The 70,037-nt window shown below is 38.0% G+C and overlaps 10 protein-coding genes and 1 long non-coding RNA gene across 20 annotated transcripts; 8 read left to right on the forward strand and 3 right to left on the reverse strand.

Annotated features, from left to right (window-relative positions):
• The first annotated feature begins 1,357 nt into the window (after positions 1-1,357).
• LOC126589443 (uncharacterized) lies at positions 1,358-3,641 on the forward strand. The gene is made up of 3 exons (XM_050254729.1): positions 1,358-1,877; positions 2,836-3,074; positions 3,171-3,641. Exons 1-3 carry the CDS (start codon positions 1,413-1,415, stop codon positions 3,415-3,417), a joined length of 951 nt encoding a protein of 316 aa, XP_050110686.1. The 5' UTR covers positions 1,358-1,412; the 3' UTR covers positions 3,418-3,641.
• Positions 3,642-3,958: 317 nt separating this feature from the next.
• On the reverse strand, positions 3,959-5,970 carry LOC126589444 (60S ribosomal protein L18-2-like). Its single transcript, XM_050254730.1, has 4 exons — positions 5,894-5,970; positions 5,698-5,787; positions 5,280-5,591; positions 3,959-4,305 (listed from the first exon to the last, which is right to left on the reverse strand). The coding sequence occupies exons 1-4, from the start codon at positions 5,894-5,896 to the stop codon at positions 4,147-4,149; spliced, it is 564 nt and encodes a 187-aa protein (XP_050110687.1). The 5' UTR covers positions 5,897-5,970; the 3' UTR covers positions 3,959-4,146.
• Positions 5,971-6,495: 525 nt separating this feature from the next.
• Positions 6,496-9,738, forward strand: LOC126588730 (uncharacterized). The gene is made up of 3 exons (XR_007611577.1): positions 6,496-6,831; positions 9,243-9,291; positions 9,376-9,738. It is a non-coding gene; the product is annotated as an uncharacterized LOC126588730 (long non-coding RNA).
• A 3,691-nt stretch (positions 9,739-13,429) lies between these two features.
• Positions 13,430-16,293, forward strand: LOC126588906 (exocyst complex component SEC15B-like). Its single transcript, XM_050254057.1, is given in 2 exon segments — positions 13,430-13,592; positions 13,594-16,293. Coding segments are annotated over 2 exon segments (2,547 nt in total). The 5' UTR covers positions 13,430-13,550; the 3' UTR covers positions 16,099-16,293.
• A 2,148-nt stretch (positions 16,294-18,441) lies between these two features.
• LOC126588909 (uncharacterized protein At5g01610-like) lies at positions 18,442-19,309 on the forward strand. The gene has a single exon (XM_050254060.1). It carries the CDS (start codon positions 18,737-18,739, stop codon positions 19,157-19,159), a length of 423 nt encoding a protein of 140 aa, XP_050110017.1. The 5' UTR covers positions 18,442-18,736; the 3' UTR covers positions 19,160-19,309.
• Positions 19,310-19,585: 276 nt separating this feature from the next.
• Positions 19,586-20,686, forward strand: LOC126588908 (uncharacterized protein At5g01610-like). The gene has a single exon (XM_050254059.1). The coding sequence runs from the start codon at positions 20,027-20,029 to the stop codon at positions 20,516-20,518; it is 492 nt and encodes a 163-aa protein (XP_050110016.1). The 5' UTR covers positions 19,586-20,026; the 3' UTR covers positions 20,519-20,686.
• An 833-nt stretch (positions 20,687-21,519) lies between these two features.
• On the forward strand, positions 21,520-22,337 carry LOC126588907 (uncharacterized). The gene has a single exon (XM_050254058.1). The coding sequence runs from the start codon at positions 21,641-21,643 to the stop codon at positions 22,145-22,147; it is 507 nt and encodes a 168-aa protein (XP_050110015.1). The 5' UTR covers positions 21,520-21,640; the 3' UTR covers positions 22,148-22,337.
• A 7,197-nt stretch (positions 22,338-29,534) lies between these two features.
• Positions 29,535-30,499, reverse strand: LOC126591089 (protein SENESCENCE-ASSOCIATED GENE 21, mitochondrial-like). The gene is made up of 2 exons (XM_050256654.1): positions 30,242-30,499; positions 29,535-30,005 (listed from the first exon to the last, which is right to left on the reverse strand). Exons 1-2 carry the CDS (start codon positions 30,313-30,315, stop codon positions 29,771-29,773), a joined length of 309 nt encoding a protein of 102 aa, XP_050112611.1. The 5' UTR covers positions 30,316-30,499; the 3' UTR covers positions 29,535-29,770.
• A 5,544-nt stretch (positions 30,500-36,043) lies between these two features.
• LOC126590772 (U1 small nuclear ribonucleoprotein A-like) lies at positions 36,044-38,284 on the forward strand. Its single transcript, XM_050256277.1, has 4 exons — positions 36,044-36,388; positions 37,036-37,129; positions 37,257-37,342; positions 37,758-38,284. The coding sequence occupies exons 1-4, from the start codon at positions 36,101-36,103 to the stop codon at positions 38,043-38,045; spliced, it is 756 nt and encodes a 251-aa protein (XP_050112234.1). The 5' UTR covers positions 36,044-36,100; the 3' UTR covers positions 38,046-38,284.
• Positions 38,285-38,365: 81 nt separating this feature from the next.
• Positions 38,366-44,207, reverse strand: LOC126590771 (uncharacterized). The gene is made up of 13 exons (XM_050256276.1): positions 43,721-44,207; positions 42,696-43,095; positions 42,534-42,605; positions 42,360-42,422; positions 42,025-42,207; positions 41,582-41,858; positions 41,361-41,467; positions 40,839-41,206; positions 40,223-40,706; positions 39,768-40,070; positions 39,017-39,655; positions 38,857-38,895; positions 38,366-38,747 (listed from the first exon to the last, which is right to left on the reverse strand). The coding sequence occupies exons 1-13, from the start codon at positions 44,098-44,100 to the stop codon at positions 38,562-38,564; spliced, it is 3,501 nt and encodes a 1,166-aa protein (XP_050112233.1). The 5' UTR covers positions 44,101-44,207; the 3' UTR covers positions 38,366-38,561.
• Positions 44,208-47,545: 3,338 nt separating this feature from the next.
• On the forward strand, positions 47,546-56,077 carry LOC126588706 (poly [ADP-ribose] polymerase 2-like). 10 transcript variants are annotated; one of them, XR_007611563.1, is made up of 4 exons: positions 54,567-54,650; positions 54,932-54,994; positions 55,675-55,783; positions 55,895-56,077. XR_007611563.1 is itself a non-coding variant. In XM_050253813.1 (3 exons), exons 1-3 carry the CDS (start codon positions 54,716-54,718, stop codon positions 55,438-55,440), a joined length of 228 nt encoding a protein of 75 aa, XP_050109770.1. In that variant the 5' UTR covers positions 54,573-54,715; the 3' UTR covers positions 55,441-55,668. The 10 variants fall into 10 exon arrangements, 1 of the variants encoding a protein (XP_050109770.1); XR_007611559.1 differs by lacking the exons at positions 55,675-55,783; positions 55,895-56,077 and adding exons at positions 55,098-55,178; positions 55,282-55,668 and having other exon boundaries at positions 54,577-54,650; XR_007611561.1 differs by lacking the exons at positions 55,675-55,783; positions 55,895-56,077 and adding exons at positions 55,098-55,178; positions 55,282-55,668 and having other exon boundaries at positions 54,593-54,721.
• Positions 56,078-70,037: the final 13,960 nt, after the last annotated feature.

Below are 70,037 nucleotides of genomic sequence, written 5' to 3' on the forward strand. Positions count from 1 at the left end.
TACCATGAGTGACTTTTTAGAGTAAAAATGTCATTTTTATTAAAAGTAAACAGTACCGAAAGTATTTTGTTAAAATTCCCAAAATTATAAACACATGGATATTCTTGTGAGAAGTTAGACTCTTACATACATTTTCAATTAGTTTACGGTGAGCTTTAACTTTCTTAACAAGAAAACTGTCATATATGGAAATGTAAATTTGATTCCACAACTTGGACATTTCAATTGAAAATGAATGAAGGGACAAAGGCACAAAACAACTAACCACTACATGTTTAGCACATAAATTCAGGAAGCTAACTTATCATGCGTACAATGTACAAATGTTTGCTGATGGACTTATTTGGAATCAACGGTCCTTCGATTTAGAGAAGAATTTACATGTAATCGAGCTGTTAAAGTACTAACCACACATTATATTATATTATGTGATTCAATTAAAACGCATAACCACTATATGTTTAGCACATAAATTCAGGAAGCTGACTTATCATGCGTGCAATGTACCAATGTCAAATTACATGATACTGTAAATTTGATTCCACAACTCGGACATTTCAATTGAAAATGAATGAAGGGACAAAGAAACATGACAACCAACCACTACATGTTTAGCACATAAATTCAGGAAGCTAACTAATCATGCGTACAATGTACCAATGTTTGCTGATGGACTTCTTTGGAATCAACGGTCATTCGATTTGGAGAAGAATTTACATGTAATCAAGCTTTAACATTAAATTAAAACACATAACGACATGTGATATAACCTCCTAATTGTCTGAGTACAAAACTTTATCAATTTGTTTTAGTATAAATTAGTATAGAATATCGATTATATTAAAAATAAAAATTGAAAATGAAGTGCACAATAGGACACACTATGAAGTGTACCAAAAGTTTTTCAAACTAAAATTAAAGAAGATGAAGGGGAACAATTTAAGGTAGTTCTATCAACACACCAGTTTTTACCTTTCACACATCGTTATTTACTTATGACCTTCGCACATAATGAATTGAAGAAGATCAATAAATAAAAATTAACAAATGTGTATGGAAAGTAAAAAATGGGTGTTGTGAACAACACTACCCCCATTTATTGTGCTCATACTTGACCGAATGATATAAAAAGTTGAAGAAGATCAATGAACAAAAATTAACAAATACAGGCGGAAGGTGAAAATGGATGTTGTGAACAACAATTATGCCTGGAAAGTAAAAAAGATAAAAAGATAAAATTAGTCGTGCGACGTTTGGCTTCGCTTTCTGAAATGGAAGGGTAAGCGACAAATTGTAAAGACCCGTCCATCTGATAAGACGAAGCAAAACGCCATACGACTGCTATATAAGCATGTATTTGTATATCTTTGTATACCAACAGAACAGAGAGCCGCCACACACACCCAGAGTCAATGGAGAAAATCGAGCACACGACGGTGCCCACAAACGGCATAAACATGCACGTAGCTTCAATCGGAGCAGGCCCACCGGTGCTCTTCCTTCACGGATTCCCGGAGCTCTGGTACTCCTGGCGCCACCAGCTTCTCTCCCTCTCCTCCTTGGGCTACCGCTGCATAGCCCCCGACCTCCGAGGCTTCGGTGACACCGACGCGCCGCCGTCCCCGACGTCCTACACGGCCATGCACATAGTCGGAGACCTCATCGGGCTGCTTGACCATCTGGGTATTGACCAAGTATTCCTGGTTGCCCACGACTGGGGCGCCGTCATGGCCTGGTGGTTCTGCCTGTTCCGCCCCGACCGGGTGAAAGCCTTGGTCAACATGAGCATCGCTTTCAGTCCCAGGAACCCAAAGAGGAAGCCCGTCGATGGTTTCAGGGCATTGTTTGGCGATGATTATTACATTTGCAGGTTCCAGGTAATCAAACTCCTTTCATTTTTAGTTTCTGCTTCGATCTGATCTGAAAATTTTAAATCTTTTGCTAATTATTTTATTCAACTATATATTTACGCACCAAGGCGAAGGATTTGGACTAAGTTACACAATCCTTCAGTTATCCAGCTCACGACAGTCAAAACTAATACCTCTCACTTACAGGGGAGGGAATACCTCCGGCCGGAATGCCAAGCAACAAATCTTTTTGCGATTTAGCATACGATATTAATTTGGTCAGATTCCAATTGCCTTTATTTCCTATACAAAAGATGAAGTTGTGCTAGTTTTGCTGTTTTTGGTTATCTTTTTCCATGTTCATATTCCATTAATGGGAGGGCTTAAACATAGTAAAGTTCTAAAATTGTTTCATTTCATACGGAGATAGTCAAATCTCTGCATTTTCCTGTGTAATATAACTTTTGGAGGACGAGCCTGGAGCAACGGAAAGGTTGCTCATAAAGGTCACAGGTTCAAATAGTGGAAACAACCTCTTTGTAGTGCAAAGCAAGGGTAGGGCTGTGCACGTTTCCCTTGACCTTCGCAAAGTAGGGAGCCTTGTTGGCTTGGGGTCACCCTTTATGGTGTAACTTTGATGTTATACGCAGTTTACTGTAGTTAGTATTGTGTAGGCAATCAGATTTACTGATTGCTGTTGTTTTGATATATAATCTTGGTTTGCAGACGTTGGCGGATGTGCTCCCAATGGAAACGAGTTTGAATCCCTCTTCCTGTAGTTTAGATTACTTTGGAGTAGAATATTGCGTTATCATAGCCAATTCATATATTCACGTTTTGGAGTATTTTCAATGCTGAAAACAGTTGCTGATTAATTAATCTGACCCATCGGGACTAATTTGTAATCCCTGTTAATGTGAAGGACTGAATATGTCAAAGTTTGTTTCTTCCTGATTTTGTTGAAAATTTGTTGTTTGTGTTATAGGAACCCGGAGAGATTGAACGAGATTTTGATAGCATTGGTACTGCAGCGGTCATGAAACGTTTTCTCACCAGCCGCAGTCCAAAACCTCCATGCATACCTAAGGACCAAGGATTAAAATCTTGGGCTGCTCCAGTAACCTTGCCCTCTTGGCTGACAGAAGAGGATCTTAACTATACTGTCAGCAAGTTCAGCAAGTCGGGATTTACTGGAGGATTGAATTACTATCGAGCTTTGAACTTGTATGTACATACCACATACCCCTTTGAATTCTCCTTGATTTATCAAAAGCATGATCTTAGACTGGAAATAATTTCGTATTTTCTTCGTTGTTGCAGAACCTGGGAGCTTACCGGACCATGGACAGGGCTACAAATCAAGGTACCGGTTAAGTTTATCGTGGGCGAGCTGGACATCGCCTACAATATCCCAGGCGTCCAGGCCTACATACATAAAGGTGGCTTCAAAAGGGATGTGCCATTTTTGCAAGAGGTGGTTGTGATGGAAGATGCAGCTCACTTCATTGCCCAGGAGAAGCCCGACGAAGTCAGTCAGCATGTGTACGACTTCATCAAGAAGTTCTGATTTCTGTTAGCTAGATCAGCTAGCCGGCTTCCCGCAGTTTGTTTCGCTTTGCAGTTACTTCTACGCAATTACAGGTTAGGCGTGATGATGTCTGAAATACGGTGCGACCTTATGGTGTTGTGCTCCTTATCTCGAATAATTTCGTCCTTCGGGTTTGCTGGTTCTGTAATAATCATCCCCATCATGTAATGATGAAAATAAAGAGCTGGGTCTAGATTCAATCATGCTTCTGGCCTCTTTTTTCTGTTACGCTAATCGGACTGCTAGGGCACCTACCATACCCTCTTGTCATTCATAGCGATTACAGGAGATTTTTCAATGTACCAAAAACACAGCATGATCAAGACGGAACCAATATAGGGATCCAATGAAAAGAAATTCCTCATTGTCGATGATGGGGGGCAAGGTAGGGTATTATCACGCCGGAGGTTCTTTTTTTTTTCATTTCAACAGTACCAGAAACTTTTCGTTAAAATTCCCTTGTTTTATCTGTAATTTCGAATATGGTAGTTGCCATACAAAAAATAGTAAACAAGCACGGTTGAGAACCAAAATCGAATTCAACAAAATCTCAACATCTCCTTCAAACATCTAAATATCTTCCTCTCGAAGCTAAAAAAGTCGTAGACATAACGAAATATAGATGCAGGTAAGCTATCGATACCATAAGAGTGCATCAAACACAAAAAGTGAAGAAAACACGACTGAGAATAAGGAGATAACTCATGCTTAAACACGGAAACCCTTGCTGTTTCTCTTTCCTCTGGCCTTCTCGAACTTCCTGCCCTTTGATCGCACATAGGGTTTGGTGTGGCTGTGTGGAACACCAGGAGCAGGTCCAAAATGCTTCACAGCTTCACGAGCATTCTTAGGTCCTCTAAGAAGAATCTGCCGAAAAAGATTAACATTTATCAATCAACGTAACTCTATCATCAAACAGATCTATCAGAACATAGAACGGCCTAAGGGAATGAGTCTCGTTTTACAAAACAAAATACTCTTGTTGATTTGCTATGTTAGAATACATTGGAACAAATTCGCAAACTCCACAAGCATATAATTAAACCAAAAGTATTGCTCATGGCTGAAAATTCTACACACCACTCTCTTGCACCTTCTATTCACTTCACTTCACTACCATATGTTTCCTACATACGGGGGCACGTATTTCATGATTCTCATCACCATGAAACAGTCCACTACACGACGACCACTAATCAAAGCTCCGGTAAACTATCTACCACAATACGATTGCCATCATAACATATCCGTTACTAATAAGGGCACAGCCCAAAACACAAACGCACCCATTTCTGAACCCAGAAACATACATTTACTACAGGTTTGAAACATATAACCATTGTTCGATGCTAGCACTAACACGATTTCAAATTGCTTATGACTAAAAGACTACAAGATTATGCTACTTTCCAAAAGATTCTACTTCTAGGCAAGTTTTTCGTGCAGACTTATACACAAAAGAGCTTAATAGAGCATTCAATTCCAACTAAAACACTAGAAACCAAATCACAAATTCTCAAGTCATTTCAACAACGAATAGCTCGTTTGGATATGCTTTTAAAATGACTGAAAGCATTTCTGGTGAAATTTTTTTTGGAAACAATCCTTAGTAAAAATGCTAATAAATCCTGAAAAAACACTTAAAAATGCTTCCTGGAAGAAGCACATAAGTGGTGCTTCTTGTAGAAAGCATTTATATTGCTTTTGGAATCGAAAGATCATTTTTTTTAAAAGTGTTTTAAGTCATTTTAAAAGCACATTCAAACGAGATCTAACACATCCTCCTAGAGATTGTAATTCACATGTACGGCAATTCAAATGCAACTAAAAAATCAACATACCGTGTTCTGGCCAAGAGGAGCTCTGAGAGCCAGCTGGTCGAAAGTCAAGCACTCGCCGCCGGCCTTCTCAATCCGAGCCCTGGCGGTCTCGGTGAACCTGAGAGCGGTCACTTTCAAACAAGGAACTTCGTAAACCCGAATGTCGTCGGTCACAGTCCCGACCACCACAGCAATCTTACCCTCCTTTCCGGTCATGTACTTAATCAATCGGGAAAGGGACAGAGGGGCCTTGTTCACCTTGCTCATGAACAACCTCTTCAGAATCACGGCATTGAACTTGCTGCCGGTCCTCCTCACCAGAAACCGATACAGCTGAAAACACAGATCCGACAACATAAAACCCACAAAAAAAAACAATTCAGAGACACGAACGCAATCAGTAACAAAAACCCAGAAACATTTGGATTCGAGGGAGGACCTTGACGAGGAGCTTGAGGTAGATATCGTCGGACTTTGGGGCTGTCCGTTTGGTCTTCTTGCTCTTGCCACCGGCGACCAAATCGATACCCTGCGAATACAGACATGAGGAGGAGCGAGGGTTAGAGAGAGAGAGAGAGAGGACGGAGGAGGAGGAAATGGAGACGGCGGCGTTAAGGTTTGGAGGGAGAGATTACCATTACGGCTGCTCCTTTGATGCTCTTTAGGCAGAGAGGCGGGGGGTTGTAGGGTTTGTTTGCAGGGAAAGCCGAACATGGTACTGTGTTTAGGTTTTTATATATAAATGGGTCTTTTTCTATTCAGTTTTCAAGGGTTTTTGGGCTTTGTTTGTTTTTATTGTTCTTCAAGCCCACGAGCCCATATGTAATTTCCATTTCTTTTATTAATGTTTTTTAATCACTTTTGTTACCATGGAATTTTATTTCATGTTTGTTTGGTATTATAGTTCTTCGGATTTGTCCAAATAGTGAGAGATGGTGAAACTTAACAAAAGATACGAGCATTTAGTGATTTCGTCACGGTAGTCTATCTTTTTAGAAGCTAAAGGCATTTCAACCTTCTTCTGACCATCATCGTGTGATTCACCAACGCTAAGAATCGAACTCAGGACATGTCGTATAATTCACTATATGTAAAATGCATATAACAACAAATTTTTTTTTTCTTTTACAAAGGGAACCAGCTGGCCAAGCCACAATAGTCCACCCATTAAGAAGTCGAGAAGACTCACAACCACATTTCAGCTTCTTTCTGACCATTATGAGCACGTTTGTTTGACAGGATTAGCAAGGCTTGGACTGGACAGGACTATAGTCCTGTGTTTGGTGTGCAACCGGATTAGCTTTAATGAGCTTAAGCCGGACTCGGTCGGACTAAAGACCTCCTTAGGTGGTCTTCGCGAGCAACCCCAAAACCCAGCGGATTCGTAAGCCAGAGCAAACCGAGAGAGTTTCTGCCTTCCCTTCGTCCCTTCGTCCCTTCCTCCTGTCTTCCCTCGTCCTCATCTCTACGTTCCCTCTCATTTTCGTTGCCGTGCTCTCTCATCTTCTTCCTCCTCACCCTCCTCTGAGCGCCTTCCTGTCTCTGCATCTGCTCGCCTCATCTGAGTTGTACGGTAAACTTCGATTCTTCTATTAATTGCATGTATTTGTGTTGTAGAAGGTAATTTTACTGAGTTTTATGTGATTTGATTGTTTTGGGTTTGATAATTTTTGAATCATAGAGATCTGCACTTGAATAAATTAGGGTTTTGATATTTAGGTGAAATTGAAATTAGGATTTGGGCTTTTCATAAGATGAGATGGAACTTGGGAATTTAGGATGTCAATGTTGTAAAACTTGGAAGTCCTACCCACATGTTGTTTTCGATTTTTAAAAATTGGGGTTTCAACAATGGGAGTACTTTGTGCTTGTGTGTGTGTGTCTGCGTGTGTGTGTGTCTCTGTGTGTGTGTAGTGTATGTAGTGTGTGTGTAGTGTATGTAGTGTGTGTATGTATGTACTGTGTTTGCAGTGTGTATGTATGCAGGGTGTATGCAGTGTGTGTACTTGCAGGGTGTGTGTGTAATGTATGCAGTGTGTGTGTACTTGCAGTGTGTGTGTGTAGTGTATGCAGTGTGTGTGTGTAGTGTATGTAGTGTAGTGTGTGTGTGTGTAGTGTATGTAGTGTGTGTGTAGTGTATGTAGTGTGTGTATATGTGTAGTGTTTGCAGTGTGTATGTATGCAGTGTGTGTGTGTAGTGTGTTTGCAGTGTGTATGTATGCAGGGTGTATGCAGTGTGTGTGTACTTGCAGGGTGTGTGTGTAGTGTATGCAGTGTGTGTGTGTAGTGTATGTAGTGTGTGTATGTATGTACTGTGTTTGCAGTGTGTATGTATGCAGTGTGTGTGTGTAGTGTATGTAGTGTGTGTATATATGTACTGTGTTTGCAGTGTGTATGTATGCAGTGTGTGTGTGTAGTGTATGTAGTGTGTGTATATGTGTAATGTTTGCAGTGTGTATGTATGCAGTGTGTGTGTGTAGTGTGTTTGCAGTGTGTATGTATGCAGGGTGTATGCAGTGTGTGTGTACTTGCAGGGTGTGTGTGTAGTGTATGCAGTGTGTGTGTGTAGTGTATGTAGTGTGTGTATGTATGTACTGTGTTTGCAGTGTGTATGTATGCAGTGTGTGTGTGTAGTGTATGTAGTGTGTGTGTAGTGTATGTAGTGTGTGTATGTATGTACTGTGTTTGCAGTGTGTATGTATATGCAGTGTGTGTGTATGCACTGTGTGTGTGCAGTGTGTGTGTGTATGCAGTGTGTGTGTATGTGCAGTGTGTGTGTGTGTGTGTATGTATGCAGTATGTATGCAGTGTGTGTATGTATGCAGTGTGCAGTGTGTGTGCAGTGTGTGTGTGTGTATGCAGTGTGTGTGTGAGTGTGTATGCAGTGTGTGTGTGTGTATGTATGCGGTATGTATGCAGTGTGTGTGTGTGTGCAGTGTGTATGAGTATGTATGCAGTGTGTGTGTGTGTAGTGTATGTATGCAGTGTGTGTGTGTGCAGTGTGTGTATGAGTATGAGTATGTATGTATGCAGTGTGTGCAGTGTGTGTATGAGTATGAGTATGTATGCAGTGTGTGTGTGTATGCAGTGTGTGTGTGAGTGTGTATGCAGTGTGTGTGTGTGTGTGTATGTATGCGGTATGTATGCAGTGTGTGTGTGTGCAGTGTGTGTGTGTGTGCAGTGTGTGTATGAGTATGTATGCAGTGTGTGTGTGTAGTGTATTTATGCAGTGTGTGTGTGTGCAGTGTGTGTGTGTGCAGTGTGTGTATGAGTATGAGTATGTATGTATGCAGTGTGTGCAGTGTGTGTATGAGTATGAGTATGTATGTATGCAGTGTGTGTATGAGTATGAGTATGTATGCAGTGTGTGTGTATGTATGTATGCAGTGTGTGTGTGTGTGCAGTGTGTGTGTGTATGTATGCAGTATGTTTGCAGTGTGCAGTGTGTGTGCAGTGTGTGTGTATGCAGTGTGTGTGTATGTGCGTGTGTGTGTGTGTGAGTATAAAAACAGAGTGTGTGTGTGAGGGTAAGAGTGTGTTGCACTCTGTCCCCGTGTGTGTGTGTGTGTGTGTGACTGTGCAGTGTGTGAGTGTGAGTGTAAGTGTGAGTGTGAGTGTGTGTGAGTGTGAGTGTAAGTGTGAGTGTGAGTGTGTGTGAGTGTGAGTGTATGTGCAGTGTGTGTGTGTATGCAGTGTATGTGTGTGCAGTGTGTGTGTATGTATGTATGCAGTGTGTGTGTGTGTGTGCAGTGTGTGTGTGTGTGTATGTATGCAGTATGTATGCAGTGTGCAGTGTGTGTGCAGTGTGTGTGTATGTCCGTGTGTGTGTGTTAGTGTGAGTGTGAGTATGTATGTGTATTTTGCACATTTGTCCATAAGTGTGTGTGTATGTACTTGGTTTATAACCATGATATTACAATGTGAATGTTTTGTATGGTGTGGGGTTGATGCTGAATTGCAATTTTTTGTGGTTGTTTGTTGCAGAGAAGAGGAGCATAAACAGAAGGCTAAGGCTAAGGCTACTGCATTACAGGTGTCCTTTAATTTCCCTCTTCACATGCAATGACTAGGAATGATAGCAAATCCTCATACTATTGTTTTTTTTTTGTTTGGATAGATATGGATCGAATGAAGCTTTTATTGATCTTATTGTTAGAGATGTCTTATTTGGAGACAATTTGTATTTGTACGATTCTTGTGGTGATAATGCTACGTGGCAAACAGAGACATGTTGAACGACCCACATTGACTAACTGTTCACTTATTAGACGAGAGATTAGTTTGTGTTATCTGAATGGTATAATAGGGAATACTGATACTGAATGTGTCAACGAATTGAGAATGGATAGAAGGACTTTTGGCATATTATGCGACTTACTTCGTCAAGATGGGAGGGTAAAAACTGATGGTTTGGTGTCTGTAGAGGAACAGGTGTGTATGACTTTACAAATATTAGCACATCATACTAAGAATCGTAGTGTTGGCGTTAGATTTTATAGGTCGGGAGATACTATAAGTAGGTATTTCAATAGCGTATTGCAAGGAATTTTGCGATTACAAGGTATCCTACTAAAAGTCCCCCAGCCTGTGCCTATTGATTCTACAGATCCTAGGTGGCGATGTTTTAAGGTATGATGAGAAATTTTTTTCATTTTCCCTAAGCTTTAACTCTTCATTCCCTTTGTATAAATTAACAAAAACTTTTTTATTTTTTATTTTTAAGAATTGCTTGGGAGCATTGGATGGAACACACATTGATGTGCATGTACCTGAAATTGACAAACCAAGATACCGAACAAGAAAGGGTCGAGTCGCAACTAATGTGTTAGGTGTGTGTTCAGGAGATATGCAGTTCATATATGTGTTTCCGGGGTGGGAGGGTTCCGCATCAGACTCTAGAGTGCTACATGATGCAATTAGTAGGCCTAATGGTTTTAAGGTACTAGCGGGTAAGACTATTACTTAGTCTCAACTTTGTAAGTTAGGTTTAGTTCTGTTTGTCAACTACAAAACACTAATAAGGTCTTTTTTTTTTTTTCATTAGGTTGTTATTACCTTGTAGATGGTGGTTATACAAATGGTGAAGGATTCCTTGCACCCTATAGAGGAATACCTTATCATTTATCTGAATGGGAGGGACGAACACCTTCTAATAAGGAATAATATTTTAACATGAAGCATTCTAAGGCAAGGAATGTAATTGAACGCTGTTTTGGCTTGCTAAAAGGAAGGTGGTCGATACTAAGGAGTCCATCTTTCTATCCGATAAGGACACAAGGTCGAATAATTACCGCTTGTTGCCTACTACACAATCTTATTAGGCAAGAGATGTCTGTAGATCCAATGGAGAATTTGCCAATAATAGAAGATGGACAAAATACAGAAGAAGGTGAATATGTTGGTAGTGTTCAAACATCGGACCAGTGGACTGCAATGAGGAATGATATGGTTCAGGAAATGTATAATGAGTGGAGAGCAATTAGGAACCAGCAACCGAACTAGCTATATGTGTTAATGATAACATTTTATTTTAGTATTCCTTTTTATCATGCATTTGTTAAATATTAGCACAATGATTGGATGGTATGCAAGTTGATTGGATATTATGCAAGTTGATTGGATATTATGCAAGTTGATTGGATATTATGCAAATTGATTATTTGTATGGTATTTTCCTTCATTAAAATATTTTTTGTTTAGGTATGGATAACGAAATTTTTTTGAATGCTACTCAAGAGCCAAAAGGAAGAATGCGTAAATGGGAAGCATTTGAGGAAGAAGTATTACTCGGAGTTCTTGAGGATTTTGTTGCTCGGAAGCAACGGTGTGACACCGGTGCTTTCAAACAAGGTACTTTGGTTGAAATAGCAAAAGCTGTCAATGTTTTATGTCCTCATTCAAATATAAAGGCAAATCCACATATTAAGTCCAAGTTGAAGAAATGGAAAAAAACATATAGTATGGTCATTGACATGATAAACACAAGTGGATTTGCATGGAATGATGTCAAAAAGTGCGTTGAAGTTGACAGTGATGACGCATGGCAAACTTATGTGCAGGTTCATATCCTATTTTATTTATGCATTAGTTATATTCTTGCTGCTATATTTGTTACGCATGCTAAATTTTAGTTTTGCTATGTTGATATAATCTTAGAGAAATAAAGAAGCCGATGGATGGAGAAGCAAACCTTTTCCACTATTTGATAGATTTGCATATATATTTGGAAAAGATCGGGCTACGGGTAATGTAGCCGAAACCCCTGCTCAAATGGTGGAGGAACAAAGTCATGATCATGTTGGTGAAAGTGATATTGGAGGTGATAATTTTGTTTCTTCAATGAACCAACAAAGCCAACAAAGCACCCCATCTGAAAATAGCCAAAGAAAGAGGAAAAGAGCTGTGGGAAGTTCAACTGATGGAACCGAGGCAATTATCAGTGGACTGAAAGATTTTTATGTTGAAAGTGGGAAGAGGATGCAAATGGTAACTGAAGCTTTAGTTCAAGGTACTGCAGATCATACTGACATAGCTAATGAACTTGAAGCAATGGGTCTCTCTCCTATGGATCAAATTGATGCATTGTCTCTTATTTTGGATAAACTAAAAAATGTGGGAGTGTTCAGGGCAATCAAACCGGAACTCAAGAAAGTGTTCGTCCAAAGGTTTTTAAGCGACAACGCAAGCGGATGAGGATTTTGGCTAATGTTAACATGGATGTATTTTATTAACGTTAACATGGATGTATTTTATTAATCATACAATCTTATGTTATGACTTATAACTTAGCTTTGCACTAGTATTTTGGCTTATGTTAACTAGCCATTTTGTAAATTATGGAGATCTATTTTGGCTAATGTTAACTAATGTTAACTAGGATTTTCTAAATTATGGAGATCTTATGTACTTGTATTTGTTGAAGTTGCATGTATTGGCCACTATTATTTTTCTTCTGTTGGGTGATAGAGTTTAAATCAAGCTACATTTGCAAATTAAACCCAATTCTATTAGCAGGTAATAGAAACAAAACAATTGTCAATTTTTTTTAAGATTCATAATATACATGGTAAAAATATGCTCCAATTAACCCATATCATGAGATTTGTAGATTTACTCTATTACACAATGGCAAAAATTTGTAGTCCTAGTCTAAGCAAACACAAATCTGGTGAACAGTACTGTTTTTCTTATCCTGCTTCTTAGTCCGAGACTGCACCAAACGCTTCACTAAGTTAGTCCAGCTTAGTCCAGTCTAAGCCAGTCCAGCTTAGTCCCGGCAGCTAGTCCAGTCCGAGACAGTCCGGCGCAACAAACGCACCCTATAAGTAATACCAAATATTCATATAAATACAAAAAAATGTTTGATAAAATATGACAACAGGAAATATACCACACAACCAAGACACTTATAATCATGGTTTATAAATTTCATGTAAAATTGGTGACGCCAAATACCATAAAACATGCAGGTGTTTGTTGTAATCCAACTGACCCGATCCAACCTAATCCAACCAACCAAACCCACCCAACCCTATATATATTTTTTTTGTAACAAAAAGTCTTGAAGGAGATTGTTACTATCAATGTCAGGACATACCTACAATTTCGAGTCGAAATGATCTCACACCTAACTACAGTTATGGTATGAATTTATGTAAGTATTTACCAATCACACACTAACAATAACTGCTAACAATAGAATTCAAATCTTATATTGTTCCTTAAAACAAAGTTCGATCTCCAACTTCCTGTATTTTTACATTATAATTCGTAACAAAAATCATAAATAACTTTAAGTGTGTCACAAAACAATGTATATTCGACACAAGTTTCTTCCTTTCTGCTTACAATATTGAATGATAATTACCGGTAGTTGTTCAATATATGATTCAAGGTTTCATACACTCGGAAGTTTTTGATAAAAAATTTAACGATCAAATAGCTTAAAGTATAAAATATGCGAAACATAATTGAATTATTGCTTATTAAACAAAGATGATGTTATCTACACATTTATTTTTATGTCTCGCACGTTTTTATTAGTTTCTAACATTTAATATTCTTAATTCATTTGATTTGACAGATAAAAATTAAAATAAAAGATGTTTAACGGTTAACACTAGACAGAGTTTTTCTCATTGTCGTCCCTCCGGTCACCTTGGTCCACTCTATTACCACCTCAGTCATCGGACGCTGCTCTGTCCGAACCGCCGTTGAATGTTACCATAATTTCTAATTACCAAACTACCCACATCAATCTTCAAACGCCGGCATCTACCTGCCTTGACCTTCATGCATATATTTCCCTCGTTCTCGGTGGTATTTCCGTCAAACAAAAAAAAAATCCCCAAATGTCCATGTAACGACCCCCTCTCTCTTTCTCTCTCTCCCATTTTCCCTAAATCCTCTCCGCGCCCTGTTCTCTCTCATCGCCACGATGCTGCCCACGATGTCTCGGCGGAAAGTGGCTCCGTCCACCGCGGAAAACGGTGACTCGGCTGAAAAACTCGACCAGCTGCTCCTCTCCTCCGCCATCTGCAACGGGGAGGATGTGGGCCCCTTCGTCCGCAAGGCTTTCACTTCCGGGAAGCCCGAGACGCTGCTCCAGCACCTTCGCCACTTCTCCCGATCCAAGGAGTCCGAAATCGAGGAGGTCTGCAAGGCCCACTACCAAGACTTCATCCTCGCCGTCGACGACCTTCGATCTCTCCTCTCCGACGTCGATTCTCTCAAGTCTTCCCTCTCCGATTCCAACGCCAAGCTCCAGTCCGTCGGCCTCCCTCTTCTCTCCTCCCTCGACGCCTTCGTCGAAGCCCGAAACGTATCCCGAAACGTCAACCTCGCGCTCGAATCGGTCCGGAATTGTATTCGTTTGATGGAGCTCTGCTCCCGATCCAATCACCATCTCTCCAGCAGCAACTTCTACATGGCGCTCAAGTGCGTCGACACAATCGAGTCCGAGTTCCTGGACAAAACGCCGTCGTCTACGCTCAAGCGGATGCTGGAGAAGAAGATTCCAGAGATTCGGTGGCACATCGAACGGAAGGTCAGTAAGGAGTTCGGCGATTGGCTGGTGGAGATCCGCGTGGTGAGTCGGAACCTCGGTCAATTGGCGATCGGTCAAGCTTCGTCGGCGAGGCAGCGGGAAGAGGATCTGAGAATCAAGCAGCGGCAAGCTGAGGAGCAGAGCCGCCTCAGCCTCAGAGACACTGTTTACGCTTTGGAAGAGGACGACGACGACGGACTCGGCGGCGGTGGGGTTGGAGATGATGGTTTTAATGGCGGAGGTGGATTTGATTTGACTCCCTTGTACAGAGCCTATCATATACACCAGACTCTGGGGCTTGAAGACCGATTCAAGCAATATTACTTCGAGAATCGAAAGCTTCAGCTCACCTCTGACTTTCAGGTATCTTCCATGACTCCGTTTCTTGAATCGCATCAAACTTTCTTTGCGCAAATCGCCGGATTTTTCATCGTGGAGGATCGAATTGTGAGGACCGGTGGCGGTTTGATTTCGAAATTGGAGGTTGATAATTTGTGGGAAGCTGCTGTGAGTAAAATGTGTTCTGTTTTAGAGGATCAGTTTTCCAGGATGCAAACTGCTAACCATTTGCTGTTGATTAAGGACTATGTGAGCTTGTTAGGTGTGACGTTGCGTCGGTATGGATATTTGGTTGACCCGTTGCTTGATGTTCTAAGCAAACACAGGGATAAGTACCACGAGCTGTTGTTGTCGGATTGTCGTAAACAGATTGCTGAAGCTCTTTCGGCTGACAAATTCGATCAGATGTTGATGAAGAGAGAATATGAGTATTCCATGAATGTTCTTTCGTTTCAGATACAGACGTCTGATATCATACCGGCTTTTCCATATGTTGCACCATTTAGTTCGACAGTGCCTGATTGTTGCCGCATTGTTAGGTCCTTTATTGAGGATTCTGTGAGTTTCATGTCGTATGGCGGGCAGCTTGATTTCTTTGATGTTGTGAAGAAGTATTTGGATAGGTTGTTGAGTGAGGTTTTGGATGGGGCTCTTTTGAAGCTTATCAGTACATCTATCCATGGGGTCTCCCAGGCAATGCAAGTAGCCGCTAATATGGCTGTCATGGAGCGAGCTTGTGATTTCTTCTTCCGACATGCTGCTCAGCTTTCTGGAGTGCCCTTGAGAATGGTAGAGAGGGGGCGGAGGCAGTTTCCGCTATGCAAAGCCCGTGATGCAGCAGAAGACACGCTCTCTGGGCTGCTTAAACAAAAAGTGGATGGGTTCATGACGTTGATTGAGAATGTGAACTGGATGGCCGATGAGCCTTGGCCGAACGGGAATGAATATGTGAATGAGGTGATCATTTATTTGGAAACTCTGGTTTCCACTGCTCAGCAAATATTGCCTCCTCAGGTTCTCAAACGAGTTTTGCAAGATGTCCTTTCTCACATATCGGAGAAGATAATAGGGGCTTTACTTGGGGACACAGTTAAGAGGTTTACCGTACATGCAATTATGGGCATTGATGTGGATATTCGATTACTGGAATCTTTTGCAGATAATCAAGCTCCTCTACTCTCAGATGAGGAAGCAAATCAGTTGAAAACGGCACTTGCTGAGTCGAGGCAATTAGTTAACTTACTCTTAAGCAATCATCCAGAGAATTTTCTTAATCCGGTAATCAGGGAGAGGAGTTACAATACCTTGGACTACAGAAAAGTAGTGCTTATTTCAGAAAAGTTGAGGGATCCTTCAGAGCGGCGATTTGGAACCTTTGGTAGCCGGGGAAGCAGGCAGAACCCCCAGAAGAAATCTCTAGATGCATTGATTAAGAGACTCAAGGATGTGAGTTGATTTTGTTATATAGTTGTACGTATGATCCTTGTCCTTTCCCCCTCCCCTACAATTTCCCTTGTTGATTGTGATTGAAATTATTTCATTTTTTGTTTGGTGCTAACTTTGTTATTTGCGGATGCCAATTGTTGTCTTCGGAATATATCATGGGACATGCAAAGATTCTTCTGAATGTATCAGGCTCGTAGTTACTCATTCGTTGTTGTATCGCTTTCTTTTCTAGAAGTGGTTTAAGATTTGCATTATATCTATGAAAATTGAATTTTTTTGGGGCAGACAACAAGAAAGATTCCTCCCTTTTCCGTGGAACCCAATTACTTCGAGTACCACTTGGTATCGGCTCTGTTGATGTAATATATACCCTCCTTATTTGAATTAGGATGTGAATCTCATTAGTCTTGGACCTAAACCATGCTGTATGCTTGTATCCTGATGTAAATTTTAGCTTATATCGGCTATATGGACGCCCATAGGATAAACTATGACCTTGTGATTTTAACTGTTCCACTTACCACCAGAGCTAGTCTCGTTTAACTTATAAACTGATACGGTTCTGCTTCAGTGCTTACATTTGGGATGATTTTTTTGTTGCTGGATCTTATGTCAAGATTTTCTTCCTGCTACATATTATTTGCAGATGGCATAATTTCTCAAAGGATGAGTGTTTTGAGAGGTTAGAAGATGCAGCAACAGTGGTAACTTTTGTCACGGGAAAAATTATAAATCGCTGCCTTCTATGTTTGTAAGTTACAAGCGCTCCTTTTCTCTTAGTTTTCCGATAGTTGGTTATCTACACTAGCTTACCGGTTTTTTTGACTGCGAGATGTCTATAGTGCTTTCAAATTCTTGTTTCTGCTCACCATGACTAAAAATCTACACTGAAAAATAGTCGTGATATCGATGCTTTTTTGTTGCTTGAACTACCTTGCTTTAGTCTTTGTCTTACGATTTTGCTGTCATCTACCATTTTCTATCGGTTCTAAATGGAACCGGAACTATGTTGACGATGCTATTTTCTTTATCGTAGAGCTTCGTGTTAATTTCAGTTCACTGTTGTACAGACCAGTTCCCAACTCTCTTAGTTTTAATGTGATACGGCCTTTTGTTTTTCGGTTACAAGGATTTGGTAGATTCTCACTCTCGCATGAGAGTGATCGATAACAATCGAGTTCTTGAATGAGGAGCTGTATGGTTCTACCGTGTTGAATGTGTTCATTTTCACCGTTAGATGAGTTTAAATTTTGAGATTTGAGTGGTGAACAGAGGGATATATCTCAAAATTTAAACTCATTCAACAATTATAAATAAGGTGGTTAGGTGTCCCTAATTATAAAGGTCCCCGCATTCAAACCGTATAGTATATATAATTTAATATTCACAAATATTTGCTTTTGTAATCTATTTTTTTCTTTTCATAGAACTAATTTGCCTTAATTTGCTATCATAGTATCATACGTGGCTTATCATGAACAAAGTATTATTATGTTTTTGATGATTTAGTTGTGGATTTCTAATGACGGGGTTAGTAGCTGTTAAATTATAATGTGTCAGTTGAACAAATAGTTATTTTTCATTGACGAATATGGATATAATCGTGAACCTATGAGGAATCCATTTTTGTCATCTTTTTTTTCATAGGACTAATTTGCCTTAATTTGCTATCATATGTGGCTTATCATGAACATCTCAAGGAAATATGGTTATGTTTTTTATATTTGGATGTAATTAGCTAATAATGGGGTTAGTAGCTATTAAATTATAATGTTTCAGTTGAGCGAATAATTATTTTGCAATGACGAAGGCAGATATAAACATGAACAGATGGAAAATCTGTTACTCGGTAAATATGATTATGAGTAATCCCTGATGGTTAATTTGCATTATAGATATTGCTAATTTTCATAATCATGGAAATGAATATAGCATTTTTTTCTCCAAACCAAACTTTATCACCTTTAATGTTGATGTATGAGTCGTACGACTGGAGAGATTTTTTAGTGTTTCCGTCACACGAAGTGGTACACCATGTGTTCCTATATAAATGGTAGGTTATGTGTGTTAAAATATTAATAACTTAAAAATTAAAAATTGTCATCACTTTTATAAAAACACGTGGTATACTATTTATGTTCTCATCGTAACTAAAAATTTTCCGTACAACTGACATTATCCAGACAAGAATGATCTCAACCCCTACGTGGCACCCTGTAGGCTTTAGGAAAAGCGCAGCTAAGACTAGTGTGGAATTTAAGGAAAAGGATCCTCGTATATTTGTTTATTGTATATCATGCGATCAATTTTCGTTAAGTACTATTTATATTTAATTTAAAATTTAAAATTTAAAATTTAAAATAATTTTACGATGAACGAATATAATTACACGAACTTCGGATCCCCAGCAAAAGAATAGGAGACGTTTCCAAATTTACTACCACCACACTTTACACGACAAAAGGATAAACGTCGTGCATTGAAAACCTTTGATGAGAATGGTGACAAGCAAAACTTACGTATAGCATTTTCCCACGCTCAACATCGATAAATAGTTAATTACATATATGTCCCTTCTGTTCCCATAGCTCACTTCTTTTACCAAAAAACCAAAAAAAAGCTGCAAGAAAGCTTCGATCTGGAACTCATGGCTCCGTCGTCGGTGTTTCCCGTCGTCGTTCTCGTGGTCGTTCTCTCATCGTCGTTCGCCTACGGCGACGACGGGCCATCAGCCTATGAGGTGCTTCAAGAATACGACTTCCCGATCGGCCTTCTTCCCAAAGGAGTGACAGGGTACGAATTCGACAGAGAGTCTGGCAATTTCAAGGCGTATTTTGATGGAGCTTGCAGCTTCTCCATTGAAAATTCTTACCAGCTCAGGTACAAATCCACCATAACTGGTGTTTTGTCCAAGGACAGGCTCAGAGATTTGAAGGGCGTCAGTGTTAAGGTACTCTTCTTTTGGCTCAACATTGTCGAGGTGGTTCGCGATGGAGACGAACTGGAATTCTCCGTGGGGATTGCTTCGGCGGACTTCACGATCGACAACTTTGTGGAGAGTCCGCAGTGAGGGTGTGGATTTGATTGTAAGAGTAGAGCTAGCTCTATGTAGATGTTTCGTTAATTAGCCGTAAAATGTTTCAGCATGCTTTAAATGATGTTCATGATACAATACAGTGCTTTAATGCTTGCATACGTAATAACAAATATAATTTGTGTATGAGAGCAACGGGCTTATAGCTTAAGTAGTTAATAGCGTTTTATTTTGCACTTGGCGTCGTGTGTTCAATTCCCCTTTTCAAATCTCGTTTTTACAAAAATAATAATCAAGTTTTATCCTACTAAGTGAGGTTGACTGTATGAATCTTAGTAGTGACGGAGACAGAATTTTAGCCTAAAAAATGCCCAAAAATCTCAATCTGCTCTCCTACTTGCAAAAAAAATACTTTATCATGTGGTGAGCAACTGGCCGCGATCGTTTTGGTCTGCTAATGTGTCGTCCTGTTCGTCCTAGCTCTTCCTTGAATCTAAATCTCAAGCCCTTCTTATTTTCTTCCTCTCTCCCTCCTCCTCAAATCTCACTAGCAACGGATTACTTGAACTCTATAAGAGCTACAACTCTCAAATCAAATCCGAAGAAAGAAATAAACTAAAAACCTTGAAATCATTAGCACAGTACTAAATTTTTCTACGTGAAAAAAATGTCAGGATGGGCTTGGGACCATTGTGATCCCTTCACGACTCCGCCTATGAATTCTATAACGCCAATGAGTTCGGCTTTGCGCCGGGTCTTCTGTTAACGAGAGATTGGCTTTGTTGTATGCAAGAATGTTTGTTGGACAAACGTAGTAGATGGAATGCTCTTGGTTTTGCCTTTCAATATTCTCTCTATATATTACAGACTGCATAACCAAACGGTCAAACACTTCATCAAACCATGTCTCCAAAGGCAACGCTGCTACCAGGCCTAATTCTCTTCTTTCTGATCTCCATCTCAATCCCGTCGTCCTTCGCCGCCGACGAGCTGACGGTTTACGAAGCCCTCGAGGAGTACGACTTCCCGGTCGGCATTCTCCCCAAAGGCGCACTGAGCTACAAGCTGGACAGCTCCACAGGTAAGTTCTCAGTCTACTTGAATAGCACTTGTACATTTTCCATCGACTCGTATAAGTTGAAGTACAAGTCCACCATAAAGGGTGTGATAAAGACTGACAAGATCTCAAGCTTGAGTGGCATCCAAGTTAAGGTGCTCTTTCTGTGGCTGAGCATTACCACCGTGACTCGTGACGACGATGAGCTAAAATTCTCGGTCGGCATCGGCTCCGCAAACTTTCCGGTCAGTAATTTCTATGAGAGTCCGACCTGTGGTTGCGGTTTCGATTGTGTCAACGGGAAAAGAAAGATTAAGAATTTGGTGTCCGCACTTTAAAGTCAATCTTTAGCTTTTTAGTGCCTAAATTTCAGTTTTATGCTTAGATTAAACATGATTTGAGAATAAATGCTATGATATCATTTGTAAGTGAATATCATTTGCTTCTTTGTATGACTTATGAAACTCTAATCTACATAATTTTTTTTTTTATTTTAGATAAAACAATTACAATCTCAAGTAGTGTAACTCTTAAAAAAAATAGTTGTTCAATTCGATTGCAAAGAGACTATGTGCTTGTTCGGAAATGCTTTTTAAATGGGTAAAAACACTTTTGGTGAAAATGTTTTTGTAACTAATATTTGGTAATATACAAGTAAATCATGTAAAAACACTTAACGTGTTTCTTGTAAGAAGTACATAACTAGTACTCTTGCTAGATACACTTTAAGTGTTTTTTAAATTTAAAAATATTTTCTCTGAAAGTGATTTTAGCCACTTTGAATGTATTGGTTTTGAATGGTTGTTGCAACTGGTGGGGGAAAAACACGATAAAGAAAAAAGACAGGAAAAAAAGGGTAATTATCAAGGTGCAGAAAAAGTTGTTGGGCAAAAAAGCCCAATGGGCCACATGATGTCGGTACTTATAACTAGAGAGATTTTTCAGTGTGATCGTCATACGAGGTGGTATACCACGTGTTCCTATATAAACGGTGAGTTACGTGTGTTAAAAGTTTAATAACTTAAAAATTAATATTTTCCACCACTTGCATAAAAACACATGATATACCATCTGTATTTCCGTCACAATTAAAAATTTCTCTTGTAACTACTACAATTACCGCAATAATCACCACGTGGTTTGCCAGGAAAGCACGACGTGCCCACCTATATATTCCAAAAGTAACTTTAACGAAAGTTTTCAGTATTGTTCACTTTAACGAAAAATCATATTTTTGCATTGAAAAATCAATTTTGATATTATTCATTTTACCTTTTTTTATTTTAGCGTTAAAACTCAAAAAAAAATTTCAATAATTTTGTTCGTTCCACGAAACTTTATCGAAAATTGTCTTCTCCACCGCTGTAAGTCAACCCACACCTAACCCACTCTCTGTACCAAATATTCTACCGGAAAAAAATAACAACAAAACAAAATTTCGGAGCGGGAGGAAAAAAATCATGTCACGCACAGCAATTATTGCCGTCATCGTCCTCCTCTCACCGTTCTCCACGTCACCAACCCTCTCCGCCGCTGCCAACGGTGGTGAACCGCGGTCTGTGTACGATGCAATCGAAGACTTTAACTTTCCGATGGGTCTGCTCCCGAAGGGCGTCACGGGATACGATCTCGACGGCAACGGAATATTCCGCGCGTATCTGAACGGCTCCTGCAGCTTCTCGCTGGAAGGGTCGTACCAGCTCAAGTACAAGTCCACTATTACCGGCACGATCTCCCAGAACAAGCTCTCCTCGCTGACCGGGGTGAGTGTCAAGGTCCTGTTCCTGTGGCTCAACATCGTCGAGGTCACCCGGAGCGGCGACAACCTTGACTTCTCGGTGGGGATCGCGTCGGCGGCGTTTCCGATCGACAATTTCTATGAGTGCCCGCAGTGCGGCTGCGGGTTGGATTGCGTCAATGGCGGACAAGTAAGGAAGATTAAAATGCCTCTTGTTTCTTCGATTTGAATTGGGAATTGGGGCTGTGGAGGAGGGAGGGTTTTAGGGATTCGGAATTATGGGTAGTGTTTGTTCACACCTTGATTTCCTAAAGATTATGAATTTAATGCTTTTCAATCATTTTCATTTCTGCAGAAATAATTTTTGTTTTATGCGTTTGTGACATGTTTTGTTGTGGAAAAGTAGATGTTTTATGATAGGATAGCGCTGTTCAATTCAATTCATTTAGGTATGTTGTGACATGTTTCGGTTATGCATCTTCTTCCATTCATTCGATGTGACAGCCGGAATTTGAGAGGGTGTATGGAGGTAAAAAAGGATGTGCGGATAGCACCACCCATGGTAGGTTAATTTAGGCCGTAATGGCGTTGTGCTGATTATGCATATGGCGGTTATCTTGGATTGTAGAAGCTAAAAGCTTGTATCTTTATTGTTCGAGCTTTATGCAATATGGTTTAGGCCAAAACAAGTAATGCATTGCTTGCTGTTGTTCTTTCGGTTGCAAGTCTTATACTTTCTTAGCATTCAAATTCAGGAGACAAGTTGTCTAGTAACCGGATTTTCATGCCCCTTCGTAGATTTCATGTTAGTAGGGAATGTTTGATTCGTGTTTCTTTATTGTAGTTTACTGTGTGGATGGATAGTTTTGGAAATGTGAGTTAGGTGGAAATGTGAGTTAGGTGGTGATGGAGAAGGCGCGTTGAATAGTAATCTGGTTTCAGATTAGGTTTTGGTATGCATTAAAGACTTAGACTCCGTGGGATGTAATGCGCAGATTACAAACTATTATCTACCTCAAGTTTGTATTGATCATCCAACTGCACAGGTAAAAACTGGTCCTTCAAGGTTGTTGAATATACATTAGACTTGGATATTGTTATTTGCAGTTACTGTTAGAGGTGAACTCATTGGCGTAGCTGACAAAACGCTGCATATCTATCGTCTGAAATGCTTAAGGAAGTTCTTATTTTGGTTTTAGAGAATATGGAATTCAGGTTCAGTACCCTTAAAAATATTTCAGTTTTTTGTACTTAGTTGCCTCTTATGCCGAGCTAACCCTTACCTTCTCGTATCATATCAATGTTAGCTTAGCGTTTGTTTGCTCAAGGTGTAAGAAACTTTTAGGAAGGAAATGCCCCATGACACATGTACCCCAACCCCGAGGAACTCTGCACTTTGTTATAGTTAGATTTCAGGGCAATGGTCGTAACTGCAAAGGAAGCTGGGAAAATTTAGGATTCTGATTAAGATTAGGTAGATGTCAGTGGCCTTAAGCATAGATTTTGCAGGTGAAAGATGTATAGTTTAAAACTTCCAAGTAAATACCAAAGAATTGTGTCCCTTGTCGAATTTCCAAACAGACAAACAGGGCAAAAGGATTGAAAACCTGGGATATCAATTAGATATTTGAAGAACTTCATTCGGGAGAGACTTGAGATGTGTGTGCAGTGACGGTTTTCAAGCTGTGTTGGAGAAAACCTCTTTCAACTATGCCCTGCCTTGTCAATTGGGCTTATGGTTTGCCTCACAAGGGTTTCCATGTGGTGCCCCAAGCTTTTGCCAGTTTTTTTCGTGCGAAATAGCTACAGCCTTGAAAGACAATTAGGCCATCTCCAACACAGGCTAAAGGTCCAAAAGCCAAAGAATAATCTTGTTTGTTTAGAAATTCATTTCTAACCGATGGCTAGATATAATTCTATGAAGCCAATCAGGCCAAAAGGGCATCCGGCTGGCTAAATGTAGTCGTCATATTAGCCCTTTTTTTTAGGCACAGTTTTTCAATTGCAATAATTGATTCAAATGCAACAACTATATTTGAAAACGTCCGACAATAGTTGAATTAAATTAATCAATAAATTTAAAGTATAAATTTAAAACTAATAGATTATTGAGGGGGTTGTATTTTAGCCTATTCAATTGAAGATGATATATGAGTATGGCTTAATACTGTTTATTTAAAATAATTTTTTGTAAGGTTATAATTTTGAACGAGACTATATTTAATTCTTTCGGTTGGAGATGACCTTAGTTTCGTAGCCCACCACCCGGAAATTTGCTGATGATTTCTAGGTATGAATGGTGACATTGAACAAATTGGATACGCCTACATGCCTAATTTCCTTTTATTTCCACAGTGGATACGCCTAATTTTTTGCAAGAATAGCAAGCCGTGTGATGAAAAAGGAACAAAAAGTTGTGATTAGATGGTGTGTCTTTCTAGTTGTATTAAATTCAGGGATCGCATAGTTCTGTGATAGCTTTCCGATGGATGACGTGGTCTGAGTGCTCAGCATAAGTTTTCATTGTGCTACTCAGAACATCTCCAAAAAAATATAGGTGAAGATGCTATTGTGCATATTTGACATAAAAAATCATTCCAACCAAAGTATTATTTGTTGACGGGATTTGAAATCTTTGTGATTAATTAATTTTAATAGTGAGTCTCTTATTCCATTAATATTTCAACCAATAAATTTTTTGTTTCAATAATTTGTTTTTTAATAAATAAAACCATTTAAACCTCTATATTAATAAGAAAATAACATTTGACAATTCAGTTGGAGAAATACAAATTTGACGGAAGAGTTATCCGTCATCAATTATAATTTGAATGTTATAATTTGACAATTTGAAGATGGTCTTAGTTCTTCAAGTTTTTTTTTTATTTATTTTTTTTGGAAATTGGGCTGCAAGTTTTATTACCAACAACACACAGTTACAAGAAAGAGACCCACATACAACACAAACACAACAACAAAAGTATGGACCAAAGTACAACAAAACCAAGCCCAATAAAAAACAGAAAAAAAAACCCAACAACTTGCATCCTCTACCATTGCTGCCATCCGAAGGACCTCCAGACTCAAACCAGTTGCCAAAAAGCAAGCCAAATCGAGCCCTCAAAGTGGCTAAAAAGAAGGCTTCAACAACCGCCAAAGAGCACATCAAAGATCAACACCACAAATTGAAGGAAGCTCGCAGGAAACAACCCACGAGCAACAGAGGCAACAAGGCCAAGTCGAGGCAACGAGGCCAAGTCGAGGCAAGAAGGTGGTCAGAACACCTGAGCATCGAAAAAATCCGAAGCTCTACACATCTCCCTCCTAAACGGGAATCGCGAAGATTCGCATTCACGGTGTGGATTAGTGGAAGCCGATCTAGAGGATGAGAGCACTGGAAGAGTGAGCCAAGTGGAAAGGGTAGGGTGTGGAGTGATGAAAACGAAGTAGGTGGAGGCAAAAGGAAAGGAAGAAAGGGAAGTTGAGGAAGGGAAACCAGAGTCAGCAGTAGAGGAAAAAAAACCAGCAGGGACAAAAGAAAAGAAAAGGAAAACAAGAGGAGCAAAGGGCTACCACCAACCCTAGCCATAGCTAGGATCGGTGGCAGCAATGAGGAGAACAGAAGCTAGAGATGCACTTACACGCAATAAATGAATCGTCACGTCAACATCAACGTCGATTCTTATTGCTTGGCTGGCTCTTCATAGCTCAAACAAGTGGACAATTTAAACATGTCATCATGTTTAAAACTTACATGAAACCGGGTGTATTTGTCGTCGTCACCAATTCACTTATCTCAAACAAAGCGGAGACTCGACAATTCACCGCATCTAGCTAACTAGTAGCTGGCATTTGGCATTGTCGTTGGCCAACATACATTGTATGTGTGGCTTCAAATTTGGGCCTACCTAAAGTTTACAATATCTTTGGAATGCCAAACAAGGTGACACATATTGATACTGATTCCCCATTTTATCTGCTCCTAAACTAATCACATCAGTTTTGGACCTAACTCTAATAATTCTCCATTATCATGTTTACAATATTCATCCAACCCTATACTCACATTAGTTTTGAAATTGATTTTGGGTTCCAAACAACGAACCTTGCGTTTCGAATTTATACCTAAACTTTTTTTTTTATATTGATTTGGTAATTTAATTACATGCCACCACACTATGATATATTCAGCATATGTCTACTTCCCCATTTGTTTTAATATCCAAATGTTTTGAGTTAAATTTAATAAATCATCCACACTAACGCCTTCATTTTCCTAAATTTGCAACAACCAGCTAGAAACCCTTGTAGAGAAAGATTTGGAAGATAAAACACTTGTACATCATGAAGATGAAAGATAAAATTACGTTTTCAAAATCCACTGAAACAAATGACGAGCCCAGGAACAATGAAGTAGTGAATTAAGTCATGAGAAAGAGAGCATGTGAATCATGTTGGTTCTACATACGCTCTTAATGTAAAGTCTGTAGAATAAAGGTGCAAACTGAAAGACTGATGAATATCGGCGATTTTTGAAATTGTATATGGTTGGAACTTTGAAGTCTTGTCCTTTTTGTTGTACATAAGGTCTTATTGTAAAGTTAGTAGAATATAAGTGCAAACTAAGGGCTTGTTTGATATCCTATTTGAATTTTTTTATAATTTCTCAAAATATTTCTTAAGAATTTTTCTTGAAAACAATTTTTTTTTTTTTAAGACTCAAAAACTTGTTTGGTATGCGATTTAAAATTTTTAAATTTTACAACTTAAATTGGACACAAAAATATCCATAAAAAGGGGGTCGAGAGAGAAAGAGGAAAGATGAGAAAAGAAAGTAAGAGATGATTAGAGAAATGAGAAAGAAGTGAGAAGATGGGAGGAGATAGAGAGGAAGAGGAGTGAGAGAAAGAACTAAGGGAATGAAGAGAGCAGATTGGAGGAGAGACGAAAAAGGTAAAAAGGATTGGAGAAGAGACGAAAAAGGTAAAAAGGATTGGAGAAGAGACGAAAAAGGTAAAAGAAAAAAGAGAAGGGGGAGAGAAAGAAGAAAAGAGGGATATATTTGGAGTGGGAGGGGAGGAGGGAAAGAAAATAAAGGATAGATTTGGAGTGGGATGGGAGGAGGGAGAGAAAATAAATGAGTGAATTTAAGTTTAAAAACTCTAAAAACTCACTTTTTATGTTTTTAGATAATAAACTATATTTTTGAGTTAGTCTTAAGTTCAGTTTTTTAAAAATAGTCCTACCAAACAAGTTTTTAAGGCCTAAAACTTGAAAATTGTTTTTGAGTTTAAAAAGTTGGATTCAAGTAGAGTACCAAACAGACTCTAACATACTGATGAATATGGGTGATTTTTTAAAAGGAAAACTAACAATAAGTTCAAAAAAAATTCTCTTTTAATGAAAAGCTCTTTTTAAAGGTATAGTGAATAGTGTCATTTAAATGTAAAAATGTGATTTTTCGTTAAAAATGAATAGTACCGGAAATGTTTTGTTAAAACTCATTTTTTTAAATTGTATATAGCTGAGACTTAGAAATCTGCCCTAAACATCTTCTACGGTTTCAACAGTGAAGAAAACTATTTTGATGTTTTAGTATTGAAAATATATATAGTTGTGAATTGAAGCTGCTAATTAAGCCTTCTCAAATAATATTTATAGTATGAATCTACATTTTGTAACTTAAAACCTACTAAACAATAATATTTGTTTTTCTTCTAATAAATGATATTATTTTCACTAAGGAAAAAGTGTGGGCTTAGCTTCATAATGAGCTAGTAATAATGTGGTTCAAATTCGTCTTTGCGCGAGAATTAAACATAAGACCTCTCACTTACAAATGAAAAAGAATATCACTAGACCGTAGTACTAAATGACAACAATAATATCATCTTAAACGGTGCTATAGCACTACGCATGTATTTTTGCTAGGGAAAGAGATTCTCTCCAGATCACTTTCACCTAATTCTCCTCATCAAACAATTCGAGCCCTTAAAATTTGATCTAACAGCTAAAATTATTATAATTTTTAAAGTAAACCCCCTTTTTTAGCTATTAGATCAAATTTCAAAAGTCCAGATTGTTTAATGAGGAATATTAAGTGGAAAGGATCCGGAGAGAGAACCCCTTTCCTTTTGCTAGTGCCAATTAATTGATTGAACAGTAGCAATCCATTCCATTGTTCTGTATGCACTTCTCAACCATTTATATGAATTTTATAAGTGGAACTTGCTTTTTTGGGTAATTGGCCAAGTTTCAAGGGCCTTTGACAAATTTTTAATTGGTTGTGCCGGCACATGATAACACATGGCGACCGGAGACGTTGCCGCTTGATGTTGGCCCCTGGTTGCGTAGCTAATCTACTAGCATTGCCGAACAATCAGCTGCCGCAATCAATGGCTTAAGAGACTAAAATTAAAAAATTAATTAAGAGCTTTTAGTATGCAACTTAATCACCTCCTTAATTACGTGCACACATCCACCTTAGTTCCAAGCCAATACTATTAGTGTATGCTTGTTTGCATGCATTAGAATTACCCCCCATTCACGACACTTGTTAATGTATTGGTATTGAAATAATTTTGATTATTAACTTTTATGCGTCTGTGACGCTGAAATATATAAGTTTCATATCAAAATCCGTAATCTTATGCTTGAAAAATAAAAAATTAATTTGATTATAGGATTACTTAATTCCGCTCATTCTATCACGAAGCTAATTCTAACTTTTTTGGTACCTTGATTCAAATGGGTAAACATAGTACTATTGTTCTTTTACTCTTCCATCCTTCATGCTTGTGGGTTTCCATGAAATTTAACGTAATTTTTCAATCTAATAATCTTGTAATCTTGTTTAGAGAAATGCTAAGGAGTGACTTTGATGGAGTGCAGAACAATTAATATGATTTCTACATTAAACATGTTGTTGGAGACTTTTCATCTTTCGAAGCTATGTTTTAATTAGATGCCTAGTAACTATAATCATTAGAATTAATATATTTATCCTATAAATGTAAGGTAACTTCATATTTAAAGGGTTCTATACGTAAGATTAAGAAGTCAGTTAGTGAATTATAATCAATCTAAGAAGAAAGTGAGTTTTCTCCTCCTTAAAATCAAGTGTGAGGCTTAGCCGTGTCGAACGACTCAACAATTAGTGATGTGAGTGAATTCGTTGCCACCAGTCGAGTGATTCCCATATTTCTATCCCCATAGAGATACGAGTGATTACGTCCTCCTAGTTGGGTGATTCTCTAGTTGAACGATTCCCAAGTTATCATCCCTCGTCTCCCGAGACTTCCTGGATCTTTCTTGCGTTAGACTGGGCGATTCCCTGGTTAAGCGATTCCCAAGTTATCCTCTCTCGAGACTCTCCGACACCTTATAGTTTGTTAAGCCCACTGGATTGTTAGATAATCCATAAAGAATCACATTTTAAAACAACCTCCTTAGCATTTCTCTCTCGTTTAATTTAAGTTTATCTATCGAATCTAGGACATACTCCATACGAATATAATCTTCCATTTTCTTTTACCAAACCAAAACCAGAAGACCATTCACAAATCACAATCACAGAAAAGGAGATGCAGTGACATAAATAGTAATTAAGCGATTGATTAGAGAATTAATAATCCCTTTATTGCCAAAGTTAACTAGTACATGCTTAAGTCCCTAATCAGATCAGAGGACGGAGGAACCAGCTATTACCACAGATCATACATATTTTCCGGCCAAGTCTAAACTCCGAAGAATTCAAACACAGACACGCCGACAGCCCATTCCTCGTACAAACTTTCTCGTATGTTTCAATAAACTACAAGAATTTTTGTTTTTGTTTTCATCTTTAATTTTATTAATGCTTCTTCAAGAGCGCCGCGCGCAGCTCGGCAGCGTCGATCTTCTCGGCGCCGTTCTCGGGTCCGTAAACCCCGGTTTTTGGGTCGGGGACCCACGAGACCTTGGAGGTGGAGCCCACCTTTTCTTCACCGGAATTCTTCTTCGCCACGTTTACGCTTCTGGGAGTAGCAGCACCTCCTCCTCTCACCACGCTCGACGCAACTCCTTGCGAACCCGCCGCATATCCACGTCTGCATTTCCATGAAAAAAACATCATTAGCATTTAAACAAAGAGGAAAACCGAAATTAACAGCCGATTATTTACTAATTAAACAAAGAGGAGAAAGGAAAGATCTTCGCCGGAGAACTGCGGTGGTACGTGATTAACTTAAGATACCGTCACAAAAACATGATTTCTCTCTCTTACGGGGAGATAAACCGAGATCGAGAACAACAAAACTTGGATTTGATTAGAAATGGTTAGTACCTGGTGATAGAGCTAGAGAAACCGTCGACGACGAGAGCAGAGAGAAACTTAGCGTTGGAGAAAGAACGAGCCATTGTTTTTTCTTCGGTGACTGAAACTTTTTTAAGAGATCGGAATCCAAACACCGCTGCAGAAAGCTTAGTAGCAGAGAAAACCTTCACCTTCTACGGCAGCGAGAAGAAACAAGAAGCTCTTTTTCTGCGGCTCTTTCTTTCTCTCTCTAAAAACTCTCTGTGGAATTGCGAAGATGGTTTTAGAGGGAGGGGGAGAAGGTGTTTATATAGCGGAAGAAAACGAGAGACGCGTGGATTCCAAACAAAAGAAAATGCTTTTTAAACGGAGAAATTTTTCACGAGGTGATACATCACATATTATTATACAAATTGTAAGATATGTGTTAAAAAGTTAATAACTTAAAAAATAAAATTTCTCATCACTTACATAAAAACACGTGATTTACCACTCGTTTCTATTACAATGAAAAATTTCTCCTTTAAACGGAGCGAGAGATCGACTGACCTGTAGTTTGTTGCGACGTGGGATTAAAGCAAAGGGCCGTTTCCGTTTGCTTTTGGCAACTTGTGATCGGACGGTTGAGAGGGAGTGGGGTTTGAGTGGACCGACTTTTCTTGTACCTGAGTCAACGTCAAGAGGTGAGGAAAGGTCGGCGAATTGGAGGGAAGTTTTCCTTTTCAAGTGTCTGTTTTATTTTCTAATGTGGTTTACTACACCGTGTTTTGGGCATACTACAAAATCCCTTTGGCAGAAGTGCGGTGTCTATAATGTTTGAGATAATGGTCGTTGGATGGAAGGACTTTTATGCATGGTTACTGATCGGTGCAATAGTTATAAGGTTATGTGTAAGTTTTTGTTCACATGAAACTACATTATAATTTAAAATTTTCAATTATTATGTATCTGTATCATATAAATTGTCTCGTTGTATTCTTAGATGTATTTGTTCCCTTCAAATATAACACATGTTTTTATTAATACACAAAAAAGACAGAAAACATAATTATGTTGTGAGTGTAAAATAATAATATTACGACGTGGTACAGATGAAAATAAATTAGGAGCGTACACGTGGTAGGAGAAGGAAAGAAGAAGTGGTGGCGGAGTTTCTTGGCTGAGTTCTGGAAGGTTTTAAGGCCAAATTGGCCTCGTGAAGTATGGAAAGGTCCAAGTCAAGGGTCTGTCTTATTAGGAGTCATGACTACTGGTGATGTGAATCATGTGATGACGAAGAAAGTTCCAACTTTTGTCCAATTTGTCTTCGTGGTTACCTATCGTTTTCTTTTTTCATTTTCCTTTAACAGCTGTGCAAATAAGAAGGAAATCAAATTACACAACCTCCACAAATAGCAAATGAACATAATTTAGATTGAGCTCTTCTTTTAATATTGAGATGAACGGGATTCATTTCAAATCTTTGTGTTCAGAGTGTGGTGATTGACAAAAACAAAGAACATAGAGAAAGAGATTCGGACTATTCAAGCTTTTGATCAATTGAAGAGTGGTTCAGGTTTCTTGAGGGATAGGCTCTAGATGCAAAAGTTAGGAGTGGATCTCAATCTAGATAAAAAGATATGTCGGTGTTTAATGAAGAAATTTTATAGTAGAATTGTTACACTCTCACACAATTTTACAGTTTACATATACTATAATAAGTGCTTGACTAATTGTCAGTCTTTAATAGAAATTAGTTGTCGATTTATAATAAAATTTGTAACATCATTTTACATTTTAGTGTTTAAGCGAGTTTGATTTGTATATATATGATTAAGGCATTTGGAATTTAATTTCTATGGCGCTGCTACTATAAATGGTTAGGGATCAAGCTCATTAGTTTAATATATTAAAACTCATAAGTTTAGTAATAAAATTTGAAATTTCGAGCCATCATTTGATCTCATTCCATTTTTTGACCCAGTCTAAAAAGCTTGACAATCAAAATCGAGTATTTCTATGCAAAGATCCAAAAAATCTGAGTTAAATGAATTATTCCTACGATTATAGGTGTAACGTGTAAGTAGTGTCGACGTAGATGTTAACAAGAATCTAATCAAGATTTTCTTTTAATTAGTTGAATTATTACACCAAATCCTTGTTTATTGTTAATTGTGAGATACTCCAAGACCACACCGCCCAAAATAATATAATTTGAATTTCTAATAATGTCACGAATATATAAAGTGACATGAAGATATAGATACCCAACTAGCTAGGCAAGTGGGTGAGATATCTTTGTGTTGTATATAATCGGAATACCATGACAGAAGAGAACAGAAGGCTGCTTTCTTTTGAAACCGCGGCGCCGCATCCGGATTCCGCCGGCTGTTAACTGCAACTTGCTCTGCTGAAGAATTAGATCGATGCAGCTGCTGCCACCAGCAGCAGCAGCAGCATGCATGCATCCTTGTTATTATGTTTTGTGTCATGTCACTCCTCCAGTCTTGCGTCTCATATGTACCGTTTGGTACGCAGACGGGACGGAACAAGACGGAACGGGATGGGACGGGACGGGATGGAACATAACGGAACGGATGATGTAAATATTGAAAAAGATAAGGAGAAATTTTGTCATAAAATGTTATAAATTTGTGTTCCACAGATGTGGAACAGGTCGTTCCAGGAGGAAGAGGTGGAATGAAAAATCAGCCAAATTTCATCCCATGGGACAACCCGTTCCACAGTTTTTAGGCACACCAAACGTGGGACGGAACGACTCATCCTGTTCTGTCCCGTCCCGTCCCACGTACCAAACGGTACCATAGGGAACACATAAATGGAGAAGAACTGTTATGCAACATAATTTTAAATTAAGAGTACGAATTTATTATGTATTAAAATTTAAAATAGGTAACGAAGTAGAACCAACTTGTACAAAGATGGTAATATGTATCGCACAATGTAATTAACTTGTAATATCAGCACAATTTATATTTATGAGAGTTGTAATTCATGCTTGTTTGGTATAAAAAAAACATATATACGAATAATACTCAAAAAATGAGTAAGAGTTTCAACTCAAAATTGTTCGTCGCTAGTTTATAGAATTTCGTGTTTATGATCATAACATTTCATATTATAAATCACACAATAAAGATCCCCTTTACAAAAAAATCAATTAAACTAATATCGTTTTGTCAAGGAGGTGTATAAAAACAGTAGAACATAATTAGTAAAAACATTACGAACCGTCTATGTATTTACCATTATATGGACTAAACGACTCTGGTTTTAATTCACTTTTTATAGAGTTAATCTTTACAAAGTGATTCATAATATGAACGATTCTTATCCTAAACACAAAATTCTGTAATTTAAATAAGAAGAATTTTGAGTAAGAGATCATACTCATCATTGAGTAGGTAATTAGACATTGTTCTACGGTCTACCCATGCAATTAGCAATGGTGAGATTGTTTTCACGGCTCTCTCCTACGTACTCTACTGCACTGAATCAGTCGGGTTCATTGGTGGCGTCCGGTCTCAGGTCTGTGTTTCTAGAAAACCCTAAGAAATCTATGGTATTCGTCAAAATACAAAAGAAGGTTCCATAATCCATACAATTGGTGGGATTATTTGACTATTTGCTTTTTCTAGATACAGCAAGAACAATTCAAAAGGCCACGGGCCACGTCCATCAATTCAACAATGTGGCACGCGATTTAATATTTCTATATAAAATATTAGAATATGGATAAACAACATTTTTCACTTGTATATCATCTCTTCTGTTATTTTATAGCAGCCATTTCCTCCAAGTGGATGGAATGCGACTCTACAACGAACACAAGGGTTGGGGTTAAATTATGAGTGCAGTCAAGTGCCCCAAGTGGGAGAGGTTAAGGAACCTCCACAACAATGTGAAGATATCATATCTGGATCTCTTCTACAAAGACCATCGGATCAAGTAATTCAGACCTTTGAAATTTTATCTAACGGTCTACCTGTTTTAACCTCTTAAAAATTATAATAATTTTGGGCCGTTGGATGAAATTTCAAATGTCCGGATCAATTGATCTGGTGGTCTTGGTGGAAGAGATCCGACGGAGATCTCTTCTCCACAACAATCACCTCTTTCTCCCTTGTTTTACATAGCATGGGTGAAATGTTATGGTGTTGTCTCGTGTTAATATGTAAAAGTATGTGTTAATATAGTGTTGTTTTATATATTGTCACAAAAAGTTACATTCACGGTGTATCCGAGTTATGTACTCACATGTATGCCAAAGACAAGGAAAGAGGTTATAGCATCTATGTTATTGGCATGCATTCTGTGTTGTGTCATTTTCAAGGTTTTATTGGTTGGATCAAGTTCTAATTCAAATAAATTGAACTAACATATGAATCACACGAAGAGTTCAAAGTCAATGAGTGCTTGAATTGGAATTGTTAAATTGGGCAACAATTCAACATATTGTGCCTTATAAGTGTCATCTGGATGAATGAAACTATATAGTATTGGCTTAGACCCTATTCCAAGTTTATCTAGTCCTAGCTAGACACCAAACTGAATTTAAATTTTGTGCTTCTTACGCCTCGGCGCCTCCTTTGGTGGTTAAGATTCTAATAGATTTGGAAAATTTACTAATGTGTTGAAGTAAGAAATTATGTCAAATTTTTTTTCTTATCTAGATCGAAGGAAGAAGATGATTACTCATGATGAAACTTATCTATCTTAATCCTTTCATTTTGGTGGGAATTGACCGAAAGTTTACTAATGATAATTATTCGAATTACTAACCTTCCCTATGTTTACTAATACATATTAAGTCGAAACAAATTGTGTGTCACACCTTAAAATCCTTAGCCCAATATTTGAAAATGCATGATTAATTTGAGGGACCATAGTATCCGTTCTCATTCCATTTTTCCTCTCCCAATTCATGTCCTTTCTCATTCTCTGTAAGTAAATATGTTATAATAGGAATAAGTTTTGTTTACAACTAATCCGTCTTCTGCCTTCAAATTAGTAATTAGCATCCATTTCTCGTTAAATATACATTGAATCTAACGAGGTATCCAATATGAGTGAGTGGTTTTTTATACATCCAAGTTTCGTCTCTGGACACCCATCAATTTTATTTAAAAGAAAAGACTTTTAAACTCATAATTACCACAAATGGCTTAATAATTTTTGAAGGAATTACATTATTTTCTTTGTACACCCACATGGTTTTGAAAAAACAGCAAGGGTTAACAAGCGACTGATGAACTTCGCGACTAAATTTCACTCTACCGCTCGTATCTCAACTTCGCGACTATTCCTCATATTGCGTTTGGTTATAACTTATAATGCAAATTTTGCTTCACGAAATAAAAGAACCATGCAGTCACATGTAGACATAGAATTATGCCATCAAGCGAAAATTACGAAGTTGAAGAGAAAGCCTTCATAATTAATCCAAGGAGAATAGGTGTCCAAAGAAAATAAAATATGGGTGCCTATAGAAAAATAAACTCATAAAACGTAAAAGAAGGGTATTCTTGAAAGTTTAGTAAATTATTTTGGGTGTCCAAAGAAATATGTGAGAGTAAATTGTGTTTCCAGAGAAACAGAGTGCCCAGAGACAAAACTTGGGTGTACACTGTACACTGAACCAATCAATACAACGTTATCCTTGTACACCAAACGAAGCTTTAGTTATTGGGCCTAAAGCATCTCAACCATTGGGCCTCAAATTTATCTGGTAGCAAAAAGTGAAGGCCCATTAATCTACCCAAAGTAAAATTAGGGCCCAAGTGCAAGGGGTGCCCGCCTCGCCGTCGAGCTCGTCAGTCAGCTTAAACCCCTTTCGTCTCCACCGCAGCTTCAAAACAAAATCCGAAACTGAGCACCGAGAAAGCAGACATGGCAGAGAACAACAGCGGAGGCGGAGGCGGCGGCGGCGGTGATGGTGGCGGCGAAGTCGTGGCGAACCAGACGATCTACATCAACAACCTGAACGAGAAAATAAAGCTGGACGAACTGAAAAAGTCGCTTCTGGCTGTGTTCTCGCAGTTCGGGAAGATTGTGGAGGTCTTGGCTTTCAAGACGCTCAAGCACAAAGGTCAAGCCTGGCTCGTCTTCGAGGACGTCTCCTCCGCCACCAAAGCCCTTCACCAGATGCAGGGCTTCCCCTTTTACGACAAGCCTATGGTACTACGCAGTTCTAACCTAATTTTCTCTGTTTGTTTAATTTGGAAAATTTAATATTTCTTTGATTTTGTTTTGTTCTTTGAAATTCCGTTTGTATTGTTAACGTACTGCACAAAAGGGTATACATAAGCAAGTGAATTGAAATGGGAAAATGGATTTTAGGTGGTTGTAAGTTCAAATTTGGAAATTGGGCATCATCCAGCTCTGGTTGTTAGTCAGTCTCGATGATGCCCGAACGCGTAAATTAGAACGGCTATATGATAGGGCTGGGGCTGGCCATTCATATGATTGTTATGCTGTATTTTGCATTGTCTAGAATTCTGTTTTTTATTGTTGAATGGTGAATAAACACATTCATATATTCGAGCTAAAGGAAGACTTGATGCAAAACGGAGTGCAATGGTGTTGTAGGATTCATACAGCAGACCCTACTTAGTGGGATAAGGCTTGATTGTTGTTGGCGAAAAAGCACATTGGCATGTCATTTCATTTCGTTGAATGGATGGATTATGTTTCACGACACTATTCTCTATGCTTGTTTGAGAGATATAATGAATTGGGATTACCGGAAGATTTTCCGTTTTGTATGATTTGTTTTGTTTTGTTTTGTTTTTGAGCATCATGTTACTGCTGTGTGATTAATGCAGAGAATACAATATGCAAAGACAAAATCGGATGTGATAGCAAAGGCTGATGGTACCTTTGTTCCACGCGAAAGACGGAAGAGGCATGAGGAAAAGGGTAAAGTCTCTCTCATTTATATAAAACATATGACAGTAAGATATATTGTTTGGGAACAAAAATGCTGTATTGATGTATGATTGATACATTTGTTTTTAATGCTTGTTTTCTGTTCATTATGTGGCAGGGAAAAAACGAAAAGAGCAACATGATGCAAGCCAAGCCGGAATGCCCATTCCGGGTTACGCTGGTACCTATGGTTCAGCACCTCCGGTAAGCAAGTTTTCTGTCTCATTGAGGGATAACTTACTCCCAATTTCAGCTTTGTTTATACCTTCTCTATTTATGTTCTTATTTGGATATCTTTGTTCATATTTATTATTTGCCGTGATTGGTCGTACTTGAACTGAAACAACTCTTAACTGATTCTGAAGTCTATTTAGTGGAAAAACTGCACGTGGTTTATAAAAATTGGGAAATTGACAAATTTCTTGGAACATAAACAAATTGGATAGGTGTATAACAGTATAAAGGTCAGGAAACTGTTATGAAAACACGCGGATAAAAGTAATTTTGGTTCATTCGGTGATTGGAAATTTTATCATTCAAGTAGTACCCTTCATGGTTTATCTATATCAAGTTTGTATTGGTTCATTGAAACTCTCTTCTCTCTCCCAACCTCTTGCAGCTTTCTCAAATACCGTATCCCGGTGGTGTGAAGTTACCCGAGGCTCCTGCTCCACCAAACAACATACTTTTTGTGCAGAATCTTCCGCAGGAGACAACTCCCATGATGCTGCAAATGCTCTTCTGCCAGTATGCCGGTTTCAAGGAGGTTAGAATGGTGGAAGCGAAGCCAGGTATTGCTTTTGTGGAGTATGGAGATGAGATGCAATCAACGGTAGCAATGCAGGAACTCCAATCTTTTAAGTTGACACCGCAGAGTTCGATGTTGATTACCTATGCCAAAAAGTAGACAACAAGATTTAGGTCTTTGCTATTCCTGTAAGCTGCAGCCATGGATCCTTAACTAGAATGTTGTTTATCTGTTGAGATACGATGCTTCGATGTATTATTGCTGTCGGGATATATTAGAAGAGGAAAAATTTGCGGAGTCAATGTTTCGTTTTCGTGTGGCCCTGCAAACAATCGAAGATTCATCATGGATTATGTTGTCTCTAACTGTTAAGTGCTAATCGCATCTGATGTTTTTTACTTTTGATTTGTTTTGCAATCGCAACCTATCTTGATTTTCGTGGTTGGCCGTCGCTGTGGTTTTACGTACAGAACAGTGTATTATGTCTTTGCTTTCAACTTGTTATATAACTTTTCGATCTAGTATGCTTCGGTGTATATTTTTTATATCACGGCTAAAAATTCTCGTGTATACACCAGAACATACTAGAATTCTCGATATCCTACTGCAAGAAACAAGTATTCTGTACAGCTCTGCTATACTTCTAATTACATGCCGGACGAAGCTAAAACATCCCTACAGCATACACGCACTCATGGAATTTGCGAAGAAATGCTCACGAACCACCTCTTTTGGCGGGGCGGAGCTGCTTCCGATGAGGGTCCTTAGAATTGGCGGGGGACCGCTGTAAACAGTTTGATGCAACTTCCGCACATGAAGATGCTTGTCCAGAACCATCAACTCCATCAATTTTCGACAACTCTGTAAGAAATTTGAAAGTTTTAACATTAGCATTGCTGAACTGAAAGGAAGAGTGGGCATAATATATCGGTAGATAAACTTGTCATGCAAGGGACTGTGGTTGGCATACCTGCGGATTCAGTACATCCATCTTCCGGATAATTTCATCCTACAACGTAAGAAACGACGAGAAATAAGCGAGAATCAGAGCCAACAGGGACATGAAGTAGGGAAACATTGTTTTTTTCCAGCTATAAACAGAGTTTTATAGTTCCTGGGAGTGAAAGTACCTCCAACATCCCTGGATTTTGCATCACAATCCCAAGAAGGCGCCGTTTGAGTCCCTTGTCGAAAATCTTGTTAATTTTCTGTTCACCATTCATCCACGGCAGTGTTGGCGCACACATTTTGTCTTCCATACAACCTTCAGGCACACTGCCAGTTTGTTCTACATGATTATTTCCACTGACGTGTTTTTTGCCACTAGAAGCACCGTCATCTTTCAACAGATTTATAGACTTCGACGTAGAAGATGTCAGATATACAGACACCATGATTCCTGGGTAGCCTTTTTCTCGGCGGGAAAGATTATCACTTGAGTATTTTAGTCTTTTAGAGTTCAAAGATTCAGCGCTTCCAGTTTTCCGTTTTGAACTTCTCAAATCTTCAGCCTCTCCCACTCCATCTGGAATGTGTGGTGAAATCGACAGTTGGCCTGAAGAAACTAGAGCAAACAAATGAAAAAAGTCCCCACATTTTAAATCTGTAGACAGATGAATCCCCCCTTCTGTAAGATCTTTCTCTCTTTCACGGAGCCAACGAGCCAATTTGGCAGCTCTCTTTCCAGAATCAGTAGGAAACGGTGACCTAAAAATGTTAGAGAAAAACTGAGGTGAGAGGGATAGAGGTTGACTGTCAGTACCCCCAACCTGCCAAATAAAAGTTCATCAGGGAGGAAATATATATAAAACTTACGAATTATATGAACAGGAGAATGCAATTAAATGGTCAATCCAAAAATCAACAGAAACTAAGACATACCACAATTTTGTTATCTCTTAGGTAGTCGAGAGCTGCTAAAAGATCATGCTCTGAGTAACGCTGTTGGATTTCTGCAGGCAGATTTTGCTCTCCTCGTGCTGTTATGGTACTCAAGAAGACAAGTTTAAATAGCTCTACAGCCAAAGATTTGTAGATTGGTGCACTAACAACTCCTTCATGCAAAAGTTTAAAGAAATTCTGATGAAGGTGTTGAACACATCGTTGTGCAGAAATTCCTCTGCTATCATTCTGAATTTCATCGCTCGGAACTGATGGTACAATCAATTCAGATCCCTGCGGGTCCTGCAGGTGAAAATGTATTTCAGCAAAAAGCTAGATTGGCCAAATATAGGCATATACTAGGATAAAAAAGGAAGAAAGCATACAAATACGTAACAACATTTGACAAGCTGTTTATGCATGTAAAATTCGAGGTGTAGGGGTTCGGTACTTACATATTCTTCAGAATTTGTACTATGGTCTGACCCTGCCTCACACGTAGATCCATCTCTTTTGGTGGCATCCATTTTAGTCATCCTGTGGTGAAGTATCTCATCAAGGCTTTTTCTAATATTCTTATCATCAAAATCATCCCACAGTTTTTCCCGAAAACCTGTCCTTTGATTACGGTCACTGATGTTGGAACAATTCTTGTTATAACCTTCCTCTGCTGAACCTTGGAAAAGTTGTCTGCAATCGGATATGTTAAGTGACCCATTCTGGGTTTTTAGCAAGAGCATAGCATATCTTTCACTGAGCATGTTACAGAGCTTCATCAGAGCTTTTCTAAATTTTCCATTACTGTTCTTCAGATATGACATTCTTCTTTTGCAGGTACTAGGAGGTGCTGGAAGGTCAGGAAGTGAAGCCCAATTTATCTGGTGATGATATTTCGCCCCAAGAGTTGCGCACCATCTTGCATATTGAATAACCAATTGCCTAAAGGAAAGATATCAACATCAGTGAAATGCAAATAGGGAAAAACTAATTGTTACATGGAGGGACAAAAGGGATCCTATCTCTGATGGATTATTCTCATGGTAATGATATTTACATATTTTCTTTTCTTACCTATCAGCCTCTTCAGTCCATGAAAACCTGAATTGACGTGATGGCTTCAACTTTGAAAAATCGCACGTACTCAAGATCGAATGACACCCCTCAGTATCTTTTGTTCCAGATTCCTGGTCAGTTTCTTGATGACCATCCATCTGGAACGCATGCAAAAGTGCGTCATGCTCACCTGGAAAAGTGAACAAGAGATTTCTTCCTTCCATGAATGTTTTGACAGTAACAGGTAATTTGTCAAGCATCTGCTCTTCCAGCCTTCCAGTTACCCCTTCAACTTCTGTGAACTCTACTGAGCTTGCTTTAGAAGATCTATTCCTTTTCCAGGAAGCATGTTCACTTTTTTGAGATTGAAGTCCAGCCCCTTTATCCTGGATCCATTAAGATGGTGGCACTTATCATAAACATGCATTAATTGGACGAATGTTTGCATATATTGAATGAGTAACAAACATAAAGATAACGAATATTAATAAGATGACCAGAAAATTCTTCAAGGCAAGGGATGAGGACAAGAAACTGTACCTGTTCGAGCATGCTTTCTTCCTTTCTGGCACTGTCCACTGTCAAAGTCAGATGTGGATTCAAGACAGAAAGTGGTGTATCTGATGCGGCATCATGTGTTTCCATTTCTGTAATCCAGGACAGAGATGCATATGCTTAGATTCATTACACCAAGGAGATCCACTGGGAAGGGTCAGCTCAGTAATCTCTATTTTTTCGTATTTACAAGTTAGCAGTATCACCTGTCAAAGTTGATTGAATTTGATCTGTCCTATCAAGAGTATCTACATAGCTAACATAAGGCGTTGTTGTTGTTGTTGTTGTTGTTGTTGTGTTGTCATTTTTTGATTGATTAAGGAATACCTTGGCTGATTTGAAATTGCATTTCCCTCGTTCCCAAACTCGATATTCATTGACCTTTTTGTTTCGTTCTTTCTTCTTAATCATCCCAAACCTAGAGCACATACTTTCAATCCAATTATCACTCTCTTTCCTGCCAATTCCAAGCCTCTTGGAAATCTGTTTATAGCAAAACCGAAAAATATTAAGGGAAAATTGGTTTTATGTATTAGTAGTTGAAATGAAACTTATACTAAATGGCAGGAATTATACCACACAGAGCAGGCTCTAATGGAACACTGCTAATACATTTACCCGAACAAAGAGTAACACACAATGCACTCACATTAGACATAATAATACCCTCTGATCCTGCAGCATTAATCAATTCTTGAATTTGATGCTCAATCGGAAGTTCCGCAAGCAGATGAGCAGTTTGATATTTCTTCACGATTTTCACCTGCCCAAGATTTTTTGGCTCGAGACTCTTCGGACAAAACTTTTTCAGCAAAACAAGGTATTGCTCAACCTGTCCAAATTGCAAAAGCGATATTAAGTCATTACCAACAAACACAAGCAGCTTCCAATCCAAGAGACTGTTCAAATAAAAGAATGAAGAACCACAATATAGAACATGTACACCAGAGAACCGATGTTTGGTTAAAAAGATTATTGGGAAACCTTCTCATTTACTTGAGCCTCAAACTTTTTCACAATATGAGCAGCTTCCAATCTGCAACAAATCTGGAAGAATAATATGCAGGGAACAATACAATTCAAATAAAACATCAGTTTAACTTGTAAAATTGCTAGTCCAGAGATTAATAACAGTGTATATAGTTAATCCAATTTCACCTTCCTCCACGCTCTATTTCCTGAACGTGTTCCGCTGTAACCAAGCTCTTTCTTGAGATCCGAAACAAGAACCTTTGACAACAAAGTAACATAAACAAATTCAACATAAACTGTAAAAAGAACTACTTTGACATATCTACCAAAACTTTTATGAAACCTGACCTTGCCATTGGATTCTTTGAGCTTATCACAGACTGCCTTCGTTGCTGATAAATAGTCATTTACAAGCACATTATCTTTAACCCCATTTCCCGAAAATCCATCTCCACTTGCAGGGATTTCTTTTGCATTCCCAAAACTCTCTGTATTCTGTTCTACCTTTTTGATCTCAACTTCTTGTTGAGAGCCCAAATCATTTGCATAGCGATGTAAGTATATCAAATTGGTACTCACGCTCAAATTATTGCTCGAGTGGCCTTCGTCACCAGGAATTTTTTTCCTCACCAATGCAGGTCGCTTCGCAATTAACCCTTGACATTCAAGCTTTCTCACTTTGTAGAAATAGTTTTCGCCTTGAATGCCCAATTCCTTGGAAAGTTGACTTTGTGTAATTCCATCCCTTCTACAAGTACCCAAATTCACAATAAAGTAAACCATAAGACAACCTAATTATCCTACCAAATCATTATCTCACAGCCACACCGAAAAATAGCAATCTCTCGACACTTTTCTGAGAGAGAGAGAGAGAGAGAGAGAGAGAGAGAGAGAGAGAGAGGGAAACTATATGCACCATGTTAATTAGTCTAACAACAAAAACATCTCTTGCTTGAGTACTAAGTTTTCTTGGCTCACATTGCAATTCACTAACATCTTATGCTAAGCAACGTAAAATCGGATAAGTACACATTTATTAGGAAAAACCAAACTTCTAACTTTATAATGGTCACCACTTGCTTGCCTGAAAATTCCGATGATGGACGAGAAATCCGTTCAAACAAAGCACGTTACATTCAACTCACCAATGACGATGAATTATATACTTTTCGATGTTAATTACTCAATATTTTAACTTAATTACTTAGCTTGCTTGCCTCACATTGTACTTAGGCGATATTCAAATCAATCGAAACCATGAAATCACACATACACACACACAACCACATCATCAATTTCACAAATACAAAACACAAACAATTAAAAATAAACTGGAAAGTTAGATTCTGTATTTTGAAAGGAGAGGTTGATACCTAGCGGTGGCAACTCTTTCAAGGGTTCGGCGTTGATACGAACACATGTTTTCGACGGAGGATTGGGCAATGTAGAGGCCCAGGAAGCTGTCCCTGAGACATTGATCGGCGACGAGCTTCAGGTCGAGTTTCTCGGCGTCTTGGAAGGACTGGATTGAAGAATCCGCTGGGCTGTAGTACCGGGGATTTTGCTTCTGGTTCAGGAATTTGAGGGTCGGGACTGACCGGAGCTCCGCCCATAAGGTTTGTTTGAATCCATGATCAGAAAAATTGGAGGATGAAAGAGAGGACTCGAGTCTGGACCAGAGGGTTGATATCGCGAGACCGTTTCGGCCTTCCAAGCAGATTTCTTCTAACGACGCGTTTAAAATCGAGTCCATGGCGGCGGTGGCGGCGGTGGCGACGGCGGAGTGGACGACTGAGAGGGAAGAGGAAGGGGGAAGCGCGCGCAATCTACTGTGTTGATCAACTTTTATTCTTTGTAGTTTGTAGTTTTAATCTAACACGTGCGCATAATTTTTTTTATTTTATTTTTCCAAACCGCACAATTAATCCGGCCCAAAACAGGTGGGCCTGCCCAAAACATTGGGCCTTTTCCCACAAATCAAATATCTTGTAAAAGCCCGCCAAAAACGCTTGCCGCGGACGCTGCGGAGAAAGAGGACGACTCCGACCGACCAACTCCAGCCACCACCGGAACCAAACCCACCCTGGTCTGACAACACCCCACGCTCTCTCTACTCTCTCTCTCTCTCTCTCTCTCTCTCTCTCCAAGATTTTGACGAATTCTCTGCTATTGGTTTTGATATTCTGCAGGTTCGGAGGCTCGATTCCGCTCTTGGCTAGGAGAAAAAGGAACCCACTGACGCAAGTGATGGTTCAGCAGCAGAAGCTTCACTGGTTAATAGAAAGAGGGGAAGGAAGTCAAGTGAAGAGGTGGGAGGTGGGGACTCAACTGGGTCCGAGAAAATGAAAGCCACCGAAAAGTTTCGGGGCATGAGCGTGAAGCAATTGCGTGAAGAAGCTGCTATTCGTCGAGTTTCGGCAACTGGGTCGAAAAAATAACTGCTGGAGAGGCTTTCTGAACATTCAGATGACATTCCTCTAGGTCAAGGTTTGAGCTTTCGCATTCTGTGTTTGGTTGCCAAGAAATATTTTGTAGGAAATGGCTAGTAATTGATGTCTATCCGAGTGGAGATTTGTAACGACCCGTCCCAAAAAATTAAGGTTTTTATAATTTTAAATGTGAAATTACAAAAATGCCCTTCGTGGCAAAGGCGTTGACTTTTGTTGACCGCCTTGTCGTGTCACGTAAGATCTGTTTTCTTGGCGTATTCTCACAGTACTCGTCGCTACAAACGTGTGGGCGCAAACAGAACGTAATTTGGAGTTATAACGAATGAGTTATTAACGAATGAAGTTGAGGGCAAAATGGTCAATTGATCATTTTCTGGAAGACTTCAGATTGTTGGAGCAAAATCTAGAAAGCCACGTGTTTGGCTGAGATGGAAAATAAAGGAGAAAAATAAGGGGGCTAATGCCCAATCGGGGAGAGAAAGGAAAGACAGGGACCAATCAGAAAGCAAAGAAACGAGATAAAGGAGAAAAGTGAGAGGCACTTAACCAAGACCCCTTTTCCTTGACCCGTTTCCAAACCGTGACCCGTTTCAAACCCAGTACCCTGCATGAGATTCCGCCATTTCCTTTGGCGATTTTCTGACGAATTTCACCGGGCCATCACTGGAAACTTCTCACCGACTGTTCTTTAATTTTCCACTCCAATTTTGGGATTTGGTCTCGTTTCATGGTGTACAACGACGACAACCTCGTGAGTCCCTAGGTCTCGATCCGTCATTTTTTATTGCAATCTCGTTGATATCCACCACCATTAGACTCTTCTTGAGCTCAAGAACAAAGCCTAAACAAATTTGGAGGCGGCAAAGTAGCCGAGAAGAAGAATTTAAAATTCACCATTTTTAGGGTTTCGGGCGGGTTCGAGGGAAATTGGGGCTTTTACCGGCCAAAATGGGCTTAGTCACATGTATGAAACTTGCTCCACTCATCGAGATCTTCATTCCTATAAAATTTGGGAATTTTTGGAGTTATTCGATTTTTCAGCTAGTTGGGGCGGCCGGCTACCATGTGCGGCGGCACACGGGGGAAAAACCCGAGGTCCCTCATTAGGTTTTCTGACATGCCGAATCCAAATTCGCCGTCCGTTTTCCCAAATTCTATTGTTTAGTTATAGTTTTACTAAAAGGTCTCTAATTGTGTTTAGGCGCGTTGGTGGGAAACGACGTCATCCTCGCTAGTTCGAGCAGTTCTCGGGCAATAAAATTTGTGAGTGGACCCCTTCTTAACTTATATATTTTTATAAAATACTAGCCTAGCATGCATTGCATATTCCATGATTTGAATATGTTTTATATTATGCATTATGAACTTTTATAATCATGGTTTACGAAATAGTTTGATTTATCAAAATTACGTTTTATTAAAGGTTATGAAATATCGGATTTGCAATTATGGATTTCTATGGATTTATTATGGTTATGAAGATGGTTTGAGTTAGAAAGTTATATGATTTATGAGATGATGCTTTGAGCATTTGAACTCCAAGATTTAATATGATTTTTTGAGACATGTTTTTGGTACTTATCTAGTGGGTTATCATACGGCACATCCGCACACCACGGGTATAGATATCTATGGCCATAGGACACAGATGATGGAAGAGTAAGATATCATATATTATACATCCCTAGCTTCACTACCGAAAGCAGTGTCGAACAGCTTCACTAGCCACAGCTAGTGTCGGTGTGGATGTATGTTATTTTATACAGCTTCACCTTCGAGTGATGGACAGGTTATACAGCTTCACCTTCAGGTGATGGACAAATTATTCAACTTACCTTCGGGTGATGGACAAGTTATTCAACTTCACCTTCGGGTGATGGATAGGAACTGCCTTCGGGCCACTATGATACTCCTAGTTGAGTACATAACGGATACGATTTACGATGTTTCACATAAGTTTTTCATGGCATGCTAGGGTTTTTCATAAAACCTATATGTAGTATTATATATGTGTTTTCAAAATAGGGGGTTATTATGTTCAAAAATAAAATGTTTTCCTATTATTAGTACTAATATTATAATCTCTGGTCGACTCACCTTTTCTATTTTGCGCCCCCTCAGGAGTTAGGATTGAGGCACACGATCCCGGCATCAGGGCACTTCGGTTTAGGTATCCTCGAGTCTTCTCGGTGTAAGTATCATTTCCTTGTTCTTATCTTTTTATAGTCATTCTTTCATATTATTCTTAGTTTGTTGTATGCTCTGATATCCTTCAGTGCATTGCGTACCATTAAGATCAAGATTTAAACGAGAGACCAGAAAAATATTTGTGGATTAAAATTTGAATTTCCCCAACCCCTGATCTGCTACACTCGAAGGGCGCCCAACAGGATACTTTTGAGGGACTGCACTTCACATGTATGTGCTTCCCTTTTTCGCACTAAATGTTCTAAACACTTCTTAACTATGTTTTATTTAGGTTTCGCTGGGCGACATGGCTGAGCTTGTAAGTGCTAATTAAGTACGACGCTGACAAGTTACCAGTAGGAAAACTAAGGTTTGCGTCTCTGTTTTCTCTATTGGACCCTCCCATCTATTGCTGATAAGTAATAACTAAACTGTTAAGTGATAAAACTTCTTCTATTCACTTACGCTTTTGATATTTTGCATTGAAGGTTTATCTTCCTTTCCTTATCAACTTTGTATATTTCTTGATCGAGAAGTTTGTCTGCATTGTGTGTGAGAGAATTGACCTTCGACGAAAGCTTGTTACATTATTCCATTTTTACGAAACTAAAACGCGTATTGCATTACTTAATTTGGCATGTAACATAACACTGCAGCACTAAAGGAGTTGGGGGAACTGAACCAGATTTTTCAGAAGCTCAGTTGCTAGATGATGGCGTCGTGGTTCCTCTAGGAAAGCCGAAAGAGAATACAAGCCGCCCGAAGGTAGAAATATATACATCATTTTTCAGAACTTGTTTGGATGTGAATTTGATTTGGAACTGTTAAACGAGGCAGGCAGCTTCATTGTAAATTGATCTTGTTTATGTGCTCCATGCAGGGTTCATTACTGTACAATGAGTACATAGTTTACAATGTGGAACAGATTAGGATGCGCTACGTTGTTCAAGTGAATTTCAATTTCAAGGTATGATTAGCATCTGGATGTATAGAGCAAGATGCGATTAGTGTTGTAGTCATGTACATTTTACCTTCATTTATTTATCTGTATCTTTGGTGAGAATGTTGTTAACTTTTATGATTTGGTGATGGACTCGACTTGTCTTCTCCATTTTCTCTTGCAAATTACAGTTCGATGCGTGCATATAGTACTCATGAAAAACACGAAAAAAAAAAAAATTATGCATATGTGTCGTACTGTGATTAGCAGAAAAATAGGAACGCTTAATTTCAGTGGAAGGAAACAATTATTTTCCTAATATTTTTACTTTTCTAAATGTTTGTTTGCTACCCACCCATGGTGGGACGCCTTATTAACCTAAGAAGCTTAAAACATACTTAAAGTGACTCCACAGATGCAGTGAATAGATTTCAAACATCATGAAAAAAGTTAGGGTTGAACCATAAAACAAATTGGTAATATGGGGCTCTTATCAATGTGAGATTCATTATCAACACACCCCCATTACATGACGAATTTTCAAGCCTAACACGTAGACAACACAAATCAAGATGATGTTGAATACGTGTGACCGTTGGGTTTCGCACAAGAGACAACCTGCTCTAGTACCATGAAAAAAGTTGGGATTCCATCATAATAACCAATTGGCAATATGAAGAGTAGTCCAACCTCTTATAAGCTCATGCAAAGGCCATCATTTCATCAATGTGAGATTCATTCTCAACACATTATGCCTCACTTGACCAAGGCTTCATCACCCATCAATCATTTTAATGCCCTGCTTAGTTACAAACCTACGTTACCAGGTTTGACTACTTTTCTACATCTGAAATCCAGTAAATATTAGCATAATTTCTTCTATGCAATTTTAACAAAGTTGAACGATGTATCAGTAGACCAATAGTTAGTCAGTAATTGATATTAATGTTAAAGCAAAGAAATGGATAAAGAAATAAGGAAATCCCAATAAAGATGCACCCACCCACCACCACAAATACATTTTGTTTTGTTTTGTTTTTTGTTTTAGGTAACCTTCAAGACAAAGATGCCGAAACGTACAAAAAAAAGCCTACAACGAGACAAACACATTAACTAATTAGGATTTGGATCATGTTATGAGTTTAGAAGGCTGAGCTTCCTGAGCAAATCACACATACCGTTGAATTTTGTTCCAACAGCTATAAACAAGCAAGAAAACTAAGCAGTGCAGGAGGGTTCAACAGTGAAGACCCACCTACCCACCACCACCACAAGTACATTTTGTATTGTTGTTCTTTCAAGTGTCAGTTAAACATATCCATCAAGTATGGTGGAAAAAATTGAACTTTACGGGGAAGGAAGGAAAGGAAGCATGATTGAGTTTTACATTCAAAACCCCGGCAATACGAATCCGGATTCTTTCTTGATCCTTTTGTGAGGAACATAAAGATTCGTAAATTGTGTTGTCTTCTAATTTTTTTGGTTCTTTATATATAAATTCTTATTTTCTTCTAGACAAAAACCCACATACTATCAAACATCCAAATAAAATCCAAATTAAAAAAACACTATCAAGTAGGAAAGTAATTGACCTATTATTACAAAATATTTATAACTAGTGCCACAATATTCAAATCAAATTCATAAATGTTATTACTCACCTTAATTATAATGAACAAATAATTATTGGACATACTATTATATACAAGTTCAAAGTATATTGTACTACTATAAGTTCAACATATATACAATATTATATTTCTTTATTTATATAATATGATACACACATATATAATAACAAAATGCTTGATGTATGTAAAAATTCATGCAAAATAATTTACCTCCAAAAAATTAATGTTATTTGATTCAAATAGTGCACCTAATTAACACTCATATGTAAAATACATGTGAAAGTTTACCTACATAATAAAGCAAATCCAATATATGCAAAATACATGCAAAATAATTTACCTACATGATAAAGCAAACCCAATACAAGCAAAATAATACCTCCATAATAAAACATTATCATTTTATACAATACTAATTTACCTATTATTTGTACATATAATAGTAAAATGTGCCCAATATAAATATGACATTGATTCATACAAAATAAAATACCTACAAAATAAAGGAATGTTATCTAATTCAAAATTCATTTACTTACAAAACAAAGCAATGTTATTTGATTAAAATTAATTTACCTAGTATTTGTACATAAATCTTATAATAATAAAATGTGCCAAATATATATATGTAATTGACACACCCCGTCCCGAAGGAGTGTATGCTGGCCGTCACGTGAGAGTGACGTAACCATTTACACAGTTCAGAAGCTTTAAAAAAAAATACAATTACTAAGATGAAACACCCGAGGGTGAGTCCTACATTTGTGAATTCTGTCAGAACACCGTTGGATTCCTCATGGCCACCAAAGCTCTGCTATCTAGAACCTGGAGGGGCGCAAAACAAAATTGAGTGGGTCAGTAAAACAAGTTTTTCGAAAACCTTTCATTTAAAACATTTCTAACTCCTCGCCGTAAAACCTGTATACTTTCCCATAAATTTATTATAAAAACATAAATATATAAATTATCAAAACTCCGCTCACCATCTATCAACATAACATTTCAGAAAGAATATGCCATGCCATGCCAAAATATAATATGAATGCATCAATATAAATCAGGTGAAATAATAAATCAACCGGAGACCCTACCGTGGTCCTGTATGGCTGATTCTATAGCTCAATATCCCATCCAGTCGGAGTCACCAACTGTGACCTGTACGGCCCTGCCGGAGTCACCAACTGTGACCTATACGGCACTACACTGCACATAAGTCGGAACTACCTATAGTAGTCTGTACGACTAAGATGGTGAAATAATACGCTCTAGTGCTTCTCTCATCAATCATCTGTGCACATAATCTAAGGTCACCTACCAGTCGGAACCCCTCTAATGGTCTGTACGACTGGCATGTCGGAACCACCTCTAGTGGTCTGTACGACATCCACCTACTTGGATCCAAGGCGAGCGTGCGGTGTGGTGAATAATATAAGCACTAACACCTAGGGTGCAGGTTATGAGCTTCCAATGCAATTCACATAAAATAAATCGTATGAATAATGTAAAAACTCACCTGTGCGTCCACAGCGTCAATTCACATATATATGCATCAATTATCAATTCGTATAACTCATATCATTCATATCATTCATATTATGCATGCATGGCATTTTTGAAACATATTTTCATATAATTGCATTTTCTGGGAAAAACAGTAGTATATAGGTAATACGAAAACAAAACTGCCCACTCACCTGGAGTTCGCCCTACAACTCCCTAGCACAATACGTCAAGGCGTCATGACGATCGGCGCCTAAAACAATAATCAAATCCAATCTCAGAAATCATATCAATAGAATATATAACTTATATAAAACACGTCACTACGCAGTTCGATCCGGAAGATCTGCAACTCAGATTTCAAATCCATTACTTCTAGAGGTCCACAATATACCTCTAGGACAACTTCCTAAAATTTCATTACCATCCAACGGTCGGATCTCCGTCAATTTCCAAAACTAAGTGACGGTTAACATTCTATTTTATGAACTTACAACTCCAATTCCGGAAGATCCGTAACTCGGATTCCCAATCCGTAAGTTCCTATAATCCTCAAATATTACGTATTACAACGTATCAAAGTTTGGTGACGATCCGACGGTGGGATCGTAAATTCACATTTTCTCCTAACCACGAATCGTAACCAACTTAGGTTCAATTACTCAATTTACGTCCATCAATTATCAAAACTGAACCTAGAACCTTAAACACATGCTAAGAATGACATTGGCGGGCCATTGGCCATGCGCCGCCGCACGGGCCGCCGCGGTGAATACTATATAAACGTTATTTAAAGCATATAACCAACAATTCTCAATAATTTCTCATACGGTGCTCAATTTGGGTATATGAATATACCACAGTGACTTACTCGACGTCACGAACGTCGACAAATTTTTGGGATTAATTTTGGGCTTGTCACGCGCCCCCACGCTCCAAGGACAGGCACGGGTACACGCGCGCCCACGCGCGTCTTCTTCCTCGCGAGCTCGCCGGACTGAACTTTCTGGTGGCCGGAAAACTGGGCAATTTTCAATTGCCTTGTTCTCCCTCGTTTCTCAACCATTTTCTTCGAACTTTACATCAGTTTGAAGCCCTAAACATGTAGTTTCACGATAGACTAGTTTCAAGGTCTAAAAATCACGAAATCTCACCTGAAAAATTCCAAGAAAACCGGCCAAAGTTGAACCCAGTGATCCCGACGTCCAAAACCTTCAAACGAAGCACTCCGAGCTTTCTTGGGACCTCACTAAGCTCACTACAAGCTTAGAATTCCCTGAAAATTGACATATTACGATTGCATGAATAGTGACATAAAATGGAGGTTCGGGTTTCACGTGATCTCGAAGGTTTCACTTCCTAAAACCAACACCAATCGACTCCGGAGCTTGAAAGGATGAAGATTCATACCCTTTTGGCGTCGATCCGAGGAAGTTCGAGGGTTTTGGGCTTCGTCCGTACGTTCGAGGGTGAGAGAGAGAGAGTGAGAGTCGTGAGGGAGGAGAGAGAGAGGGTACGGGAAAGAGAGAGAAAGAGGTTTGACATGTGTGGTTCATCCCAAGTCATCACCATCCATTTTATTTAACTCCCTAACCACAAAAATACATGTAACTTTTAATCCAATAGTTTAGGAAGTATTTACTTAGTCCAAATAACAAGCCACACACACATACCTTAATACCCGTCAAGGGTAATTCCGTCATTTCACATTCCCGTCAAAAGTACCTCCGGGACGGGCTGTGACAGTAATAGTACATAGAAAATAAATTGCCTACAAATGAAGGAATGTTATTTGATTTAATATTAATTTACCTACAAAATATAAGTTATTTGCTAATAAAAAATTTGCATATAGGTAGATTAATTAGTATAATATTTTTTATTGACCTTATTAAGCATGTATTATTATATATATTAGGCATGTTTTATTGTTCCCATAACGAAAAGCACCCGGTACTGTTCACTTTAACGAAAAACCACATTTTTACACTAAAAAGTCAATCCTGGTACTATTCACTTTACCCTTTATTTTGTCCTTATCATTAAAACTCAAAGTTTTCAAGCCCTTTTCATTAGTTTTCCTTATTATATATTAGGCAATGAATTTATACTTTTTTTTAGAACTTTAACGAAAAGCTCACAGTATTGTTCACTTTAACAAAAAACCACATTTTTATACAAAAAAGTCAATCATGTTACCATTTACTTTACCCTTTATTTTGTCATTATCGTTAAAACTCAAAGTTTTTAAACTATTATTATTATTATTTGCATATCATTAATTCTCCCTTACAATCCGCATGAAATTAATTGTGTACATCAAACATTAAAATATGGGTAGTTTAGGCATCCAAAAATTTTTAAATGTGTAAAGTCAAATATAATTAATGAATTTGCTAATGTCGAGTTTTATTTGTAGAAAATTGAGTTTCAGAAGCTAAAGACATATTTTCAGTAATTTTTTTTTACTTAAAATTGATCACAAATAGTATCTGACGAAATCTAAACGCCCAATGTACGATAAACGAACATGATTTACTAATCTCCAAGATCTTTACAAAGAAAATCCAAAAAGAATCTTGTTGGCTGCAATACATACATGAGTGTGCGACCAAATAATGGATTTACTACATACACCCCACCACAAGTACTTTTTGAATCGTCATTGGTACCTTTAGCTTTAAATAAATTTGGAATTCCAATTTTTTATGGGCATCTTCTTGCAGAGAGTTCTACACTGTCATTCCTCAGGACCTTGGATTTAAAAAAAAAAAATTTAACAAAAAGCTTTTAATATTGTTCATTTTAACGAAAAATCATATTTTTACACTAAAAAGTTAATCATGATACTATTTATTTTATCATTTATTTTGTCCTTATCATTAAAACTCAAAATTTTCAAATTATTTTTATTAGTTTTTCTTTTAAAAAAAATGTCAGTACACCAATTAAAGAAATAAGGAAATCCCAATTAAGATGCACCTACCCACCACCACAAGTACATTTTGTTTTTGTAATTTTTTTTTTTGGGTAAACTCCAAGATAAAGATGGCAGAACGTACAAAAAAAAAGCCTACAACGAGCCAAATACATTAGCTAAGCAAGCAAAAAATTGAGCAGTGCAGCAGGGACGTACATACCCACCAACACGAGTACTTTTTGTAGGATGTGCTATTCACACATCCCTTTTTACTTCTCACACATCCCTTGTTAATTTATGTCCATTGATTTTTTTCAATTCATCCGATCCGAAGACTGAAAACTAAAAAGGTGTGAGAAATGTAAAAAATGTGTGTGGATATCACCATCCTTTTTGTATCGTCATTGGTACCTTTAGCTTTAAATAAAAGGAAAACTAATGAAAAGGGCTTGAAAACTTTGAGTTTTAATGATAAGGACAAAATAAAGGGTAAAGTGAATAGTACCAAGATTGACTTTTTAGTGTAAAAATGTGGTTTTTCGTTAAAGTGAACAGTACCGGGTGCTTTTCGTTAAAGTTCCCTTAAATAAATTTGGAATTCCAATTTTTTATGGGCATCCTCTTGCAGAGAGTTCTATACTGTCATTCCTCATGACTATGGATTAAAAAAAATGTGTGAGTTCTCTCTCTCTCTCTCTGATTGTAAATGAAGGCATATAATTGGTTTGGAAATATGAGTAATGCAGGTAACTTTGTGATTGGTACTCCTCAGAAGTTGAAACACAAGTTAGAAATGGCAATTCTTTTTGTAAATTGTTTCTTGTATATGTGGGTATAGTTTGGCTAAAAACTTCCAAAACTTAAAATCAAATGTTATATTCCTTCAAATAAGTACCGTGCCACCTATCAGTGCTATTTGTGTGTGACGATTATCATTAACTCTTCTCTACGTGAAGGTTGAAGCACTGGATGAAATTGAGGTTGCAACAAAATTGTTGAAGGATGACACAGGAACGCAGGTAAATCTCTTTTCATCTTATGCTTCATAGTTCACTTGCGGACTTGCCCTTATGTCTTAGTATCTATCCTTCCTACTAATGTATGTTTCTGCCATTATTATAGGGAGATCCCTTGTATTCCAGTTACCAACGCCTTCATTGTGAGTTGACACCGATTGGTATTGATTCTCGTTAATTTGATATGGTATATATGAGTTATAAGCAATGGAAATTAGAATATAAACAAAATTAAGCTAATAATTTATCTGCTTAGTTTTGATCTTTTTTCCTTATATTGCTGCTGTCAGATTGCAAAATATTTGCATAATACTCATGCAAAAACACATTCAAGTTACACTGTTGATATCGTTCAAATATTCCGCACATCAAAAGAGGGTGAAGTTGAACGCTTTGATCTACGAGAGGCCTTTCATAAAATGTTTCATCCATCAATTGCTGATAAGTAATAACTAAACTGTTTAAGTGATAAAACTTCTTCTTGTCAATTACGCTTTTGATATTTTGTGTTGAAAGTTTGTCTTCCTTTCCTTATAAACTTTGTATATTTCTTGATTGAGAAGTTTGTCTGCATTATGTGTGAGAGAATTGGCCTTCGACGAAAGCTTGTTACATTATTCCATTTTTACGAAACTAAAACGCGTATTGCATTACTTAATTTGGCATGTAACATAACACTGCAGCACTAACGGAGTTGGGGGAACTGAACCAGATTTTTCAGAAGCTCAGTTGCTAGATGATGGCGTCGTGGTTCCTCTAGGAAAGCCGAAAGAGAATACAAGCCGCCCGAAGGTAGAAATACATCATTTTTCAGAACTTGTTTGGATGTGAATTGGATTTGGAACTGTTAAACGAGGCAGGCAGCTTCATTGTAAATTGATCTTGTTTATGTGCTCCATGCAGGGTTCATTACTGTACAATGAGTACATAGTTTACAATGTGGAACAGATTAGGATGCGCTACGTTGTTCAAGTGAATTTCAATTTCAAGATATGATTAGCATCTGGATGTATAGAACAAGATGAGATTAGTGTTGTAGTCATGTACATTTTACCTTTATTTATTTATCTTTGATTTTGGTGAGAATGTTGTTAACTTTTATGATTTGGTGATGGACTCGACTTGTCTTCTCCATTTTTCTCTTGCAAATTACATTTCGATGCGCGCATATATTACTCATGAAAAACACGAAAAAAATAAAAATTTATGCACGTGTTGTATTCTGATCGGCAAAAAAAGTAGGAATGCTTAATTTCAGTGGAAGGAAAAAATGATCTTCCTAGTATTTTTACTTTTCCAAATGTTTGTTGCCCACCCTGGGTGGGATACCCTATTAACCTAAATAGCTTAGGACATACTCAAAGTGACTTCACAACAGTAGCAAATAGATTTCAAACATCATGAAAAAAGTTAGGGTTTCATCATAAAACAAATTGGCAATATGAGGCTCTCATCAATGTGGAATTCATTCTCAACACACCCCGGTTACATGTGGCGAATTTTCAAGCCTAACACGTGAACAACACAAATCGAGATGATGTGGAACACGTGTGATTGTTGGACTTTGCACGAGGAACAACTTGCTCTGGTACCATGAAGAAAGTTGAGATTCCACCATAATAACCGATTGGCAATATGGAGAGTAGCATAACCTCTTATAAGCTCATGCAAAAGCCCTCCTTTCATCAATATGAGATTCATTCTCAACACATCATACCTCACTTGACCAAGGCTTCATCACCCATCAATCACTTTAATGTCCTGTTTAGTTACAAGCTCATGTTACCAGGCTCGACTACTTTTCTAAATCTGAAATCCAGTAAATATTAGCATAATTTCTTCTATGCAATTTTAACAAAGTTGAACGACGTATCACTAGATCAATAGTTAGTCGGTAATTGATATTAATGTTAAAGCAAAGAAATGGATAAAGAAATAAGGAAATCCCAATAAAGATGCACCTACCCACCACCACAAGTACATTTTGTTTATTTATTTGTTTATTGGTAACCTTCAAGGCAAAGATGTCAAAACGTACAAAAAAAAAGCCTACAACATGACAAACGCATTAGCTAATCAGGATTTACATCCTCTTCTGAGATTAGGAGGCTGAACTTTCTGAGTAAAGCGCACATACCGTTGAATTTTGATCCAACGACTACAAATAAGCAAAAAACTGAGCAGTGCATGAGGGTTCAACAGTGAAGACCCACCTTCCCACCACCACAAGTACATTTTGTATTGTTGTTCTTTCAAGTGTCAGTTAAACATATCCATCAAGTATGGTGGAAAATTTTGAACTTTACGGGGGAAGGAAGGAAAGGAAGCATGATTGAGTTTTACATTCAAAACCCCTGCCATACGAATCCGGATTCTTTCTTGATCCTTTTGTGAGGATCATAAAGATTCGTAAATCGTGTCGTCTTTTAATTTTTTTGGTTCTTTAGATATAAACTCTTACTACTCTTACTTCTTAGACAAAAACTCATCTACTATTAAACATCCAAATAAAATCCAAATTTTAAAAAAGATTGCCAAGTAGGAAAGTAATTGATCTATTATTATAAAATATTTACAACTAGTGCCACAATATTCAAATCAAATCCATAAATGTTATTACTCACCTTAATTATAATGAACAAATAATTATTGGACATACTATTATATATATATATATACACACACACGTTCAAAGTATATTGTACTACTATAAGTTCAACATATATTCATATATATACATAATATATATACATAGTATATATATATATATTATATTTCTTTATTTATATAATTTGCTACACACATATGTAATAAAAAAATGCTTGATGTATGTAAAAATTCATGCAAAATAATTTACCTCCAAAAAATTAATGTTATTTGATTCAAATAGTGCACCTAACACTCATATGTAAAATACATGTGAAAGTTTACCTACATAATAAAGCAAATCCAATATATGCAAAATACATGCAAAAGAATTTACCTACATGATAAAGCAAACCCAATACATGCAAAATAATTTACCTACATAATAAAACATTATTATTTTATACAATACTAATTTACCTATTATTTGTACATATAATAATAAAATGTGCCCAATATAAATATGATATTGATACTTTCTTCTATGCAATTTTAACAAAGTTCAACAACGTGTCAGTGCACCAATAACTAGTCGGTGATTGATATTAATGTTAAGACCATCTCCAACCCTTGGGCTAAAAGCCAAATTTTTTAGCCCGGAAAATTTAGCTTTTAGCCCAGAAACATCTTTTCTACTCCAACCCTTCTACCCTAAAATTTTAGTCTGGAATTATTAAAGAATGAAATTAGCCTAAATTTTTTTCTTAAATCAATTTTTTTTTTAAATAAATATGTAGATTATTGTAAATTAATTTTAAGAACATTTTAATCTAAAAAAATTTAAATTCGATAAACATTTCGCATTTAGCCCGGGGGGAAAGCTGGGGGGTATTTGGCCCAGAAATAGCATTTGGCATTTAGCCTAAAACTTTAGCATGGGTTGGAGAGTGTTTGGGAGGGTAATTTGGGGGGTAATTTGGCTTTTAGCCCAGGGTTGAAGATGGTCTAAAACAAAGAAATGGAGAAAGAAATAAGGAAATCCCAATAAAGATGCACCAACCCACCACCACAAGTACATTTTGTATTTTTCATTTTTTTTTTGTTGGTAAACTCCAAGTTAAAGATGGCAGAACGTACAAAAAATAACCTACAACGAGACAAACACATTTGCTAAGCAAGCAAAAAACTAAGCAGTGCAGTAGGGTTCAACAGTGAAGACGCGCATACCCACCACCACAAGTACTTTTTGTATTGTTGTTCTTTCAAGTGTCAGTCAAACATATCCATCAAGTATGGTGGAAAAAAAATTGAACTTTACTTGGAAGGAAGGAGAGGAAGCATGATTGAGTTTTACATTCAAAACACCTGCAATACGAATCCGGATTCTTTCTAGATCATTTTGTGAGGATCTTGAAGATTCGTAAATCGTAATCGTTCATCGTAAATTGTACGGTTTTTAAAATTTCTTTTCTGAAAATTGATCACAAACAGTACCTGATGAAATCTAACTATACAATGCACGATGAACGGACACGATTTATAAATCTTCATAATTTTCACAAAGAAGATCAGAAGAAAATCTTGTTGGCTGCAATACATACATGAGTGTGCGACCAAATAAAGCATTTACTGCATACACCCCATTTTTCAAGTGTTCACGCCAAGTATTTATGTTCCTCATCCCAAGATTTCATCATGACCTTATCCCAGAATCTGTGTTCTTCTTCCCCCACAACTTATTTTTGTGATTCTAAGACGGTGGCCTCAAATTTTCATGTCGACTTAAATCACGGTTGATATCGGACTTAAACGAGAGAGGCTCGAGTGTAACAAGCAATGTGAGAGATAGAAAAGAAGATAAGTAGCCGATATTTTGGTTTAACACTACTTCACAACAAAAAAGAAGCAAGTTACGTATGAGTTAAACTCATGTTTAACACATACAAGTTGGACGTGACGTGGTGTTTCCATTGGCGGACAGGGTTAGTGGTTACACAATAGAATTCTCAGGTTAAACCATAAATTAGGTGATATCAAAGATCAAATAAAAGATGATACATCTCCAGTTGTATGTTATATTCCATAATGCTGAAGCGAAGTAAATGTAATAATAACTACAACTTCATAAGAGAGGTCACACACGCATATGAATATATAAATATACCGACGTCAAATGTAGAGACTTGGGATTTAGCAAATTACATATTGTTTTTTGCTACATTGGAGGGTTTCGAACCTTAAAACCTAACCTACTTCTACCCGTCAATCGTCACCCCTCATCACTAGGCTAACCCCGATGCTTATCAAAGATTTTCTAGCTTAATAATATGTTAGCGTGGTGCATAAAAGAGTAGTGAGGGGGTTCAACAAACGCACGCTTGCTGCAGTAGCAGGGTTTGCAAAGTTCAGAATACAAGGGATATCATGGCATGAGCTAATACATTAGAAGGAGCTTTGCCATGATCGGGAAGTATGAAATGGTTGAGGTCCTTATTTATGAAGGAAAGAAGCATAAATTCTGGGAGGGAAAAAAGATGAGGCCTAATCCATATATAGGGAATGATCATGTATATAAGGGAGTAGTGAAGCTAGCTACTTCAGAAACTCATCAAACAAAAACATAAATAAAATTAATACCCCATTCAAAAGGTGGAGCCTTACACGCAAAGCCCTACGTGCACTCCTTGCATTATTCATTCCATATCATCCCATGGTTGCACTATGTTTCTTCCCAACCTAAAGGAAAAGGCTAGTTGAACCTCCACTTGGCCCACCCAAATTCCAATGGATGATGATGAGATGAACTTTCGTGCGACGAGGAAGTTATTGCAGCAATGTCTCTTGAGCTAGTTACTTTTTTATATAACAGTGTATGATTGATTTGAAATATTTCTGGAACAACGCAGATTATAAGTTTTTCTCATAATATAGGGAGGTCTTGGAATGGAAACATCGTGGCCAAGATTCTTGATTGATCTAGCACTGTTATGCAACGAGAATGTTAATATAACTTTACTTTAAGCTTTGTTACGCATTGTCATTTGAACACATGCATGATTGACTTAGAACATTACCGAAACAATGTAGATTATAAACTTTTCTTGTGATCTAATATGTTAGGAAAACATCACGGCCCGAGATTCTTGATTATTGCTCCAAAGCTACCTAGCATTAAAGCTCTGAACAAGATTGTATTCTCAAAAATATTGGTAGGATCGGAATCGGAGGAAGAGATTGAATTTTTAAAGGTTTGTCTTTGTCTTGTTTGTGTGAGGGCTTTGAAATTGAATCCTCCAAGACTCCAAGGAACAACAAAAATTAATGGTATATATGGATTTTGTGAAAAGAAGGCAGGCAGGACTCACTGCCATGCACTGCAGTACCTTCATCTTAATTAATTACTTCGCTCCCCCTTCATCACTTACGTTGATGACACGAGATCTAAACCCCCCCCTCCTCTCTCTCTCTCTCTCTCTCTCTCTCTCTCTCTCTCTCTCAATTTGCAGCTATAAATACGTGTGCTTCTTCTTCCTTCATACAATTCAAGTGAGTGAGAGTTCCATTGTTGTAGCTAGGGTTCAAACGGGTGAGGCTCCTTGTTGGAGAAGCAGGGCACGTGCAAACCCATTAGCTACGCTTTCAAATGCGTATGGATAAGTCCTTTGCACATGCTCCCCTTCTCCAACACGGGTTCCTTATTACCTATTGCGTCTTTCTAAAATTCAGAGAGTTCATAACCATGCAAGTTCCTGGTGTCTCACTAGTACAATGCAGGTAATATCTGCAACCACTTAAACAATTGTAACTAATTTCAAGTCTTTCTTATATATTTGCTCTTCCAAGTTCCTCTGTACCAATAATTATTGTTTAAATACTTAATGTTTTACTTTTTCTTTATCGTTCGTGCATGCATGCATGCAAGCAATGCCCCATGCAATTCAATTGTCTTTATTTCTTTTCCTTTTCCTTTTCCCTTTATTATTATTATTATTTTTTTTATTTATTATTTTTTACTGGTATGCAACTTTCTGGACCCTAGCTTGTTAATCTGCAGTGTGACATGGTAAACCTACCAGTAAACTGTACGATTCTGGAGCACTTCAAAGAACAAAGAAAGATGTCCCAGACGTAACGAGGCTGAAGGATTGGCTCTCATGGCAATGCAGTTTTGTAAAATTTCAAGTGAATTTCAATGTGAAATGCAATTCAAGTGATAATCTTTAGGATTGTAATGGACATATTATATTTCATGATATAAATTTTGTATTTGTTCAAACAAATTAACACCGCGTGATCCATGTTAATTCCTAGATATAATTAATTCATGTTATTTTGATGTATGTATCATTCTTACAATACAAGTTATGTACTATGTACAAGGACAAATATAAAATGTATGAGATATTGGGGAATAAGAAACAAGGGGTGGATTGAGGGCTTTGTTGGTGTTTTCCTCTGTCTTTAGCTAATACAAATTAAGTGAATATGGTTACCTAATACAACCTACAATTTAGAATCTTTTTCCCCTGACAATATCCTTACATTTTAATTTATGTGTATGCGATATTGGAGAAAACTAAAGAATCAATATTATTGTTGGGTGTTACCATCCAGCTCATGTCTTAGACCATAAAATAAAACTTTGCTTGTTTGAGATGGATTTCACTTTACCTCATTGGATGGGATTGAATATCTAGTGGAAAACCTAGTGAATATCTCCATGAAAAAAGGCTTCAATGAAAAAAAGGCTCTATTGACTTTGACATGATGCATGGCCAATGCTTCCAATTTTCTTACGATCAAATTAGACCGTACGAACTATCCCTCTGGCAAGCCTTGATGTTACCCTTACTTAGAAGCAGAAATCTTGTTTCCTTTGTGGATGGAACAAGCAAATGCCCGTCTACATTCCTGAAAGATGACGCTGGCAACATCACAAACTTTGTGAATCCTGAATTTGACACCTAGATACAGCAGGATGACACGGTAATGTCGTGGATAAACTCGTCCGTTCATCCTACTGTACTAGCAGCCTTGATTGGGAAGACTAGTTCCCATTCTTCCTAGACCACTCTTCATGAGAGATATGCCTCTCAATCCACCGGCCGTCTTCTCCAGCTCCGTACTGAGTTAATGAACACTCACAGAGGTGATTCTTTGATTTCTGAATTTTTGGATAAAATAAATTGCCTTGCTTATACCATGTCACTCTCTAGTGCTCCCGTATCCGATTTGAATTTTTGGATAAAATAAATGATCCTGGTAAGGTCACCAATCCACGTTCTTACAACGGAACAGATCGTGGGTGGAACAAGTTTGGATATCACTCATATTTGTTCTTCTTGCATTCACACACCACACCATAAATTTAACCTTCCAAATACATTAATATGCCCTAATGTTTCTACCAATGTCAATTCAATCCATCAATTTACCAATGTTAACAATTGCTCCCTAGCACTTTACCCTACCTTTTGTCGTGTCCAAGATCTTCACACGGGGAAGACCCTTTTTCCACGGCCGGAGTAGAATGGATTCTACCCCTTTTCGAATGTCTCATCAAATAACAGTGGCGTCCATGCATTTGTAGGAAGTAGAGTGTCAAACACTTTGTGGCACTGTCGGTTAGGGCATCCATCATCAAATGTTTGTAAGCTTTAAATTAATAGAGATAAATTACCAATTTGACTTTTGTAAACAGAGAGAAGGAAAGAGATATAGAGAGAGAAAGAAAACATATGTATTATTCCTTTTCTTTTTCAACAACATTTAACACTGATTACATTGTGTATATATCTAGCTACATTGCTTAGATACTAAGCGAACATAAGACTCTTAAGATGTTGACACTTGTCACAACCTTACACCATAGACTCTTAACCAACTTAACTACCTCACATACATCCTAACCATCTCACACACATGCACATATTATAGTTATCATCCTCCCTCAATCTCAGAGTGTAGCTTGCCAAGTTTGAGATTGTAGCAGTGTGTTTGATATAGAGGAGCAGACAAACCCTTTGTAAGGATATCAGCAAACTGCTCATTGGAGGAAACAAAGTGCACTTGCAGAAGCTTCTTTGTCACCCTTTAGCGGACAAAATGAACATCAACCTCAATATGTTTGGTCCGCTGATGCATGACGGGATTGTATGCAAGAGCTATAGCAGAAAGATTATCACAGTACAGGGTCGTCGGACAAGGAACATCAATTTTCAGAAAGTGAAGAATCTGTTTGATCCAATCAATTTCTGCAGAAGTACTTGAGAGTGCTCGGTATTCAGCTTCTGTAGATGAACGAGAAACTGTATTCTGTTTCTTGGACGACCAAGAAATGGGATTTGGCCCGAGAAACACAACTAAACCAGTAGTAGACCGTCTGTCATTAGGGTCTCTAGCCCAATCAGCATCACTGAATGCATGAAGATTCAAGTCTCCTTTGCGAAACTGAATGCCAAGGTCTATAGTACCTTTTAAATATCTAAGAATCCTCTTCACAGCAGCATAATGAGAGTCCATTGGACAATGCATGAATTGACAAACCTGATGAACCGAGAAAGAGATATCGGGCCTGGTGAAAGTGAGATATTGAAGAGCACCCACAATGCTTCTATAGAGAGAAGGATTATTGAAAGGATGTCCATCATCTTTCAATAACCTATTATAAGGTAAGCAAGATGTTGAGCACGGCTTAGAATGAACCGTGGCAGCTTTAACCAACAAATCAGACACATATTTAGATTGAGAGAGAAACATTCCACTTGCATTCTGTGTGATTTGGATCCCAAGAAAATAATGAAGAGGACCTAAATCTTTAATATCAAATTCCTCAGTCAAAGCTTTAATCACTGCAGCAATAGGTACAAAATTACTCCCTGTGATGATAATATCATCCACATAAAGGAGGAGAATGACCACAGAATGTCCATCATGCTTGACAAATAAAGACGGATCAGAATATGTTGAAAGGAACCCCAGAAAAGGAAGAAAAGATGTGAACCTCTCATTCCATGCTCTCGGGGCTTGTTTTAAGCCATACAAAGACTTATGCAATCTGCAAACATGTGTAGGATTATGTGGATCACTAAACCCTGGTGGTTGGGACATATACACTTCCTCATTAAGAATGCCATGAAGAAATGCATTCTTCACATCGAGTTGACGCAAAGACCACCCAAAATTTCCTGCCAAGGCTATGACCAACCTCACAGTTGTAGGTTTGACAACTGGACTAAAAGTCTCTCCATAGTCAATACCCTCTTCTTGGTTGAAACCTTTGGCAACAAGCCTTGCTTTGTACCTGGAAATAGTCCCATCAGCATGTCTCTTAATCTTGAAAACCCACTTGCAGCCTACCAAATTCTTTTTATGAGGTAATGGGACCAAAGACCAAGTATGTTGTGTTTTAAGAGCAGCTAACTCTTCTTCCATAACAGAAAACCATAATGGAGACTTTATGAGCAGACTTATAGGTGGCAGGATCCATTTGAGAAAGATAAACTGAATCAGCATCTTGAACCACAGAAAGAAAAGCTTTCTTCTTCGAAATACCATTTTTGGCTCGTGTTTGCACAGAATGAGTGTTCATAGGAGGAATAGGAAGAAGAACCTGCAATCTGTCAGGTTGAAATTCATGTTGTATGGCAACACCAGGAGCACTCGAAGGCGGAGTAGGAGACTCGTGAAAGATCTCAGAATAGGACACATTTGGAATCGCAGGAGCCACATGGAATGAAGAAGAGGAATGGTGGCATGTTGATGCAGTAATGGAGTAGAAGGATCACTGTGTTGATCAGAACATGGATGTGGCATAGTCTTTGGCATAATAGGTGTCCTAGAATGTGGGAGGGACACAATATGATTGGTACCAGTAACTAATATGAATGGAGATGGTGAGGAGGGTACATATGTAGATTTGGAGTTAATAGAGACAGAACATGTAGCAGACAAGGTGAGATATGGAAATTCTGACTCATCAAACATTACATGTCTGGAAATATAAAACCGGGTATGAACAATGTCATAGCAAATGAAACCTTTGTAACTGGAAGCATAGCCTAGAAAAATGCATTTGATTGTCTTGGGTTGTAACTTGGTACTGTTATATGGTTTTAGTAACAAAAATACTGAGCAACCAAATATTCTGAGGTGATGAACATCTGGAATATCATTAAACAATAGTTCAAAAGGAGATTTATTATAGAGTGTAGGAGAGGGCATTCGATTGATAAGGTAAACAGCAGTTTGGACAGCAAAAGACCAGAAAATTGGGGGTAAGGAAGCTGTTTGTAATAGGGTTATAACAGTTTCAATGATATGCCTATGCTTCCGTTCGGCTAACCCGTTTTGCTCAGGTGTATAAGGGCATGATAGTTGATGTTTGATGCCTTTGTCCAACAAAAACTTTTGAAAAGATTTACTAAGATATTCTCCTCCACCATCACTTTGTAATGTTTTAATGGAAGTGGAAAAATGATTGGAGACAAAATTAGAAAAACCAACAAAGGTAGAGAAAACATCACTTTTATTAAGAATGGGAAACAACCAACAATGTCTAGTGCATTCATCAATAAATGTCACATAGTACCAAAAATCATCTATCGAAGTACAAGGAGAATGACCCCATACATCACTATGAATGACTTCAAATGGGCGGAGAGACTTAGACACAGATTGAACAAAGGGCAATTTACAAAACTTGCCTTCCAGACATGTATGACACATTACAGGCAAGGAATCAGGTGAGACAGACAGATTACACTTCTTTAACATGACAGAAATCACAGAATTAGATGGGTGACCTAATCTACTATGCCAAAGACTAGAAGATACTTGACGACCAAGATAGGCAGCTTGAGGCTGAGAAGAGATAACTTGAACTCTTGCTGGAAGTGGTATGTGATACAATCCATTACTGCATTTGCCTTGAAAGAGAATCTTCCCTATGGCTTTGTCCTAGATCCAAAAACAAAAGGCATCATAGATCAACCAACAATGATTATCTAAGCACAATTTATGCACAGATAAAAGGTTCTGAGATAATCCAGGAACACAAAAAACTGAATTTAATTGCAATGGTTTTAAAGGAGTATGAAGAGTGGAGGAACCAATATGAGATATTGATAAACCTGCACCACTCGCAATCTGAATGGTTTCATCAGCAAGGTATGGAGATGCCAAGGACATATTACTCAAGTCAGCTGTCATATGGGAAGATGCTCCAGAATCAGTGAGCCAAAATTGTTGAGGATGAGCACTTGGCTGATGATGTTGTGATGAAGAAACATGCAAAGCAGTTGAAGGTTGAGTAGAAGGGTTAGAGTTTCTGAAATGGCAATATTTAGCACTATGATTCTTCTTCCCACATATTTGACAACCCTCAGAAATGGCACTATCAGAATTTCGGAATCGGTATGTAGGAGCGAAGTGTCCAAACTTGCCACAAATTTGACAAGAGTTACTAGAAACACCCTGTTGCTTTGGTGGAGAAGAACCAAGGATGCCAGGAGCCGAATTCACATTATAATTTCCATTAGTGGACTTGGAATTTCCAAAGCGAGACTGAGAATTGTACTGAAATTTCCCTTTGTATTTGTTCTTGCTGTGGTTTGGCCTGATCCCAGAAGGACCAGAGGAATAAAATGTAGACGGAGAAGAACCACCATAAGGAGTATCAGTTGAATGACCCTCAGGTTTAGAGACACTGCCATTATTTCGAGCAACCATAGCAGACAAGAAAGGTGTAATGAGAATATTTTCAACCATTGCTTCCTCAGCAAGTAACTGAGATCGGAGATCTTTCATGGAGATGACATTTTCACGGCCTCGAATAATATATCTCAGAGTATTATATTCAGATGAGAGACCATTCAAGGTCAAAATCACAATATCATCATCATCGAACTGAACTCCAGCAGCAAACAGCTAATCACGAGCTTCTTTAATGCGTTTCAAATATATCAAAATCAAATCAATACCTTTCTTGATGTTTTGTAATTCAAATTTCATCTGAAAGATCGTTGCTCTAGTGACAATCGAAAATTGTTCTTTGAGACGCTGCCACAGATCATGAGCGCTGGAACTACCAATTGCACAAGAAACTGCTGAATGAGATAAAGTAGCTGTGAGTAATTGCATCAATGCCCAATCGTGCATTTTCCAAACCTTGAATTCATCACTTTCAATCGAAAATGAAACATCACTTGAAGGGACAGATGAACCCTCAGAAATAGGGACATTGAATCGAGCAGGACATGGATGAGACCCATCGACAAAACCCATAAGGCCATGGCCTTCAAGTAGCAATTCGATCTGGAAATTCCAACTTAGATAATTGGAATCATCTAGTTTGACAGTCACAGAAGAAGAAATTATGGATATGAGAGACGTGATAGGAGATTGAAGAATCTGCAGTTGAGCAGAAGTCACCATTGCAGACGAAGAAGGAAGAAATCTAAATGAAGAATTTCTTAGAGGAATTATAACAAACACTTAGTGTGCAAAGAGAAAGATGCACCCAGTCGAAGACACAGAGAAGAATCAAGGCCCGGAGAAGAAGAAGACAGACCGTTGATGCAGAGTATAGAGCGGAAGCAGAAGAACAAGATCGAGAAACCTTCAAGCCGAAGCTTTTCAGGCGAATGATACCATGTAAATAGAGAGAAAGAAAGAGATATAGAGAGAGAAAGAAAACATATGTATTATTCCTTTTCTTAAGAAAACATATGTATTATTCCTTTTCTTTTTCAACAACCTTTAACACTGATTACATTGTGTATATATCTAGCTACATTGCTTAGATACTAAGCTAACATAAGACTCTTAAGAAGTTGACACTTGTCACAACCTTACACCATAGACTCTTAACCAACTTAACTACCTCACATACATCCTAACCATCTCACACACATGCACATATTATAGTTATCAACTTTTGCCACTCATGTCCCATGGGTAAAAGCCATAAGTTACCATTTAGTTTGTCTACTTCTTTTTCATCGTTTCCATTAGAAATTATTCACTCTGATGTATGGACTTATCCTACTTATTCAACGAATGGTTTTTAGTATTATGTTGTTTTTGTTGATGATTTTTCTTGTTAATCTTGGCTATTTCTCTAAAATTAAAATAGGATGTGTTTGCTATATTTGTGTCATTTAAAAAGCATGTTGAAAATATGTTTAACACAACCATCAAATCCTTTCAATCTGATGGAGGAGGAGAATTTATAAAAAATAATTTCAAACAATTCTTCGCTAATCATGGAATTAATCATCATCTTACATGTCCTCATCACCCTAAGCAAAACGGAATTTCAAAAAGAAAACATTGTCATTTAGTTGAAACTAAATTAACCTTACTTGTCCATGCCTCTATCCCAACCTCTTTTTGGGACACACTGCCAGTTACCTAATTAATAGGCTACCAACCAAAGTTTTAGGTGATGAGAGTCCCTTTCAAAAATGTTTTCAAAACCTCCACAATATGATTTTTTTTTTCAAAGTTTTTTGTTGTGCTTGTTTTCCATATCTTCGACCCTATAACACAAATAAACTTGAATTTTGATCCAAAAAAAAAGTGTTTTCTTAGGATAATCGTTAAAGTAACATGGATATCGATGTCTGGATATGTCCACATGTCGCATTTTTCTTTCTCGCCATGTTATTTCTGATGAGAAGTGTTTTCCATTTAAAGAGACCACTCCTACTATGGATGTAACTTCATCAACGAATTCTCATATCCTAGGTATTGATCCATCACCTTTTTCTCCCCAACTTATCATCCATCGACTCCACTGCCTCACCCCAATCCTAATCCTATTAACACTACTTAACCCACACTCTCCCATCTCAACAAATCTCATCTTCACCGTCTCCTCTCCTCATAAACTTACCCTCTCCATGCAACTCCCTTATACACTTACCAACCCCATCCTCGCCCTTTACCAACTCAAACACAAATCTCTACAACCAACCCTACCCCACCACTTACCATAGCACCTATCCTAGAATCCTCTCCTGTGAATGCAAGTTTACCAACTACTTCTTCCACTGTTCTCAGTCACTACCAAATGGTCACTCGAGCAATTGATGGCATTAGGAAACCCAATCCTAAATACAGCTTTCATACTATTTTATCTAATGATATTGTTGAGCCTACATGTTTTTCCCAGGCCAATAAGTTTCATTAATGGAAAACAACTATAGCTGATGAGTTCAATGCATTGCAACGTACGGGAACATGGACTCTCTTTCCTCTTCATCCATCAATGAATGTGCTGCCAAACAAATGCCTTTATCGCATGAAAAGAAAATCTGGTGGTTTAGTTGAGAGGTATAAAACTCGTCTTATTGCCAGTGGATTTCATCAACAAGAAGGCTTTGATTATAGTGAAATTTTTAGTCCAGTTGTGACTCACGCCACCATTCTTATGATCTTGTCCATTGCTCCAATGGCC

This window comes from Malus sylvestris, chromosome 11 (genome assembly GCF_916048215.2).
Source record: "Malus sylvestris chromosome 11, drMalSylv7.2, whole genome shotgun sequence".
Taxonomy (NCBI): Eukaryota; Viridiplantae; Streptophyta; class Magnoliopsida; order Rosales; family Rosaceae; genus Malus; species Malus sylvestris.

Coding starts and splice junctions, on each gene's coding strand:
- LOC126588706 (XM_050253813.1), top strand. Junction 54,995..55,281: donor AGGATGACACAGGAACGCAG/GTAAATCTCTTT, acceptor TGCTGCTGTCAG/ATTGCAAAATATTTGCATAA.
- LOC126588907 (XM_050254058.1), top strand. CDS start 21,641: ATGTCACGCACAGCAATTATTGCCGTCATCGTCCTCCTCTCACCGTTC.
- LOC126588908 (XM_050254059.1), top strand. CDS start 20,027: ATGTCTCCAAAGGCAACGCTGCTACCAGGCCTAATTCTCTTCTTTCTG.
- LOC126590772 (XM_050256277.1), top strand. CDS start 36,101: ATGGCAGAGAACAACAGCGGAGGCGGAGGCGGCGGCGGCGGTGATGGT. Junction 37,130..37,256: donor GAAGAGGCATGAGGAAAAGG/GTAAAGTCTCTC, acceptor ATTATGTGGCAG/GGAAAAAACGAAAAGAGCAA. Junction 37,343..37,757: donor CCTATGGTTCAGCACCTCCG/GTAAGCAAGTTT, acceptor AACCTCTTGCAG/CTTTCTCAAATACCGTATCC.
- LOC126589443 (XM_050254729.1), top strand. CDS start 1,413: ATGGAGAAAATCGAGCACACGACGGTGCCCACAAACGGCATAAACATG. Junction 1,878..2,835: donor ATTACATTTGCAGGTTCCAG/GTAATCAAACTC, acceptor TTTGTGTTATAG/GAACCCGGAGAGATTGAACG. Junction 3,075..3,170: donor TACTATCGAGCTTTGAACTT/GTATGTACATAC, acceptor TCGTTGTTGCAG/AACCTGGGAGCTTACCGGAC.
- LOC126591089 (XM_050256654.1), bottom strand. CDS start 30,315: ATGGCTCGTTCTTTCTCCAACGCTAAGTTTCTCTCTGCTCTCGTCGTC. Junction 30,006..30,241: donor TTCTCTAGCTCTATCACCAG/GTACTAACCATT, acceptor ATGGAAATGCAG/ACGTGGATATGCGGCGGGTT.
- LOC126590771 (XM_050256276.1), bottom strand. CDS start 44,100: ATGGACTCGATTTTAAACGCGTCGTTAGAAGAAATCTGCTTGGAAGGC. Junction 43,096..43,720: donor GAAAGAGTTGCCACCGCTAG/GTATCAACCTCT, acceptor GGGTACTTGTAG/AAGGGATGGAATTACACAAA. Junction 40,071..40,222: donor GTACAAATTCTGAAGAATAT/GTAAGTACCGAA, acceptor TTTCACCTGCAG/GACCCGCAGGGATCTGAATT.
- LOC126589444 (XM_050254730.1), bottom strand. Junction 5,592..5,697: donor ACCTCAAGCTCCTCGTCAAG/GTCCTCCCTCGA, acceptor CTGTGTTTTCAG/CTGTATCGGTTTCTGGTGAG. Junction 4,306..5,279: donor CTCCTCTTGGCCAGAACACG/GTATGTTGATTT, acceptor CTTTTTCGGCAG/ATTCTTCTTAGAGGACCTAA.
- LOC126588909 (XM_050254060.1), top strand. CDS start 18,737: ATGGCTCCGTCGTCGGTGTTTCCCGTCGTCGTTCTCGTGGTCGTTCTC.